We start from the raw sequence: 70,842 nt of genomic DNA on the forward strand, positions 1-70,842 counted from the left end.
TATATAGTCAGACATGTATTCAAGAAAGAAAAACATATTTATTTTGACACAGGGCAACCCTGACTTCTGTTGCTGAAGGTATAAGAGCTGGAGTTTTTCTCCATCTCTGAGCATGGACCCCAAGTGGTGTAACAACCACACATCCTGCACACCCTGGCCCAGGCCCCGGCCCTGGCCCTGACCCCGGCCCTGACCCTGACCCTGACTCTGTGGGACTGCTGCTCCAGGCAGGGCCAGCTCTTCCACCTCCCGTCCCTTGAGTCAGTGGAAAGGTAGGGGATGGAGACTGGGCAGCCACAGGACACTAAGGTGTTCACACAGACAATGTAGGGGAGACTGGGAGTAACTCCCGGGGAAGTTAAATTATCAGCTTAGAAGGGAAGTGGAGGAAGCACGACCCTCTGGTTTGATCTGCCAAGGATTGCCTATCGGAGGTGTTGCACAAATAGAGGTTGTCCTTGGTAAAACACCAAACAAGACAGATACGCACCCATTTCTAATGTGTTCTATGGATTTCAAATCTGCCAAAAAATATGAATAAAGATTTTCATAAATACTGCTGTCTCTCTTCCTCTTCCTCCCCCCTCCGCCTGCTTTTCAGTGTTTCTGGTGTGTTTCCTGCCTGTGCTCATGGAACAGAAGGGGACGTCCTGTACTCAGCTATGCAAAGGATGAGCCTTCTGGATCTCCCCGGTTTAACCGCCAACATTTCCCACAGCATTGCTCACAGGTGCTCTTTTCGTAGTCAGCGCTTCATTCCATCCCTAACAGCAGAGGCCTTTGTAGTAGTATTCAGTTTTGAAAATGGATTTATTTATATAAAAGGCCTGGTGATGAGATTTCTATCTGCTGGCTCACTCCCCAGCCAGCTGTCACGGGGGGTGGGGTTAGGCCAGGCCAAAGCCGGAAGCTTGGAACTCCATCCGGGTCTCCCACATAGGTGACAAGGACTGAAGTACGTGGCCAGCCTCCCTGCTTCCCAGGAGCATTGGCACGGAACTGCATTGGGAGCAGAGCAGCAGGGACTTGAACAAGCACTTGCACATGAGACACCTTTGTTGTAAGTGATAACCTGCAACACTTCAATGCTAGCCCCTTCTTGCAGCTTCTTAGGAGGGAAAAGTGAGTCCAGGCAAACTTGTCAGCATACTGCTGTTGAGGCAGAGAGAGAGCTGGTTACCCTGGCAACAGTTCTTCAAACACCCAGATGTTTAGGTTTTCTTGTAAGACTATTTCATAGAGCCGGAAGGAGTTGTCCCATCTGCTGCTTCATTCCCCAGATGGCCACAGTGACGAGGGCTGAGCCATGATCAAAACCAGGAGCCAGGTCCTCCACCTGGGTCTGCCCATGGGTTGCCAGAGCCCAAGCACGTGGGCCACCTTGCGCTACTTTCCCAGGCCAGGAGGGCGCTGGATCAGAAGTGGAGCGGCCAGCACCAGGTCCCAAATGGGTGCTGGCATTGCAGGGAGTAACTGCTGGGTAGATGAGCACGCTAGCTCCAGATGCCTTAGCTTTGGAACGGGAGCCTCAACTGGGAAACTGAGCAGAGTTCTTTAGATTTTTTTTTTTTACCTGATTGGCAGCATACCAGCTTTTGTCCTGTACTTGAATGCATATGTAAAGCTAAAGCCAGTCTACGTCACTGTTAGACTCACCATATGGAAATCTTTTCTAGGCTAAATGTCAGAATCACTTCCTTCTCGGGCATATTGGAGAGTTATATTGGGAAGGAAGCAGGGTCAGTAACAGCAGTATGTCAGGCTAACCCTCCATCCCATAGAGGGGCTGGTTTGTGTCCCAGCTGCTCCACTACCAATCCAGTTCCCTACTTATGGCCTGGGAAAACGATGGAGGATGGATCAAGTCCTTGGGCACCTGCACCCATGTGGGAAACCTGGAAAAAGCTCCTGGCTCCTGGCTTTGGATCGGCTCAGCTCTGGTTGTTGTGACCATTTGGGGAGTGAACCAGCGGGTGGAAGATCTCTGTCTCTCCTCTCTCTGTGAATCTGCCCTTCTTTCAGTTAAAAATCTTAAAAAGAAAGCAAGCAGCTGACAGTGGGGAGCTTGGCGTTCCTTCTCCGGCAGGTCCCCTGCTGGAGAGGCACCAGGTGTTGTGGGAACAGTGTAGCTGAGTTACAGTGGCACTGAGGAGCTGGAAAGAGCCAGCGGGGGTCGGGGGAGGGTGACCAGGCTGGGTTGCATGTAGAACCCCCACTTGCAGAGCTGCACAGCTCCGCTTTGTGCAAGGCCTGCTGCTCTGGGGGAGTTCACGTGAAAAACGAAGGCAACCTCAGTTCTTAGACAAAAGGATTTTCATGTGGACAATTAAATAAGCAAAGCAAGATTTATTAAAGATAGAAGGGCCCAGCGCAGTAGTGTAGCAGTTTAAGTCCTTGCCTTGAATGCACCGGGATCACATATGGGCGCCAGTTCTAATCCCAGAGGCCCCGCTTCCCATCCAGCTCCTTGTTTGTGGCCTGGGAAAGCAGTTGAGGACGGCCCAAAGCCTTGGGACCCTGCACCCGCGTGGGAGACCTGGAGGAAGCTCCTGGCTCCTGGCTCCTGGCTTCGGATTGGCTCAACTCCAGCCGTTGCAGCTGCTTGGGGAGTGAACCATCGGATGGAAGATTTTCCTGTCTCTCCTCTCTATCTGCCTTTCCTATAAAATGGGGTGCTAAGGGAACCTCTGATGTAGATAGGAACTGTGAAACATACGCTGCATTTTCAAAGCTTGTCTTTACAACCACGATTGGTTTGTTCATTTAATAATTAGGGGTTCTTCCTAATGATTGCTTCCATGATTCCCGGTTCTGACTGCCTTCAGTGGGGTTGGGAAGATGTGTTTGGCAAAGCTAGGTTCCCATCCTTTGCCTCAGTAAGGGTACCATGTGGCCAGCCTTATCATGTAGGTGTTCACTCAGTGTGACTCAGTAGACCCAGGATTTTGCATTTCTGGCACATTCTTGGGATATAGCAAACAGCTGATAGTTTGATGACGCTTGCTAAAGAATCTTAGCTGCCTGCAGTTTTCACATCTGCCTCTAGATGTCCCCACACACCAAGAGGCTCTTGCTCCTGGTGAACCCCAACAAGGCAGACAGGGTGTCTACAATTGACTGACAGAAGATGCCAGGAGCCAGTGTCCGGCTTTGTCATTTCTATAGGGGACTGACTCTTTGGTGGAAAAAGTATTTATTAGAAAAAAACTTTCAGGAGATCAGGTTGGTTATCCAGGGGCTTCCCAGATACCTGCTGCGATGAAGTGTGAAGTTCAGAATATGGTACAAAGCAGCAGTTAGTTCTACGTGAAGGTTCCAGATAGCAGGACTTCTTCCCACAAAGGCTTAGCAAGTGGCCGGTTTTAACAAGCTCTATTCACTATTAGTGTTATGGGGAATTTAACGCGGAACACAGCAGCAACCTTGTTTCTTGTCTCACACAAAAGATTTTTCATGGGGACAACTCCTGTTTGCAAAGCACAGTTTACTTAGGAAAGGGAAGAAGAGGCTCCTGCCGTAGTGTCAGGTGGCCCCAAGGGAGACAAGACCTGAGGAGATGGTGGCAATGGTGTCTTACGGACCATGTCAGGGACGGGGTTCACATGGGTCACCCCAAAGGCAGAAAGAGAGAAAAGCCTCATTGCTAATGGGCGTCTATCACCTCATCCAGAGGTAAAGCGTATCGGGAGGGGGGCCGGTGCTCCCTCCCCACACACTGATGGCCAAGCGCTGATGGCAACCCGGACACGGGGTTGGTGTGGGCCGTGTCTCTTTGCTTTGTCTGTTGATTCTGTCCCTTCGTTCTCCCTCAAGGAAGGAAATGTGCTCCTGCAACGGTAGGAAAAGGGGAGAAGCATGATTTTGCACTTTGTAAAAAAGATTTATTTATTTTTATTGCAAAATCATATATATATATACATATATATACATACATATATATATATACACACACACACACATACACACACAGGGAGAGAGAGAGAAGAGATGGAGAGGAAGATCTGTCCGATGGTTCACTCTCCAAGTAGCCGCAATGGCCAGAGCTGAGCTGATCCGAAGCCAGGAGCCTGGAGCTTCTTCTGACTCTCCCTTGTGGGTGCAGGGTTCCAGAGTTTTGGGTCATCCTGGGCTGCTTTCCCAGGCCACAGGCAGGGAGCTGGATGGGAAGGGCCTCTGGGGTTAGAACCTGCACCCATATGGGATCCTGGCACATTCAAGGTGAGGACTTAGGACTTTAGTGGCTAGGCTACCACAAAAGGTCCACGATTTTACATTTGAAAAGGACTTATCACATTAGTTCATTTGTTTCAAGCTCCAGAGTTGAATCATCATGGGTGCCTTCAGGCGCATGAACTTACTAGATGGACTATAGCCACGCTGGAGTCTACTACACACTCACAGACCTTAACCTGAGGTACTGGCCACCACGACAATGTCTCCACAGTGGCCCTGCGTGCAAGTTGCAGCGGCTCCTAGTCCAGGAACTGGAATGGTGTATCAGTTTCTTCTGGACCTTCGCTAATCTCAGTCTTGCCCAGGCTACAAATTCCACAGCTGACGTCCCTCAATGTCCACAGCTGACCCTTGGCCTGCTCACTGTTAGTCATTTTATTACCAGAATAGATAGGAGACATCCAAGCCTCCCCCAGAATACAAAACAAAATATCAAAACGTGTGTTTACAATGCACTCATTGAATCAGCTCATTTCATGTTAACAGAATCCGTATGAGAAGACTTTCCTTCCTGGGAAATAAATCCAGGTATTCCATTGTGGCACTTAAGCATCTTCAACTGCTAAGCAAACTCCCATTCCTGGGTTCAATGTTGACTTCACTGAGTAGCTGAGACTCTCAGTACACATAAGTAACATTCACCTCAACTCTCAGGCCGTCCTGCCAAAGGTGGTGGTGGTGCTTCTGTGTTTGAGTGAGCAACCATTGCGTATTTGGTGACCTACTGTTGAAGGGGTGGACATAGCACTGTACTCGAAAGTGCCACCTGGTCCTTGGCTTCCTGCACCTTGCAAGGTGCAAGGTGAGAGGACCTCATTAGCTCAGTGAAAGAACAAGCCAAGTGCAGAGGCCTCTCAGTCACTGGGCACCCCTGAGCTGGCTGTCCACTGTGGAAACCGCATCCTGGTCTTTAACCAGTAATCCAATTGCCTGCTATCTATGTCACATAGAATGACAGCCCAAACACGGCATGTGGGGCTGCTGCTGCTGACGAGCCTGGAAGAGTTGATGTTGAAAGGGGATGGCTAGCCCGAGTCTTGGTGGTCTCCTGGAATGAGGGAGAACGGGGGTCACCATCTCCTGGAGCATGCCTGTCCTGCCTTTGTGCTCCTACAGGAGACAGTGGTGAACAGGCCATGGAATCCCAAGGTGTGCTGGATCTCTGAGGTGTCAGGATTGGGAGCCCGGGTTCGGCTCGGGGAGATAGCTGGCTGGACTTAGTCCAAGTTCTTGCCTTCCTGTGTGTAGGAATACACTTGGAAACTTAGCTAAACGTGAGCAGAAAAGCAAGATTTACTAGAAGGCCGGGGCAGCATACACAGACTTGAATGCAAATGGTGTTATGCTGTGTAGCCAGTGATGGTAGAAGTCTCTGTGAAGTCTCGCTTTATTGCTCCTTCACTTCTCCTTGTATACTCCACCCCCATGTTCTAATTTAGCCAGGATATTGGATACTAATGTGTCCAATTAGTCTAGGTGTTTTTAGCTACAAGCCCAGTTCCTGTTCCTGCCCATCCCAAGGAGCATTAATCAACTCCTTAGCCCACAACACTTAGGTAGTCACTACTGCCCACCTGTGACTCACCTAGCAACTGAGAGATGAAGGTATTGCACTGTTGTGTAACCACTCCCCTCACAAGCCCCTTTAAAAGGCCCGTGAAGAGGGGTGGGGAGGCTCACTCTCTTTAGAATCAGGTGCTTCTGCTGCTCTGGCGCCCCACTCTTGGCTGACCCAGGACAGGTAATCCCCTGAGCATGGTCCCTGCGTACTGCTTAGATGGGACAATGGATATAATAATGTTGTTTCTGGTTTGTGTCCTATCAGGAGTTCCAGGAGAGGTGAGGCCTGGCAGTAGTGGAATGTGGGCAGAGAAGCCAGGGAAAGATGAGCGTCTGTAGCTCTGTAAGTGTGTCCAGGTCGCTGGTTGCATGTCTCTTACATATATTGTTGGGGAAGCTGGGACATAGGTCTTCAGCTTAAGGGATGGACTTAAGGGTAATGACCATTTGTTCCACTTGGGGTTATGTTTGGTTGGATTATGATTTGTTGCATTGCTGTATAGACTTGTGATTTGCTGTTTCTAGTGTGTTCTGTTATCACCAAGCTTGGTTAATGAAGACTCCTTAATGAACCTTAGACATGTCTGGTGTGATCTCGCTCGTACCCCGTAACAACAGCCTCATGAGAGGACACAGTCCCCACCCAAGCAGGGGTCTTCTGTGTGTGTTTAAATGCACTTGTTTTTATTTTAAAAGCAGTGTTACAGAACTAGGGGAGGCAGAGAGAGCCACCTGCTGGGTTATTCCGCAAATGGCCACAACAGCTGAAGCTGGCCTGCTCCAAAGGGCCAGGAGCCTTTTCTGGGTCTTCCACCTGAATGTGGGAGCCCAAATACTTGGCCCATCTTCTGCTGCTTTCCCAGGTGCAATAGCAGGGAGCTGCATCGGAAGCAGAGCAGCCAGGACTAAATCAGTGCCCATACAGGATGCTGCTGCTGCAGGCTGGCCCCATGGGGTCCTCCTTTTCACAGCATAAGGGGTGGTGCTTGCAGCAGGACCTGGCTGACCCTTAAAAGGAGGCAGGGTTTGGGGTGGCGGTCTCCGGGAGGGTGGTTGTAGAGTGGGGCTTAGCTGCATGGCGAGGAACAAGTTGTGCAGTGGCATATTCCACCAGCCTGGGCGCTAACAAGACTTGAGTTGGTGTGTGAGGCATGGGTGTTGGCAGTCCTCAGCTCCTGGCAGCTCATCAATTGCCCACCTACCCATAGCAGAGCCAGTTGTTGGCAGGGTTACTAGCTAAGCATGGGGCAGGCCCATCAATCACAGGCCGGTAGAGAACAGTTGGCATTGCAAATGCCAGAGCAAGGAGCTGGGCGGCTGTCCCTTAGTTCTCAGTCCAGGAGAGGAAAGGCAGTGAGTCCTGTTGGGGAGGGGGTGGAGGCAGCAGTGTGTGTGTGATCCCCTCCAGTGTGATCAACCCTGAAAGTTCTGGGAGGGAAAAAAAAAGCCCAGGATAATAGCCGGACCAGTGATGAATGGATTCATAGGACCGAGGTCAAGGGAGCTCTGCCTGCTGGTCCTTGCAGGAGCTGAGTCAGCAAGGAGGTGGTAGCTGTGTTAACAGTAGGAACAATTGCCAACTCTCTGGAATCACAAGCTAAGAGATGGGGCGGAGGGGCAGTGAATCCACATCAAAGGAGTAGGGCTGTTACCCACAGATGTGGCTCTCTGCCTGTGATCCTGGTTGAGGCCCAGCACTGCCTGGCATGCCCATCCTTAAAGCCGCTACTCAGGTGTCATTAGGCAGATGTCTTGATCTCTGCACCTGCTCTGTTTCCCATCCAGCTCCCTGCTAGCCTGGGAAAGCAGTGGAGGACGGCCCAGGTCTTTAGGTCCTGGGTGATGTTCTTGACTCCAATTTGTGCTGGCTCAGCCCTGGCCATTTCAGAAGTGAACCAGTGGATGGGCCACCTCCCTCTCCTGGTCACTCTGTCTTTCAATTTCTCTCTCTCTCTCTTTTAAAGTAATAAGGCCTGCAAGGGAAGAAGGCCCTCAAGTCCTTTGCCAATGGCTTCTGATGGGCTGCCCAGTTCCAAGCACGGGAGAACTGTAAACCCAGTTAAGAAAGTGCAGAGAGTGCAAACTTGTCTTTCACAAGATGCAGTGCCATTGGAAGGGAACCTTATGGTTTCCTCCGCGACGCTGGGGGTTTCCAGAGAGAACCGCTGGCCCGGAGCTCGGGAGCTTCCACTAGTTTTGGGGACCCATAGCTGTGTGCTGCTGTTTCGCTTCCCTCTGCCGGGGAAGCCCAGGCCAAGTCCAGGCAAGCTCCCAACAGCAGCCTCTTCTCCACCCCTCACCCCCCAACACCCCCTGGCCCAGTGGGAGGCCTTTCCCAGCTTCCTCCCAGGGGTGGGATGAATGCTGTCCATATTTGACATACTTCGGAGGGGGTGTCAGAGGGGACCCAGATGACAGCACGGTGATTGGCAGGGACAATTTCAAGGCCTGAGCTCATCTAGTCTGCGTCTGCAACCAGCATCACAGGCCAGGAATAGCCCACTTCCCGTAGGCTGGTCGGGGGCTGGCCCGAAAGCCAGCTGGTGCGCCGGCCGCCTAGAGCACGCCAATCCCCGCCCGCGCCTGGGAAGGGCCCGCCCCGCACGCCCGGCGCCCGCGCGGAGAGGGCTGGGCCTGGGAGGCCGGCGCTCCCCTCCTGGGCCCGGCCATGCCTCGCGGCCCGCGGCGCCCCCTCTGCCTTTGCTTTCTCCTCTTGCTGCTGCTGCACCCGGGCGCTCCGGACGGCCCCGGTGCCGCGAGGCCGGGTGAGGGCGCCGAGGAGCCGGGCTGGGCATCGCCGTGGCCAGGCTTACAGCACCTGCAGCAGCAGCTCAGGACGGCCGGGGCCCTCTCCAGGCGGTACTGGGCGCTGTTCAGCTGCCGGGTGTGGCCCGGAGAGTGCGAGGAGGATGAGGTTGCCGCGACACCCCTAGGTAAGATCCAGTCCCGCAGCTACCCGTCACCGGACATCCCCCCGTTCTCCGCCAGACGTGCGCGCTAGTCGGGAGGGCAAGCCCGTCGGAACGCCCCTGAACCCAGCATGGCACCCTCCGCAGCGCCTCCACTCGCGGCTCCTCCAGACACACTCCAGCCCCGCCACGGCGGCCAGAGGGTTGAGGTGCTGGCCTTTTTCCTCCTGGATGGCTCTGAGGCTGGGGGCTCTCCTGGCGCTCTCGCCCACCCGGCAGCTCCCTCCCGGAAGCCGCGTGTGAGCACCTGCCGAGCCTGGAAGCTGAACTCAGGATCCTCCCTGGCCGGGATAAATGGGAGTGGCAGGGCTGTCCTGGGTCGGATCTCCTCAGCCCTACTCCCTGCACCCTCCATTCCCTACCCCACCTGTCCAATGGCAACTCCTTTTCCAGGCTGGAGCCTGCCCGTGTTGGGCCAGCGGTATGTGGATATGCTAGCTGCCTGGTACTGCCGCTTCCGGGACTGCTGCGACTCTGACGACTGCAGAATCTCCAACAACATCACAGGTTGGGATCTCCTTCCCTATGGCCTTGAGGAGGAGCAGGGGAGATCGGGAAATGGAGGGTGCCCGGGCACCCCCACCCCTAGCAGCAGTCACCATCCGGAGACCCAGGTCAGCTGTAATCCCACTAGACACTCAATTATTGGGTTTCCTGGAAGTATCAGGCTCCCCCCAAGGCTACCACGTGACACCAGTCACAGGCCACTCCGTCCTGATTTAGGAAGATCTACAAAAACCTGTCCATCAGGGGCCAGGGTCGGGAAGCCCCCATGGTTGCCTTTCATTAAATGGCTCAGGCCAACTGAGAGCTTGGTCCCTGCATCTTGGCCTCCCATTCCCTGCCTGGACCCAGCCACCTCCCCTGCCTGTGGCCTCCTGCTGGGAGTCAGACACCTTTAGAGTCCAAGTCTCCCATCTAATCCTTAGGGATCCAACTTTTCCTCCCATCACGTGCTGTTTCCCAACCTGGGCATCAGCAGGAAGCTGAACCAGGATTCCCACCCAGGCCTCCCCAGTGGCAAGTGTAACCACAGCACAGCACCAAGTACCTGCCCCCTCCCCAGGTTTGGTTTTGATCTGTTTATTTGGATACAGATGGCTTGATTGGCACCGGGCAGTTTGCATTTTGACTTTCAGAGGGTTATGTTTAGCCCTAAGTACTGCACCTGATGAACAACCACTGGGTCAGTCTCCAGCAGAAAAAACACTTCCCCTTTTACAAGAAGCAGTCTCACCCCTAGAGTGTTTTTTTTTTTTCAGCTTTATTTATTTTCTACTGTAAAGTCAGGTACACAGAGAGGAGGAGAGACAGAGAAGATGATCCATCTGCTGATTTATTCCCCAAGTGGCCACAGTGGCCAGAGTTGAGCCGATTCAGTCAGGAGCCAGGGGCTTCTTCCAGGTCTCCCACATGGGTGCCAGGTGCTAAGGCTTTGGGCCGTCCTCTACTGCTTTCCCAGGCCACAAGCAGGGAGCTGGATGGGAAGTGGGTCAGCCGGGACATGAACCAGTACCCATACGGGATCCTGGCTTGTGCAAAGTTGAGGATCTAGCCACTAGACCTCGGAGCCAGGCCCTGGGGGAGAGAGAGAGAAAGACACGGCTGGTTCTTTCTCCAGATGCCCACAGTGGCCCCAGAGCCAGAAGCTGAGTTCTCAGCCCAGGTCTCCCATGTGTGTGGCAGCAACCTAGGAATTTAGCCGCTCTCCTCCATCTGCCTGGGGCTGCCTTGGCAAGGGAGCTGGAATCAGGAACCAGGGCAAGCACTACAGCAGGATAGTGTGCTGTGGGCTGCAGGAGTCTTAGCCACCAGACTCAGGGATGCCCTTAGCCCTGCCAGCTTTTTTTGGGGGGGAGCTTAGCCAAAGGAAGCCCACCTTAAGAACAGGTCACTTAGTGTCAATGACAAATGTGACAACAGAGTATTGAGGGCCACAGTGGGCTCAGTGTGTGAGGCCACAGGGCAGATCAGGTCTGGAGGCCTAAATTAGGATTTCTGCCAATTCAGAACAATGTGCGGGCAGTCAGTAGGTGGCCCCTGCCCTCCACATGCCCAGTGTTTCTCTAGTGCTTGGATGGGCAAGTTGTTGTACTACTGGGCTCCTCGTCTGGCCTTTGCCAGCTGCCAACCTCGGGGCAGTCCTCTGCATGGGCCGTTTACCTCAGTTTGCCCTGTGCAATGATTAAGACAGTCACATAGAAAAATCATTGCCATAGCTCAACAGGCTAGTCCTCTGCCTGCAAGCACCTGCAAGATCTGCAAGAAGCTCCTAACTCCTGGCTTTGGATCAGCTCGGCTTGGGCAGCCATTTAGGGAGTGAACCAGTGGATGGGAGATCTTTCTGTTTCTCCTTCCCTCTGCAAATCTGCTGTTGCAATAACAATACCTCTTAAAAGAAGAAGACACTCAGCATAGCTGTGAGAACACAGCACGAGCAGGGCCCTTTTGGAAGCTCTGTGCAGCACCTGGCGTGTTCGTAACACACTTTGACCTGTGAGGCCGCGGGTGCTCCTCCAGGCTGGCTCTGGGTGTTTGACCAGGGATCCTGGCTCTGGGTGTTTGACCAGGGACCCTGAGCTGGCCATGGTTCCTCACCCTCCCAGCAGGCAGCACAGCCTGGTCTCCAGGCTGGCTCCGGGTGTTTGACCAGGGATCCTGGCTCTGGGTGTTTGACCAGGGACCCTGAGCTGGCCATGGTTCCTCACCCTCCCAGCAGGCAGCACAGCCTGGTGTCCATATTCTTGCCTCGTGCTCAGGTTAAGCAAGGCCTGGCCGAAGGCCTGTGTGTGCACCCTGGCTGCCCTCAGCAGGTGTCTGCTAACCTGAATTAGAGCTCATACCATGGGGCTTCCCCATCAGAGTCACCTGGAGTCCTGAGCCAGGGGCGTGGGGCAGGCTCAGGTGTGGTTTCCATCCCAGAACAGCCCGGGCTACCCTACCTGGAGGACTTCCTATGGGCAGTTCTGTCAAGTCCCGCCCCCCTTTTTTTTCTTTCTCCTTCCTCCTCCCTCCTTTCCTTCCTTCCTCTTTTCTTCTACTCTCTTTTCTCAATTATTTCTCCTTATTTTTCTCTTTTTTCTGTTTGTTTCTTTTCTTCCTATCTTCCACTCTTTCCTTTCCTTTCCTTCCTTCCTTCTTACATCAAAGGCAGAGGGACAGGGAGAGCATCCATCTGTAAGCACCTGCAGTAGCCTGCCCTGGACCAGACCAAAACCAGGAACCCAGAACTCCATCCGGGTCTCCTCCGTGGTGGCAGCCCCTACGTCCTGGAGGTACCACTCACTGCTTCCCGGGATGCCCAGTAGCAGGAAGCAGAGCCAGGACTCAGAGCCAGCACTGTGCTGTGAGATAGGGGCATCGCAAGCAGTGACAGAACCACTCACCCCGCCTTGAGTTCCACGTTGGTCTCAGACTCTCCAGAAAATTGCCCCAAAGCCCTTCCTGCTGCCTCGCGTTCTGAGGCCGGCTGGAGTGAGCATCCCACTCTCTTCAAAGTGTCCAGACAGATGCTCAGCCGGCAGCCACAGAGCGGGAAGGGCCTTGTGGTGGCTGTGTCTCATGTGGCCTCCTCTTCCTCACTTCCTAGGCTTAGGTTCAGACCTGAGCCTGAGACTGCATGGCCAGCATCTGGCCCGGGCACTGGTCCTGCAAACGGTGCGAGGCTACTTGGAAACTCCACTGCCAGACAAGGCCCTGGCTCTGTCATTCCACGGCTGGTCGGGGACTGGCAAGAACTTTGTGGCCCGGATATTGGCAGAGAACCTATATCGGGATGGGCAGAAGAGCCCCTGTGTCAGGGTGTTCATTGCCACAATCCACTTCCCGCACTCCAAGTACGTGGATCTGTACCAGGTGAGGCCTGCAGTATGGGGCAGCCTGACGACGTGTGTCCAGGCTGGACCAGGACTCGGAGAACAGCCATTCTTTGCATGGTGGCGTGCTCTGGAGGGGTTTCGGGGAGGGTGTAGGTGCAGGAAGTGCACCTGTACAGAGCTGGTGCACCTGTTCCATTGACTCACGGGAGGCTCTGGGTGTCTCTAGGGGAAAGATGGAGGTGTCATGCTCCACTCCCAAGCTGTGTCCTCTTTTCAAAGTACTGATTAATTGATTGATTTGAAAGGCAGGCTGAGAGGAGGAGAACTTCTATGTTGGTTTACTACCCATTTGGAAACTAGGAGCCAAAATCTTCCAGGGCTCCCACATGGTGCAGGGGCCCAAAGCCTTGGGCCATCCTGTGCTGATTTCCCAGGCCATTAGCAGCGAGCTGGATGGGAAGTAGAACAACCAGGTCTCGAACTGCCACCCATATGGAATGCTGGTGCTACAGAGGAGGCATAACCTGCTGCACCGTAGTGCCAGCTCTATGGCCTGTAGGGCTAAAGCACAGTGAGCTGTCCTGAGTCCCAGCTGCCCTACCAGCAAGTGGGTGCCGCTCAGCTGGGCCTTCCCAGGAACAACCACGTGACTTCAACTGTGGCAGTGCTGCTGTGGATGCCAGCTTCCTGCTCTGAACATTGTTGTGTACACTCCCCTGCCCTGTGTGTGTGCAACCACACGCATACACACACACACACACATACACACACACACGCTCACCTGGGAGCTGAAGGCAATTCTGGGAGGCTGGAGATGGATCGGGTATGAAGCTCTGGGGTGGGAGCTGTCCTCAAGGTCCTTGCCCGGTTCTCATGAGTGCTGGCAGAGATGGGTTGTTTTTTAAATACATATTTCTTTGTATTGGAAAGGCAATTTTACAGAGGAGACAGAAAGACCTTGCATCCATTGTTTCATTCCCCAAATGCCTACAACAGGCAGAGCTGGGTCAGTCCGAAAACCAAGAGCCTGGAGCTTTCTCCAGGTCTCCCATGCAGGTACAGGGTCCCAAGGCACTGGGCCATCCTCTACTGCTTTCTCAGGCCATAAGCAGGGAGCTGATGGGAAGTGGAGCTGCCAGGACTATAACTGGTGTCCATATGGAATCTGGCGCAACAAGGTGGAGGTTTAGCCTATTGAGCTATTGCTCCAGGCCAGGCTGATGGGTCTTTTTGATTGAAGCTTGGCAGGCTTGCCTTGTAGGTGTGCTCAGCCCCACCCAGACAGGTCCTGGGGAGTGCAGGCCAGGAGACTCTGCTCCTTGAACCCCTCTCCTGCCTGGTACAACCTGACTGCTGCACCCAGAAGACAGGACCTGGTCAGGGAGAGAGAACTGGCCCATGCTGCCAGCTGGGCTGGGAATGACTGACAGGGCGGGAGAATCATCTGGGAACCTGGTTGGAGGCCCAGGTCCTTGCCCCGCCTCCACCGGCCTGGATTGGTGGGTCCTCAGTCCTGCGTGACCTCCTGAGCATTCCCCATGTCTGGGTGAGGCTGGAAGTGGGCAGGAGGTGCACCCAGGTCCCCACTAGGTGCCCTTGTCCCACGCAGGACTGGCTGCTGGGCCAGATGCAGGAGGCACAGCAGCGCTGCCGCCAGACCCTGTTCATCTTCGATGAAGCAGAGAAGCTGCACCCCGAGCTGCTGGAGCTCCTGGGGCTGCAGCTGGAGCACCGAGCCCCTGAGAAGCCGGGCGCCAGGCCTCAGAGAAGCATCTTTGTTTTTCTCAGGTGAGCTCTGAGGGGCAGCAGGCACGCAGGCCTGGGCAGAGTGTTGGCTGGCAGGGAGGGCCACCTTGTCTCCCCCTGCCTCTTTCTGCTCCTCCTTTTGCTGGTTTGGGGGATAGGCACTGCACTTGCGATTTGGCAATGGCTGCCCTGAGCAGTGAAGTTACAGGGAACTTGTCCCCTGATGGTGCTATGTCCAATAGATGCCCCAGGTGTGAGCGCCCTGCCCAGGGCTGGGGAAGGCAGGCGTGGTCTGAAACCAGTTCCTCCCCTATCCCACTCTACCTCGCCTTTGGCAGGCTAGCCCTTTGCCCCCTGGGCGGCTGTTCCTGTGGTCTAGGGGGCACCCTGTGTGGCTGGGGTAGGAGGCCACTGACTCTTTCAGGCATGGAGCAGGGGGAGGGGAGGGAAGGCTACATCTCGCTTCCCTGTGGACCCGGCACATGGGACAGAGCAGATGTGACCAGATCTTGGTCTTCTCATGGGATGATGGCAAGTGCTTCCTGGGGTGGGCACAGATGTGCAGAGCCCCCACAGGATGTGTATGAACCAGGTTGGGGGGATGTTGTATCCTGGAGCAGTGTGAAGAGATTGTCCTTCGGTTTTGTCCCTGGGCCATCATCAGAGGCAGAGCCCATTTGGAGGCTCTGTATGCATAGGTGGCAGCAGAAAGGTGGCCTGGGATGCGCCTTGGGGTCCCGGGTCTCCCATACCAACAGGCTTCCAGGCAGTGTTGGCAGGGAGCTGAGAATCCATCTGGATGCTCAGAAGGCGGCACACACAGCACACTGGCTGCGTCTTGGGGTTCCCTCATGGTCACAGGGATTCCTGCGCTTCTCCCTGAGCAACCTGTTCCTCTTGCCGTGCTCCCCCTGGCCCTGCACCCACTGGCCTCTCCCATCAACTGCTCCTTCACCTGGAAAAGTCATGCTTGTGTCTGCTGAGACCTGGTGATCCCGTCCCCGTATCCCCTCTGCCCTGCAGTCTGCAGGCACGTTTGTGTTTGTCATATTCTTTGACCCTGCCTGCCTGTCCTTTTCCCCAGTGACCCAGCAAGGGTGGTCACAGGCTGGAGTGGGCGTGGGGTCTGGGCAGAGCCACCTGCTGGATTAACCACCCCAGATGGAGTTTGGTGGACTCCCTGAGAGCCTTTGAGGTCACGAGCAGGATGTGGAACAGGGACAGGAACCTGAAGGACCACTTAGAAAGGGATGGCCTTGCAGGTGTGTGCCAGGCTGGGCTGCCACATTCCAGCAGTCCATACCAGGCCGTGCAGGTCATGCCTACCCGTGCTTCCACAGCTTCCTACCCTGGCTTAGAAGGCCTCATGAAGCCCCTTAGGTTTACAGTATTGCTAGGAATGGGTTGGGAAGACCATTTAAGTCTGAGTTGACTTCTATGTGGTCTTCAGTTCCTTTTCTCACTGTGGTGAGGAGCCCAGCCCAGCTGGACCAGGAGCACAGGGTGACGTCATCATTGGGCTGCACAGTGTCGCTATGCCATAGTCTGTTTAAATACCACAAGTGTTGCAATCAGTGAGTGTTCCTCCTCAGGAATCTGCTTGCCTCAGCCAGATGGCACAGCTCTGTTCATGCCCCACTCAGCAGCTTGCGGACCAGGGCTGGCTCGCCCTCCATCCAACCCCTGGTCCATTCATCCGTTCTGCTCTGCTGTTTTTTGTTTTGTTTGTTTTGCTTTTCTTTCCAAGGTTCCACTTTGGCTTTAGGCTCAGAAACGAAGGAGATGAACGAGCTACAGTAGCTTGCTGCCCAGGGCTGGGTGTGCTGCGGATCTCTGCCCAATGCCAGTCAGGGCTCAAGGCTCTGTCTGCTGCTGACTGGGGTGTCGGAGGCCCTGGCTGTACCAGGCCCTGGGTCTCACTGCAGAGGGGCTGGCCTGCCTGAGCTCACTGTCCCGTTCTTCACTTGGCAGCAGCTGTCCTCTTGCTGGCTGCAGGGTCAGGGGGAAGCATGGACGGGGCATTTTTTGAGTTCCCCCAACCCCAACTAAGGAGAGCCCAAAGACTCAGCCTGTGGATGCTGGTCTGGGGAGAGGGCCCTGCGGCATTGCCTGGCACTTTTTTTGGTCTTTTTGAACTTTAATTTTGATAGTGTTTACATAGTTAGTTGATCAGGGTGGGAAGGGTCAAAGATCAAGAGAAAGTTGGTGAGATCAATGTTTCCACATTTCCTTTTTCTTCTTGATGTATCTAGGGGAGTGGGGGATACAAAGGGAGAAGTGATGCCCAGCCTCCCAACTGCCTCAGAACCCAGGGATGGGGAACAGCCACCCGATGTCATCCTAGGGTTCTGGTCACATGGTCTTGGTAGTTCTGAGATGCTGCTGATATCACACTCCAAGGATGAGGAAATCCTTCGAAGGTCCATTGGCTGTTGTAGTCCACCTCCGAGCCTCCAATATCCCAGGAATTGGCTGTCCAGCTTTACTGGGGTAGTTGATTAATTTTTTCTGCCCTCCACCCTCAGCACATGCTGGTGGATACCAGGGTGAGGTGAGCATTTTTCAGTCTGGTGGTAGTGGGGCAGGGACAGTGAGCCCTTGGAGCAGCGGGGTCTGTCTGGGTCTAAGTCGCCCGGACCGGGTCCTTGGACCCACCTGCATGGTGGGCACTGGGTCTGTGAGCCCCAGGGGTGGGGTGTTCAGCATGGCCTGAGTCCTTGGACTTGCCCACTTGGTGGGTGCTAGGTTTTTGAGGCCCTTGGGGGGATGATCTTGCAGGCCTCTGCCTGGGTACTTGGTCTGCCTGCTCAGCAGGTGCCAGGTCTGTGAGTTTTGGGGGCAGGTATTCCAGGGAGCCCAGGTTGCATGGCACAAGTGCATAGGTCCACCTGCATGTTGGATGTCACATCTGTGAGCCCCCAGGAGTGCGGGGGTTCAGCGGGGTTCAGGTTTCCCACTCCAGGTCCTTGGACTGCTTACATAGTGGGTGCCAGGTCTTTGAGCCCCTGGGGTGATTGGTCCGGGGGGTCTAGGTCACATGGCCCATGTCCTTTGGCCTGCCTGCACGTTGGGTACTGGGTCCATGAGCCCTTGGGATGGGTGTTGGGTGGGGCCTGGGCCACCCGGCCCAGGGCCTTGAGCCTGCCTGTATGGTGGGTGCCAGGTCTGTGAGACCCTCAGCAGCATATCCTGTGGGTCCCATGTTGCCTGGCTCAGATCTTGGGCCCACCTGTGTGGTGGGTTCCGGGCACACGAGCCCTGGTGTGGGGTGTGGGGTATCTGGAGGGTTCCAAGTAGCCCTTCTTGGGCCTTTGATCCTGCCTGCAGTGTGTGTGCTGGGTGAGCCTCAGGGGTGGGGAGTCTGGTGGGGCCAGGGTCACCTGGCCCAAGTCCATGGATCCACCTGTGTGATGGAGCTGGGTATGTGAGCCCCTGGGGTGGGGAATCCAGTGGAGTCCAGGTCACCAGGCTTGGGTCTCGGGCTTGCCTGTGAGAACTGATCCTTCTCAGCGGAGAAGACGGAATAGTGGATTGCTGGCCCAGATCCACACAGAAGATATGGCAACCCATTGGGGCTTTAAGACATCTGTTACCATAGCAGAGCAGGAGAACAGAACAGATTGGACAACCACCCCAGCCCAACCAAGGCAGCAAATGTCTGGGTGAATGGAGACTCTAAGATGGACTGTGTCAGCCAATGGACAATGAAAGTGTTCCTTCATTTTTGGATCAGTGTGATTGACAAAATTTCAGAACTATCAAAACCACCTGCGCAGAACCCTCAGAGCATATGCCACATCAGGACCCTGGGTCAATATTGGGTGATCTTTCCCCATTCTGGGTGCTGGGGTGGTAGGGAGTCTGTGTATGGCTCCTCCCTGGTGTCCTCCCTCTCCCCATTATAGGAAAAAGAAATGATAAACTTGGAAACGATGATCCCTGACCTTCAATGAACCCACCCTTTCAGTTATGTAAGCATCATCTAAAATAAATTTTTTTTAAAAATCACACTGCCAGATTGCCTGAGGGCCCTAGGCCCAAGACCCCAGCCCTGAGAAAAGCTCTGAGCACTTGGCGTGCCCATGGACCTGAGCCTCAGGACCTGGGCACCCACTTCTGGGGCTAGCTGGCCCCTGTGGCTCCGAGCACCTGGCTGATCAATGGGCCTGAACCCAAGCCCTGCTGCCCAGGACCCCACCTTGAGACAAACCAACCCACCTAGCTCTGATTGCGTGGCAGGCTGTTGGTCCTGAACCTCCGGACCCGAGCACCTGCCCTGGTGCTTGCTCTTTTTTTTTTTTTTTTAAGATTTACTTATTTTTATTACAAAGTCAGATATACAGAGAGGAGAGACAGAGAGGAAGATCTTCCGTCCGATGATTCACTCCCCAAGTGGCTGCAATGGCTGGTGCTGCGCCGATCCGGAGCCGGGAACCTGGAACCTCCTCTGGGTCTCCCACACAGGTGCAGTGTCCCAAGGCTTTGGGCCGTCCTCCACTGCTTTCCCAGGCCACAAGCAGGGAGCTGGATGGGAAGTGGAGCAGCAGCCGGGATTAGAACCGGCCCCCATATGGGATCCCGGGGCTTTCAAGGTGAGGACTTTAGCTGCTAGGCCATGCTGCCAGGCCCCCCTGGTGCTTTCTTACCAGTCTGGTTCTGAGCCTCTCTCTGACACTTTCTTAAAATCATGTTTCCAGTCCAAGTTTGGTAATCGGCTGGTTCTCCACTCCGTCCTGTATCTCCAACGGGCAGGTGAGGCATCTCGGGGCTGTGGGAGGGCGTGACACCAGCAGCTCTTTCCTTCCTCCTTTGCTCAAGGTGTCTTGCATTTTACTGAACTGAGGCACTGTGGGCCACCTCCAGGCTTCCTTAGCCCTCGGAGAGGTGGCTTGTGCGAGCAGCCATTCGAGTACATCATGATCGGTCATCACCTTACACCTCCTGGCCTGATCAAGTCCTTCCCACCCTTGTCTTCCTCATCTCGTCACTGTGATGTGAACTGTGGGCTGAAACTCCAGCACTGGCTTCTTGCCACCTCTGTGGCTCTTCATCTTCTGCAGCCCCAGAATTTTTTTCCCCCGGAATGTTTTTTTGAGAAAGTAGAAAGGATGAGCTCTCCATTCTTACAAGCTAGATTCCATCAGTGGTTCTCCGTGGCACCCGTGTCTCCCAGGCTGAAGTCCACTTCCTGGGTAGACCAAGGCCTGGTGCCAGCCCCTACCACGCTTGTACAGTCTCCACCCTTCCCAGCAGCTCATGGCCCCCGAATCCCAGGGTGCCCTGATGCATCTGTATCAGCATGCATGCCCTTGCCTGCCTCATGATCACTCACTCATTTTGTACGTGTTCAGACATCTCCTTGTGAGGTTCTCTCTGCAACCTCAGCTACTCCTCCAGCAGCACCTGCTGCATCCTGGGAATCATGTAGATTCAGCCTGGCTTATTCCCTATGCTCCCCGAAGCTGGCAGCCTCAGCAGGTGTCAGGAGCGCATGAGCAAGGGCCACAGTGATGGTGACTGTACTGTGTGGCCTGTGGGTGTGGTGGGCGCTCCCATGAGGGAAGGGGGTGCCTCAGTGTGCACCCTTTCAGCAGTCCACTTGGAAGCCAAGTTCAAAACTCAAGTGTTAGCAAGGCTGTACTGGTCTCTTCCAGTAACCTCGGGGGCAGTGCCATCAACCAGGCGGTCCTGGATCTGCTGAAGGCGGGAAGGTCCCGGGAAGAAATCACCATGGATCACCTGGGACCCAAGCTTCAGGCTGAGATGGCGGCATCCCCAGGTAAGTGGCCAGGGAGAGGCTAGCTGCACACACATGGAGTAAGCCTCCATGGTGAGTCACAGCTGGAGGCATCAGGGTGTGTGCAGGGAAGGACAGGGACTTGGAACCACACAGGACATGGGTCCAGGGCTGCCTTCCTGATTGATCCCCCAGATCAGCCACCGTGCAGCTCTGACATTCTGCAGGGTTTGGTTTCAGGCAGCAGCTTTGGCCACAGCCATCTTGTGAAGGAAAACCTGATCGACACCTTCGTTCCCTTCCTGCCGCTGGAGTTCCGCCACGTGAGGCTGTGTGCACGCGATGCCTTCCTGAGCCAGGACCTGGCATACACAGAAGAGACCTTGGACAGAGTTGCCAGGACAATGACCTACATCCCCAAGGAGGAGCAGCGCTTCTCGTCCCAGGGATGCAAGTCCATCTCCCAGAGAATCCACTACTTTCAGCCCTGACGGGCTCACCCAGGCCACCCACAACCATGGGTGCCCCTCCAACAGAAGGACCCTGAGGCTGGCCTGATGACTGTCGGCCTCTAGAAGGTATTGCAGGGGTAGAGTGGCATCCAGCTGTTGCTGATGCAGAAACTGTGCCTTAAAGCGTTTTTTCATGTTGATGTAATTTGTTGTGGGTGTTGTTGTTGTGGCTGTTCTACTCATACCAGTTGTTGACCTGGTTTCATGACTTCTCAATTGTGGAAATGTGTAGTGACGGAGTACTGGGGTCTGTCAAATACAGATGTAGGGGAACATTGGAACGTGCATCCTGCATCCAGACGAAGGATGGATTCCCAGTGAAACTGCTGGACATGTGTGGACAATGGAATGCTTTACTGCCTTACATTGTCCATACCAACAATGTCAGGGGACACTGAAATAAGAGCCTAATGGAATTCTGATTCCTTAGAAGGACTACACTATTGTAGTAAACTGGGGAAAATCTGTCGGGGAGTGGGAGTTTGCAGGGGAATCCCAGCCAATGCGAAATTGTACCACATAATTCAGGATTCAAATTAAAAATATATTTTTTTAAAAAGCCCCCACACTCTGCTGCTTGGGCCCTGCTGAGGTCTCCTTGTCCCTGCAGCAATCTGCCAGGTGCCTGCACTTGGGTGTTGGGGCGCTGGGATGCTTCAGGGTTCCTGGGTGACCGAGCAGGGTGGCCTCTCCCGCCAGTATACTGGGTAGGCTACCTGTCCAGTCATATCCACTATGGCACGTGCTCGGCTTCTGTCCATGGGCAGGCCAATGTGGTGCCTGAGGCTGAAGGAAGTGGAGAAGCATGACTGTGACTCCTGCAGGTGTCAGCTGACGATTGGTCAGCAGGAGCCTGGCTATACCCCTGTCAGATGAAGAGACTAGAATGTTGTCATGGCCCTTTTTCCTGCCCAGGGGGGAAAATGCTGTCAGTTTTCTAATGCTGCTGGCTGTCTTCCATCTGAGAGGTGGGCATTGTGCCCACTGGCCATGACTCCAATGCCAAGCTGGGTGTCGGCACTCTTGGAGCCCATGGCTACTGATCTTCCTCACCTTGTCTCATGGCCTCAGTGGCATGGCTGCGTTGTGCCAATCCACCAGCCGTGATGGTGCCATCGCACAGTGCTCCTGGGTAGGAGAGCATTTGCTTATGCATACCACACACACAGTCACCAAGTACCACAGCCACCCAGATGGGGACATGGGATGCACATCTGTGGGGCCCATGTGCCTTTCTTCTACTGAGTCCCATAAGCGTCTTCTCTCTCCTCCCCCTCGACCTCAGGGTGATGCACATGGCTTTGCTCCCTGGCCCTCTCACAATGAAACACTTCTGTCACTCAGTTTCTCAATCCCCCTGTCTCGGGCTTAGGGAGCACCCCCTGAAGTCACCACAGACACACAACAAAACCCTCCAGTACATGAGCCACGGAGGAGCTGCTTCCCAGGACCTGGAGGAGGATGCGCATGAGCCACCCGATCCTATCACGCTCCTGGCTCAGACCCCGCAAGCACACACCCACCTGTGAGCCACAGAGACAAAGCCTGGGCTAGCCCAAATGGAGCCTAAAGAAGGATCAGAAGCTCCCTCAGGAAGCCTGTAGCACCTCCAGACCTGCTCCCTGGATCCAGCCTGCCAGGCTGGTCATGAGCTTCTGTAACTTCCTACTGGGCAAGCATGAGACAGCCTGGCCACATGGCTCTAACCCAGTTTCCAATGGGCATCGCTGCACCTCCCTGGATGGTGGCTGGGAGGAGTCAAGGAGTTCATCTTTAGGGGTTGCTCAGGATACAGCGCCTTAGATGTAAAATGAAAAACACTTCCTCTGCATCCTAAAGCCCCACGGAGGCATTCCCTTGTGAAGCAGTTCTCCATTGACACCAAGTGCAGGTCTGACTCACCACCTGGAGTTGGTACCCACCCCAGATGCCAACTGCCAGTTGGGTGATCCACTGTTCTGTCCAACTTGGCTACACATCAGGAGTTCCCTTCTCAGATTCAGTCATTTGCGCATCACTCTGGGAAACTCCATTACTGACCTACTTTCAAGGGAGCTGATCAAGGGTAGCGAGAGATGCGTAGGACCGCATAGCAGAGGGTGGTGTGCACAGGGCTGGGCTGCCCTTGAGGCACACATCCCTCACAGCATGACTGTCTACCTGTCCAGAAGGTCTCTAGACTCCGTTATCCTTGTATGGGTTCATGGAGATTTCACTATGTGGGCCCAGTTGGTGACATCTTTGGCTGCATGCTCATGAAGGCAATCTCCAACCAGCTCCCTGATGGGCTCAACGGGCGGGGCCTCAGGTACCAGATCTGATTGTGTGGTTGCTTCCATCCTCCCTTCTGCTCATGAGCATCAGTTTGGGGTGCTTGGAAAGCGATGCTGGACAGCCTAAAGGCTCTTCCAGTTGGACATTCGAAGGGATTGAAGGAGCTCTTTTGCCTGGAAATAAGAATGAAACCCAAATATATTTTTGTTATTCTATCCCAGTATCACAGGGTGTTTAGGAATTAGCAGAGAGTGGTGCAGCAGGGGCCTGAGCTGAGTCATAGCACGTAAAGCTACCACCTGTGAGGGTGGCTCCTTATGTGGGCAGTGGTTCAAGTTGCAGCTGCTCCACTTCTGACCAGCACTCTGCTAATGTCCTGGAAAAGCGCTGGAAGATAGGCCAAGTGCCTGGGCGCCTGTATTCACAGAGCAGACCTGGAGGAAGCTTGGCCCTGTCCTGGCTGGAGTTGCCATTTGGGGAGTGAACCAGTAGATGGGAAGATCTCTCTCTCTGCAACTCCGCCTTTCAGATAAAAATAAGCCTTTTAAAAAAATACAATAGAAACATCACACTTACTGTTGTGGAGATTCACGCTGAGTCACCCTTGGGCTCAGGCAGTTTGACCCCAGCCCCTGTGCAATAATAGCTTCCTGGTTCCTAAAACCAGTTTCCTCAGCAAATATCAGTGTTGGGTGTGGATAATGTTACAAAAACTAAGAGGGAGACGGTCACAATGGGAGAGTCTTCTTGGAAGGTTGCAAATCGAAGACTTCCCAAAGCAAAGCAAATAAAAAAAATGGGTGGGAGGGCAGGCCGGAGGATGGCGCATAGCGGAGCGCACCCAGCCGTCCCAGGCCGGGGCGGCGCACACCACTTGTGTGTAGTCTCCTCATACCCAACAAAGGTTATTTACAAAGCAGTAACAATTTGAAAGAAAATATTGAAGATCAAGTCAACAAAAATGGAATGTTCCCTTGCGAGGGTCTGCACCGACTCCATTAATGCTACTTTGAGTCAAGACGTCTTTAGAACCTGTGTGAACTTTCCACAGAAGGGGTTTGGAGAGGCTTACGTTTCCCTGCAGTCATCTCACATGCACACCCATTTCCCACCAAAGACACAGCAGCCAGGAGCAAGACAAAGAGTTTTGTACATCTTCAAATGTGAAGAAAGGATCTATAAAGTCAGAAAACATGTGCCAGTAGGATAGGTCAATTGGTGAATCTTCCATCTACAACTACTGGGAGTCCATGTTAGAGCCAGTTTGTGTCCCAGCTGCCCCACTTCCCAGCCAGCTCCCTGCTTGTGTCCTGGGAAAACGATGGAGAATGGCCCAAAGCCTTGGGATCCTGCACCCATGTTGGAGACCCAGAAGAAACTCCTGGCTCCTGGCTTTAGATCGCCTCACTTCTTGTTGCAGCCCTTGTGGAGTGGAGCAATGGGTGGGCGATTTTTTCCCGGGTGCCTCTCCTCTTTATAATTCTGCCTTTTTGATTAAGTTTTTTTTTCTAAAAAATGAAAGCAGTGAGAAAAGCAAAAGGCAAGAGTGTACTTAATCCTTACATATCAATAATCATCTTGATTGTAAATGGATTAAATTCTGCAGTTCAAAGACATAGAATGACTGAAGGGATTAAGGGAGACCTGGTGTGTATGTGCTGCCCCCTGGAGGCTCACTGTGCTTGCGACAGCACACACAGAGTGATAGCCCCATGCCAAAAGGAAGCCAGCACAGCAGACTTCATATTATAATCCATAAAGGGGTCAACCCAGCAAAAAGATGCAATAATGGCAAACTCTGGGTCCAGTGTTGCAGCACCTGAATATATAAAGTGAGCTTTAGCTCTCAATGGACAAACTGCCTGATAAGACTGAAAAGGGGCTTCAACTCATTTACATCAAGGAGCTGACCATGCAGACAGGAAATCAACAAATAACACTGCTTTGAACTGCATGAGAAACCAAAGGCACCCACCAGACCTTTCCTTTCCATGAATAAGTAAAGAAATAAGTTGACCTCTCGTTTGAAGTTTGTTCAATTTGTGCAGTTTGCTGTGTCAGATTTCTTACTGTCCTTGTAAATTTACTGAATGCAGCTGGCAGAGCAATCTACAGAGTCAGGTCCCTGGGGGCCACTCTAAGCCTGCAGCCTGTCACTGGATCTGGCCTGTCCTTCGGTGCTTCCTTGGCCCAGGAAGTGGAGTCAGCCAGTGGACTGAGTGTATGCAGTCAGTAACTGCATAGCCCTGGAGGGAAGGAATGTGCCAAATGCTGTCTGTGCCATCTGTCACTAGATCTATGTCCCTCAGAGAGAGGGTGCAGAATGCAGCCTGCCTGCAGCCCCTTTCGGCACTCAGAAGCTGCAGAGGCTGTGGCTGGAAGCCAAGATCCCAGACTCACTGAAACCACAATTGTTTTCCGAATACTTGTGCCTTTGGGCACATTCTGTGCTGAATGCCAGAGGCTTCCATCCCGGCAATAAAGGCCATCGCCATCTAAATAAAATTGTGCCTGTGATGGAGATGTTAGCTCTTCGATCTTCTTGACACCATTTTAATTGGCTATCCCTGTGAGCCACAAAGCAGCCTGATCACAGTGATGTCTCTATTTAACATGTGCTATTTTTTAACTCACATATTAGATGGTTTTGCCACACTTGGATAACAGGTCCATAGACATTTCAAGAAGTGTTTACTTTCTTTAATCGCAACTAATATAGGTTGTTGTCTTTGTAAAGACGAGCAGCCTACAGCTTAAAGACTATCCCCTGCAGATTACTTTGCAACTTGCACAATGCAAACCCCCTGGTGATGACCAGTGAGGACCTAGCACTTGCTGGGAACTGGCATCCCTCAGCCCTCATCAGCAACTACGTGAGCGCGCCTCAGTTGGAGGCCACACACCTTTCTCCATCCCCATCTCACCTCACTCGGAGGGCACAGGATCTTCCTGGATTCAAAATCAAGCTTCTCTTCATCTGTGTGGGTTTTCTTCTCTGCTCAGCCTAGGAAGGGCTTTGGGGTGGTGTGCTTTGGCTTGTGTGAGTAGAGATCATGCAAACAGGAAATACATTTGCTCAGAGTAACTGTCTGTTTCTATTTCCATGTGCTGAAGGCCCAGTGTTCTCCAGACACTCTGCCCTTCTCTATAGACCTCCCAGCACACTGAAGAGATTGCTTTGTGCAAGGAAGGAGAGGAGAGCTGGGGGGCTGAACGTGGGGCAAAGAGAAATAGAGCCACAAAAAGAAATTTATATTTGTTAATCTTGTTTCCCTTATTTAAAGAAAGATTTCAGCTTGAGGAAGCAAAAGCCTAATAATTCTCAAACTTACCACTTGGAATTCGCATCATGTGCATAGCCTGGGAATTATCTTTCTATTCTTAGGCATACATATATGCATACCTATGTAAATGTTTCTTCATAAAATTTGAATCATACTGTAATTGCTTTCATTAAAATGTTGGTTAATTTGTTACATTTGAACATTTTCATGACACTACGTGATATTTCTACAGTCTACAGCATATGTGTCTCCAATCTGGCAATTAGCATTTTAAGAGGATTTTGTGAGGCAAGTTGCTAATTCTGACTCTGGTTTGGTTCTCCCTGTGTGGATGTCTCTCCATTTCTTATAGGAGAAACTGGTGTAACCAGAGAGAACTCAAGAAGTGAACTACAGAGACTGGGAGTGGAGGGAGGAGTGGTCTCTCCGGAATTGACATTAGTGGTAGTATTTTATCTGTTACTTACACTATCAACACAGACAGAGGTCTTCCACCTTCTGGTTCACTCTCCAGATACCTGCTGACATCCAGGTCTGGGCCAGGCAGAGGCCAGGAGACAGGAACTCAGTCTGAATCTCCCCCATGGGTGGTAGGGACTCAACCACTCCAACCATCACCTGCTGCCTGCCAGAATGCATTTAGCAGGTAGCTGGGTTGAAAGACAGCAGGGACCTAAGATGACTTTAGTACATCTTAATCACTGCAACAAATGCCAACCAGCGTCTATTGGTACTTTAACATCCTTGTTATAATCCTGGGGGGAGGGGAAAAAGTCTGGCATTACTCTTGAAGCAAGGCTATAATCTCACCTAAATGTTTATTGCTCATCCTGCATTCAAGCAAAGGCTAAGTGAGAATCTGTACCTCTTAAGTCTGAAGGCAAAGACTCATTTGTCTGAGTATAACCAACAGACAAGAGGCATTGTAGATTGAATTTTGCTTTGATAAAGAAATACCAATTAGCCCAATATAAACTACTAAGATCGCTGTGGTGGTGTCTCATACAGAGAGCTTTTAATTTATGTGTTTATTTTTTAGATTTATTTTTATTTTTTTGAAAGTGAGTTGATGGAGTGGAGTGAAAATCTTCTATCTGTTGTTTCACTGCTTAAATGACTGTGAGAGAGGGGGTGGGGCTGGGGTGGGAGAATTTTCTATCTGCTGTTCCGCTGATCCACATGCTGCAAGAGCCGGGGCTAAGCCAGGCTGAAACTCGGAGCCTGGGTCTCCCAGGTGGGGACAGGAGCCCAAACCTTGGGTCACCTTCTGTTGGTTTCCCAATTACATTAACAGGGAGCTGGATCAAAACTGGAGTCACTGGGATTCAAAGCAGCCTCCAACATGGGATGCTGGCTTCCCATGTGGCAACTTAACCTGCCCCAGAAGAACCCTGCCCATCTCCAGTGTTTCTGACTCTTTCATCCTCCTCAAAACTGGTTCTACAAAAATGTAGGGTTTTGTTTTGTTTGGTTGTTTGGTTTTACTTCAAGCTAGATCTGAATATGCAGCACTAGTAGGGGCCATGAGAGACTTCTCACCTAAAAGCACAGAGAGTTCTGGAGACTCACTGGAATGCAGTCTCTGACTCCTGTGGGTAGGACTGTCCCTCGGAACTCTGGACATAACACTAGCCATCTTCTGGCCCCTCCCTCTAGGCCTTCTTGTCAGAACTCCTAAAGCACTGTCCTTTTAAAGGAAGAGGGTGGGATTGCTGGGGCAACTGGGACTCTTACCTAAGGTGCAGATGTACATACATACACCTATACCTGTGTGCATAGATGTATATAATATATATATATTTAAAAGATTTGAGGAGGGAACCACCAGGTAGAAGATGACTCTGTGTGTGTGTGACTCCACCTTCCAAAAAAATTGATAATCTGCTTCCCCTTTCCTACTAAAAAAAAAAAAAGGCTTCGGGTTCCCTTGGTCTGTACTGTAGAGTCCCATGACTTAGGCTTGACCAGGCTTCTCCTTTGCCCCAGCAACCTTGGATTCTGACCCCAGTTCGAATCCTGCCTTGGGTCCTCCCTCCCCAGATACTGAGCCCTTCCTGGGATTTGAAATAACTCCCTACCTTGGAAGCCCCGCGAGGAGGGGCCACTGGCGCCGGAGCGGGGCAGAACAGCGAGGAGGTGGCCAGGATCCAGGAGCAGAGCAGCAGAGCAGCAGAGCAGCAGAGCAGCAGAGCAGCAGAGCCCCTTCTGGACGGGGCGGCCCCGCAAGGAGGGGGCCGGGGTCCCAGGGCAGAGCAGCAGAGCTCTTTTTTTTTTTCCATGCTACATGCTTTTATTACAAGACTACTGAGCATAGAGTAAAATTCATCATCCAGTAACTACATCTACAGCACAAATATGTGAAAGAGGATACACAGATTCATTAAATTATGATTAAAGCGACGAACAAATAGTTATATAATAAAGGCAGAAACAAAAGTTGTAAAATACAGTTTACAATGATTATCCAAATTCTAGGCTGTACATCAATACATACAACAATGTGGCCCCGAACATGAATTCAATCCAAATAATTCATATATTAGAATTTAAAAAACAGGGTGAACTAGAGGCCAGGAGCCAGCAAATAACCTTATATAAGAATAAAAATACAAAAGTGTAAATCCTAATATCATTGCGCTATTTGTTTCCATACTTTTTAAAAACTTCTGCTTTGCCTGTACATCACAGTTACGGCTACAGATCGGGGAGTTAGGCGTCTGGCTGCCACTGGCCAGCCTGTGCCGAGGACTCACCCTGGCGGCTGCCAGTGGGGATCCAGTGCTTCCTCTCTGCTGGACTCCAGCAAAGAGGAGGGTCCTCTCCTGCTTGAACCCAGCAGAGGAGGGGCCTCTGCTGCTTCCTCTCTGCTGGGGTGCAGCAGCAGAGGGTGGACCTCTGGTGCCGGACCCCAGCAGCAGAGGATGGAACTCTGGTGCCGGATCCCAGCAGCAGAGGGGGGGTCTTCTGGTACCGGACCCCAGCAGCAGAGGGGGGGTCTTCTGGTACCGGACCCCAGTAGAAGAAGGGGGTCTTCTGCTGCCGGACCCCAGCAGAGTGGAACGTGCTCTGCTGCCGGACATCAGCAGAGAGGAGAGTCCTCTAGTGCTGGACCCCAGCAGAGAGGAGGGTCCTCTGCTGCTGGACGCCAGCAGGAGATGAGGGTCCTCTGGTGCCGGACGCCAGCAGGAGATGAGGGTCCTCTGGTGCCGGACCCCAGCAGAGAGGAGGGTCCTCTGGGCCGGACACCATCAGCAGAGGAGGAGGGTCCTCTGCTGCCGACACCAGCAGGGAGGACGGTTCTTTGCTGCCAGACTCCAGCAGGAAAGAGGGTCCTCTGCTGCCGGATCTGACCCGCAGAGGAGGGTCCTCTGTTGCCGGACCTGAGCACAGAGGGAGGTCCTCTCTTGCCGGACCCCAGCAGCAGAGAGGGGTCCTCTGTGCCAGACTCCGGCCGCAGAGGGGGGTCCTTTGCTGCCGGACCACAGCAACAGAGGGGCTTCTCTGATGCCGAAACCCAGCAGGGAGGAAGGTCCTCTGCTGCCGGAACCCCGCAGAGCGGAGGGTCCTCTGCTGCTTCCTCTCTGCTGGACAACAGAGAGGAGGGTCCTCTCGAGCTAGATCATGGCAGAGAGCAGAGTATTCTGCTGCTTCCTCTCTTGTGGGGTCCAGCAGCAGAGGAGGGTGCTCTGGTGCCAGACACCAACAGAGAAGAGGGTTCTCTTGTGCTGTACATGAGCAGAGAGGAGGGTCCTTTGCTGCCGGACTCCAGCAGGGAGGAGGGTTTTCTGCTGCAGGACCCCAGCAGGGAGGATGGTTTTCTGCTGCCGGACCCCAGCAGGGACGAGGGTCCTCTGCTGCCGGACCCTAGCACCGAGGAGGTTCCTCTGCTGCCGGATCTGAGCAGGAAGGAGAGTCTTCTACTGCCGGACCCGAGTACCAGAGGGGGGGTCCTCTGCTACGGTACCCAGGCAGCAGAGGGGGGGTCCTTTGGTGACTTACACCAGCAGCAGAGGGGGGTCCTCTGCTACCGGACCACAGCAGCAGAGGGTGGCCCTCTTGTACTGGAACCCAGCACAGAGGTGGGTCCTCTGCTGCCGGACCCCAGCCGCAGAGGGGAGTCCTGTTTTGCCTGACCCGAGCAGCAGAGGGGAGTCTTCTGCTGCCTGACCCCAGCAGCAGAGGGGAGTCCTGTTTTGCCTGACCCTAGCAGCAGAGGGGGGAACCTCAGCTTCCGAACTCCAGCAGGGAGAATTGGCCTCTGCTGCCGGAACCCAGCAGAGCAGATGGTCCTCAGCTGCTTCCTCTCTGATGGACCCCAGCAGAGAGGAGCGTCCTCTCCTGCTAGACCCCAGCAGAGAGGAGGGTCCTCTGCTGGGGTGCAGCAGCAGAGGAGAGTCCTCTGCTTCTTCCTCTCTGCTGTACCCAGACATAGAGGAGGTTCCTCTGCTGCCAGCACCCAGCAGGGAGGATGGTCCTTTGCTGCTTCCTCTCTTTTGAGGTCCAACTTAGAGGAGGGTCCTCTGCTGCCGGACCCCAGCGGTGAGGGAGGGTCGGGCTCTAGGGGTCCCTCTCGATGAGGCCTCCGCAGAGGGGCTCTGGAGGGGGACCCTCTCGCGGAGGCCCCAGCAGAGTTGGTACCGGGGGTCCCTCTCGCTGAGGCCCCAGCAGCGAGTGAGGGGTCCCCGGGAATCCTCCTTTCTGAGGCCCCAGCAGAGGGGGTCCCGAGGGGGAACCTCTCGCTGAGGCCCAGCACAGAGTGGGTCCCAGGGAAACCCTTTCGCTGAGGCCCCAGCAGAGAGGGAGGGGGCGCCCTGGGTTCCTCTCACTGAGGCCGTAGCAGAGGGGGTCCCGAGGGGTCCCTCTTGTTGAGGCCCCAGCAACGTGGTAGGGGGACGCCAGGGTCTTTCTCGCTGAGGCCCCAGCATGAGAGTGTGGATCCAAAGGGGACCCTCTCGCTGAGGCCCAGCAAGAAGGAGGGGGGCAGCGGGCGTCCCTCTTGCTGAGGCCCCCGCAAAGAGAAAAACAGAGAGAGTGGGAGGCCGAGGGTCCCTCTCGCTGAGGCCACAGCAGAGAGGGTCCCTCTCCCTGAGGGATCATCAGAGGGGGTCCCGATGAGGACCCTCTCGCTGAAGCCCCAGCAGAGACTGTGACTGTGGCGTAGCAAAGCAGTGGAGGACAGCCCAAAGCCTTGGACCCTGCACCTGTTTGGGAGACCTAGAAGAGGCTCCCGGCTCTTGGCTTCGGATCTGCTCAGTTCTGGCCGTTGCAGTCACTTGGGAAGTAAATCATCGGATGGAAGATTGTCCTATCTCTCCTCTCTGTGTCTGGCTTTCCAATAAAAATAAATAAATCTTAAAAAAAAGAAACAGAACATATGCAGAGAAAAAAAAGGAAAAGTAGAATTAGAAATACCTGCTCTCCTAGAGTGTTACCATTAATTAAAGCACAATTATGAGGAAATTTTTAAAGTGTTTTGTGTAAGCAGTTAACATGCTTAGATTAAATACTTTCTAGACTATTATTAGAAAACTTATGACCTGGAGAAGTAAATACGGCAGTATTCTGAGCAAACAAATATTGACACGAGGCTCAAAAGTATGGGTGCGTTTGACACTGTGAGCTCAGTTGGCTAGCACGATAGAGTTCACTATTTCGGTCACTTCCCACTCAAAGTTATGACAGTTTGTGTTAAAGTTGTTCATCAACATGCATGTAGGACTTCCTGGAATGAGATTCATAAAACGTGTATTAAACACTTGGAGAAAGTCAAAAGCATGATGAGTGTAGCAAAAATCAAGTTTACAAATTCTACCTGCTGTTCATCGTGTCACATGTAATGAATAAATTTCTGCTGTTTTGAGGGTTGTTTTACTGAGACAAACTGAATCATCAGTCCCATGTCCATTATAAAATCCCCAACATGATGTCTACTAAGGAATTGAAATCCATTTGCCGCCTCCACTCTGCTACAGTTGAAGGCTTTTCTTCTGTTAGTCAACAGTTAGAACACGCAGTCATTCGGTGTTCTAAAGGGAAGTGCTGAGAAGTTCCTAAGAAAGGACATTAATTAGGATCAACTTTCCCTGTGGTCCTGCTCAGAAGAGAATATACCACAAGAATTTAGTAATAATCTGTTTTCTGACCTGATATCAGTTATGCATATGTGATTTAAATTGTGAAATTTCATTAACTTTAAATTAAGATGTACATATGTGTATATTTTTAAAAGATTTTATTTTTATTGCAAAAGTAGATTTAAAGAGAGAAGAAGAGACAGAAAAAATCTCCCATCTGGTGGTTCACTCCCTAAGTAGCTGCCAGTGGAGCTGAGCTGATCCGAAGCCAGGAGCCAGGAGCCAGGAGCCTCCTCTGGGTCTCCCACGTGGGTGCAGGGTCCCAAGGCCTTTTTTCCCAAGGCCATCCAGACCACAAGTGAAGAGCACAGCAGGAAGTGAAGCAGCCAGGACATGAACCAGTGCCCACAGGAAAGCTTGCAACTTGAAGAGGGGGACTGCACCAACTGAGCCATTGTGCCAGGCTCTAAGATGTAAATAGATTTTTCTGTGTTTATGTTATACTTAGGTTTTCAAAATCAAATTATTCAATTTTATTTTCAGGTAGGATATTTTAATAAAAATCTGTTGAGGGCTAGTCTTATGATTTGTGCACATATTCTTAAAAATATTTATTCATCTTTACCCCGCAAAATTATTACCTAGGTCATTGGTGCCAGGGCCAAGGCCTGTTCTGCCAGAGCCTTCTAATTCCAAGTTCCTTTACTAGTGGCCTTCTTCCATGGATGAGTGGATGGATATAGAGATGAACAGACAACATTCATGGATTGATAGATGGATAGATAGTAGCTAGATAGAAGACAGATGTTGAAACAGTTTTGATTAAAAAGGGTTATTAAAAAGAGTTATCAAAGACTACACCTGATCATCGGGAAAATAATTGATTTGGTATTGGGAAAAGGCCAGATTGCACATTGGTTTTGACATAATTAAGTGTATGTGAGTATGAGCGTTACTGTTTCTTAATTTCTTATTTGTAAAAAAAGCAGGAACAAAATATTCCCTGCTCAGGCTACACCACCTGTTGGCCTCATGTGACCTGCATCAGGGGAAAACCAGGCTGGGTTGACTATTCCTTCTGGTGCCTGCATAAGCCAGAGAGGATGTGGTTGGGCTTTGCCACAGCATCAGCTGGCAGGCTGGCAGACGCTGGCACAAGGGACAAATTCTGTCAAGCCAAACTGCAGAACCACCTGCAGAGTGCAAGGTCTGGGAATGGGAGTGGGCCCAGACGGGAAACATTGGGCATCTCCTTCTTGGATTGATACTCCAAATGATGAGCATGAGAAGCAGAACTGGGACAGGCATGGCTAGAAAGAGTGTCACCAGCCAGCACATGTGTTGGCTGGATAGATGGGTTAGTTGGGTTGAACGAGGCTTCAATGCCCACTGACAGTACTTAATAGGATATGGGACAGGCTGGTCTAGTCCGCTGTACGTACTGGCAAGCTCAACAACCAGGGTAGGGGAATGGCCTGGTGGGGGTTATTGGGGGTCATTCAGACTAGGCTTCAGCTCCCACTGGTTTGTGTGAGGGTCAAATGTGTGGTGGGCAGGATTGGGCTGGGCTGCAACACCCATTGGTTTGTGTAGAAGACAAGACTGGAGACAGAACTGCCCCAACAGTTGCAACCACCAGCATGTGCATGAGCTGATCGAGGTGACAGATTGTGCTGGACCCTGTATTGGCAAGCACATTCAAAAATCAGGTCTGGGATCACCTCAGATGAAGTTTCTTTGGGGATCCTCTGAACTGAATTGCTGGATTTAGAACCCCAACCATGGAGAATTGAAGTTCCATTGTCTCACCGTGGAATGCATGTGTCAAAGTTGGGCCTCCTCAGTGGCCTAGATGGAGCAGTGGACAGCATATCCAGGTGCACATGGAGGATATGGCAGTCTATTGGAGTCTGCAGAGAACACCTGGTACCGTAACAGAGGACACAAGACAGAGGACAGAACAAATTGATCAACTACTCCAGCCAAGTGTTGGCAGTGAATATCTGGGTATATAGACTGTAATGTGAACTATGTGAACCAGTGGATTCTGGAGAGATTTCATCGTGTTTGGAGTGGTGAGATCAATATTTCAGAACTGTTTAACTCCTGAGACCTCTTGAGCAGTAGCCTCAGAGCATGTCCCACACCTGGGACCCTGGAGTGGTGTCAGGTGGCTGTTCTCCATCCCAGGGTGCACAGGTGTTTGGGAGGCTGGGTGTGGCTTCTCTCCTCACCTCTCCCCTTCCCCAGATAGGGAAGGAAAAAAAAGAGAATGAGAAAATCAGAGTCTCACCCACGTTCCCATAGCCCTTGACCCTTATCACCCTAATCAACTATGTACAAACCATCAAAAATAAAAATAATCAGAAAAAAAAATTTCCTGCTCACCACCTCAAACGTGGGTAGTAGGAGATATGAAAATGTTCTAAGCTAACGTGTGTTCAATGGACCTTAAGTAGCAGCAGCTCTCTGCTCTAATTCCTTTAAGATAGGAGGTACCTGACCACCAGCCTCTTGTTCGGCCCTCAACACACTCCAGGTGGAGTGAGTTACCTACTGTATGAATGTGAAATAAGGAACAGGCGGGCTTTATTAGCTTCTCCATTCCCTCCCTTTTAAAAGCGGTCACGCAGGAAAAGCGCAAAGAACACTTCCACTCCCAGTGTGGAGAGCATCCTCCGCGTGCAGAGGTCGGCTGAGCCTTTCTGCGACCGGCGATCCCTCCCGAGTCCCATGGAAATTCAACTGGAAAAAGGTAAGGAACAAGAAAGACCCTAATTCCTGTTGGTGTGTTTTATCCCCTTTCAACCGCAATGAAGTTGCCATCTTCCTAAAGGCTTTGTTTCTCAGTTTTTTAACATAGGCAAAAGTAAAGATGGCCCTTTATCCTTCTTTAACAAGAGCTAAGATTATTTTCTTACTGTTTTTCGCCTACTACAGTTATAGTACCCGTAGTAATGTTGAATTCTGTAAGTGTTTTCCCCTGGTTGCTTGAAGCCCATGATCCACTCTGATTTTTCAGATTCCAGGATTTCTTTGTATAGTATGTAAATTTGGTTTGACAAATACTTTCATGTGGTTTCTGTGTGCCAAATGCTGTGTTTGACTTGAGAGGTTAAGAGTAATGTCTTTAAAGTGCTGTTTCTATTCTGATGGGTTGTGCTTTATTTTAATTAAAACTCTTGTGGAACCTGATTTCAGGGTCTAACGTCAGCAATGTTTGTGGAAAAACAGTATCAGAAGCTTAGCCGTCAGGATTGTTGAAGTATTGGAACTAGACACAACTCTCTCACTTTCTATTCCAGTCTATACTCAAAGGTTGAGATTTCTTGTTTCAATTGGCCTGTAACCTTAGTTTCGCCTATGTTTTGGCTATGGATTGAGACGTGTTAAAGCCATCATAATGTTATTAGGCAAAGGGGAATTAAAAACAAAAGCAAACAAAAAGCAAACAAATAATACAGGGCACCAGCATTTTTATGCTTTTAATTAGTAAGTAAATGTGTCAAAGGCATGGTGAAGGCCTGCGTGAGCTCTGTGCTTTTGGTAATCCCAGAAGACAGCTGTCAGAAACAACAGCTCAGTGTATGTATGTACAACATGCGTTGTTCAGTGACGCTGTCCCAGGAATCTTGGATTAGGCAGGCGCTGCTGGAGACCTACCCTAGACGTGACCTTTGCCAACTGTGGTGGGTTCCATAGGCTTCTGTCTCTGCCAAGTTGTGGGCCTGGGAGTAATGAGGAGTCTCAGACCCAGAGAGCAGGGGAAGGCACCAGAAAGCTCTCAGCTGTGCTGATTTCAAATACCTTGGCCTGGTTAAACCGTATGACAGGGAATGGAGCTTGTGTGCCTGTAAATACTGAGCCACTGTGGGTAATCTTAGGGAAACCACGGAAAAACAGAAGCATTTCCAAGAGGTTGAAGAATGGAAAATGTTCCAATTCCCAGAAGGAGAAATGTTTTGAAAGCCTTTGCACACTTAGAAAAGGAAGCGGTAATGACCAGAATTAGAAGATAGATTCAATGCAGCATCTTTTTGTTGCTGTTTCTAAAGCAAAATATCTATACAGGAATGATATAAGCCATGTGTAGCAAATTGCAAGTATACTAAGCTCAAATGTTTGCATTAATCAGGTCCTTTAAGGAGAAGCAAACTGTAAAAAGGGGCAGGTGCGGTAGCCTAGCCAGCTGATCCTCAGTCTGCAGCACTGGCCGCCCCATGGGTGCTGCTGGTTCAAGGGGGTAACTGCTCCACTTTGGGTTCAACTTCCCACTGATAGCCAGAGAAAGCAGCACAAAAGTTAACCCCAGTCCCTGGGTCCCTGAGTTCAGATGGGCTCAACCCTGGCTCTCACAGCCATTTGGGGAATAAACCAGTTGATGGAAAATCTGTCTGTCCTTCTCTGTAAATCTGTCTTTCAAAGAAAGAATTTTTTTTAAAGGAAGGAAGTGGTGTGCTCCCATTAGGCACCGATTCTGCTTGTTTCGGAAACTCAACTGGTATATCCTCCAATAGTCTCATCTTACATCTTCTTAATAGAATACCTGTTTAATATCCAAACTTTGTAAAATCTCAGTACAAAAAACGGACTCATGCTTGTAAGAGAAAGTACTTAATGTTGATGCTGAAGCTCAGCACATCATTTGTAACAAGAAAATATGCAGGTAAAGCCCCCTTTGATTTGTAGGAAATGGATTCCTGTGTGTTTTGAAAAATACCTTCTATGTGCTCGAAACCATTATTTTAAAGCACCTTTTGGTGGCAACTGCGCTTCTCGCCTAGGGATGAGGAAGTAATGCTTTAAATATATTCCTAATCCAACAGTCATTACTTACAAATAAATGCTTTTATACGTTGCTTTGGCAACAGGAAGATTCAGGATTGACATTTTAAAATGCTGTCATTTTTATTTAAAGTAACAAAATAGTTTTCCAGTGATTGTTTTCATGAAAATCAGATGCTTTTGAAGAAATCGCTCTGCTGGCTCTGCCCTCAAACCTGAGAGGGCCTCCCTAAGAGGTCGTTGAACTTGACTGGACAAGTGGGATGCTAGACTCTGTATGGTGTGAGCTTTTAATTAGGGAGTCTCGGGGAACTTGGGCTGTAGTTATGCATCAAGGTGGGGGGACTCACCATGGGGGAGGGGTTTGGGGTGAAGGGGGGAGAATCCCAGTACCTATGAAATTGTGTCATGTAATGCACTGTAATTAATGAATAAATGAATAGGAAAAAACAACAACAAAAAAAAAGACAGTTACTCTGGAGAAGCCTCAGACTACCTCTGCTCATTGTCTTTCTGGAAATCCTAGACCTCGGATTAAACAGGTTGGGATTCATTTTTTTTTTTATTTTGTTTTAAATTCATTAATTACATTGCATTATGTGACACAGTTTCATAGATACTTGGATTCTCCCCACCCCTCCCCAAACCCTCCCACCATGGTGGATTCCTCCACCTTGTTGCATAACCACAGTTCAAGTTCAGTTGAGATTCCCCCATTGCAAGCATATACTAAACATAGAGTCCAGCATCTTATTGTCTAGTCAAGTTCAACGGCTTCTTAGGTATACCCTCTCTGGTCTGAAGACAGAGCCAGCAGAGTATCATCCCAGTCAATTGAAAGCTCCAACATACCATCAGCAAAAATTTACATCATTATGGAATTAATTGACATAGTAATGAGTAACCAATATGGTAAAAGTAAATGCGAGTTCTTAACCACCTTCTGTGACCACCACATTGACATTTCCATTTTAGTTTATACACAACATATAACATTCATAACATAACTTATTATACATAACGTCGTGTTATCTTAAATTAAGGCAAACATGTGGTATTTAACCTTTTGGGATTGGCTCATTTCCCTTAGCATTATGGTTTCCAGTTTGGCCCAATTGGCCACAAAGAACTGCATTTTGTTTTTTTTAATAGCTGAGTAGTATTCCATGGAGTAGATGAACCATAGCTTTCTTACCCAATCATCTGCTGATGGGCATTTTGGTTGCTTCCATGTTTTTGCAATTACTGATTGTGCTGCTATGAACATAGGAGTGCATGTTGGTTTCTCATAAAACAAGTGTTCTGGATATATTCCTAGGAGTGCTATTGCCGGATCATACGGTATGTTGAATTTGAGTTGTTTGAATGTTCTCCATACTGATTTCCATAGAGGCTGTACCAGCCTGCAGCCCCACCAGCAGTGGAGTAGGGTTCCCTTTTCCCTGTAACCTCGCCAACAAGTGTTGTTGGTGCTTTTACTCATGTTGGCCAGGGATTCATTTTTAACCTTCATGTCAGGAATTCTGTTTGTCTCTTGACATGTTTCGCACCTCCATGGTCTAGAATGTCTTTGATCTCAGTTGACTAATTGTGGGAAATGCAGCCTCCTGGTGGTGTTGTAGGGCTCAGGAGCCCTGGAGGTAGTTGGAGAGGCTCAGCTCCCCGCACCCCCCCCTGCCCCAGCTAGACTTAAACTCCAGGCTTTTGTCATTCTACAAGTAAGAACACAAAGGAGAGACAGATGAACAGTAGGACAAAAGGACAGTCCTCACTCAGATATGGGTGCAGGCAGTCTCAAAAGGGACAATTTCCCCACCTGGCTGGGGTTACATTTTCCTTCTAGCATAAGGAGTGTAGCTGCAGTATGTGTGGTGAGCTCCTTATGGAGGTTAATGACACCTGGTACCTGATGCAAAGTGAGGCTTAGCTGCAGGATGCAGAGCAGGTGTGCTGAGGCTTTGGCCATGTGGAAACTGTTAGTTATTTTAAAAGATTTGGAGAGTTCTAGTTCCCCAATATTACGACATTATTACGTGCAGGGAAGGATATTGGAATAACTCCTTACAGAAACAGCCTGGAGATGGCAGTGCGGATGGCTAGGGTGTTGGCAGTATTCGGCTTCCTGTCCCTCACTGCCTGCCTGCTTTGCCCATGTCAAGCATGTCTAATTGACTAAATCTATTGACTTGGGAATACTTTGTGTATAAAATTTCATTTCCAGAAGTTCTAGTAGATCATTTTCAAATCCATGTTTTTTGCTTCTGCTTCTAAATCTACTTGTATTTTATTGCTTAAAAGACAATGTTGATCACATTTCCCATGGTTACTGTTTTTCACTGTGCAGTTTGTGGATCTACTTCTGCTGATTCTGCTTTTTCTCACTCTGGTTATCCTATTTCCTGGTGTACCTAATCTTTCATACAGATTATTTTGCAAGTTTGTATATAGCAATAAATGTGGAGGTCTCAGAAAACTAACCTCTCTGGAGAGGATTTACCTCTTCCCTACCCACCTGCGACCCCCTCATTCATGCTCAGGACTTGAAATTAATTCCCTTAAACCATGATCCCAAGGACCCAGCACAGTGGCCTAGTAGCTAAATCCTTGCCTGGAAGTCACCAGGATCCCATACGGGTGCCACTGCGTGTCTGCTGCTCCACTGCCCATCCAGCTCCTGCTTGTGGCCTGGGAAAGCACTATAGGATGGCCCAGAGCCTGGGGACACAGAAAAAGCTAACTCCTGGCTTCGGCTCAACTCCGCTCGGGCCATTGTCACTTTATCAGCAGATGGAGGATCTTCCTATTTTTCCTTCCCTGTGTAGATCTGCCTTTACAAAGAAAAATCTTTAAAAATACATCTATATAATCTCGGGCTGGAAGGGTATATGAGGACTCTGTCTCATTTACTCTAACTGATGTCCAGTGGAAACTTTTTTGAGTGTGTCTGCTAGTAGCTTCTCAACTTGCAGCAGACGCAGGGCTCTGATGTCTGACCCTCTCCTAAACGTCACTTCCAAATGTGTTCAGGTCACAGAGCCCACAAAAGCAGCTCTCAGGTTTTATCGCATGAGGTTCTTTTTTGTCCTGTCAGTTTTTGCCAGATACTGTTTTGCCAGCTTTTCAGTGGCTAAGAAAGAAGCTTTAAATTTAGGTTTACTGCTTATCAGTGAGAGTGGATCCGAATAATTAAGCCTGACTTGACTAGAAATGAGATGTCACATCTCGGTATCTTAAAGCAATAGGAAAAGTAATGGTGATTTTTGAGTATCATACTAATGTTGCTATGAAGTTAGAAAATCAGGTGGAAGTAAGTACTGTGTACCCTTGAATTTTCTTCCACTGAAATTTTTGTTGAAGAAAAATCTATGGAGATGGCTTGCTTTGATAAGGCTTTTTAATAAAATGACGTACTCTGGCATTGGATATGTAATAATACCCAATCTGTCCTATCTTATTTTTGAGTTAATTCCTTGATCACTATCCAATGATCTTTATCTTTTTATAGCTTTTGGCTGACGTATATTTTGTCTAATACACTACTCCTGCTTGCTTTAGGTTTCCACTTAGGTAGAACATTTTTTTCCATCTTTTCACCAGTGTGTCTTTACTAATGAGTGTCTTAAGCTACATATCCTTGGTTATTTTTTAACTCATTTAGCCAGACTATATCTTAATTGGGAGTGTGGTCCATTTGCTTTTGTTCTTAATAATTTTTAAGATTTTTCTTTTATGATTTTGACAATCTTTACATAGTTAATTATGGTAAAAAGGTTCAAGGCCTATAGGGAAGTGAGTAAGACTATTATTTCCATATTGTTCCCTTCATGTATCTGAGGTAAAGGGGAATATTAATGGAGAAGCCCCACCCAGTTACCCACCCACCCCAAGTCCCAGATGTGGGGCATGCTCTGAGACACTTGCTCAAGTGGTTTTGATAGTTCATGAATCGCTGCCAGTCTCACCACTCCGAGCAGGATGAGGGCATTGAAGGATCCACTGATTGACATAGTCCATCATAGTCTCCATTTGCGCAGTATTTTGCTGTCAACAAATAGCTGAGGTTGTTGACTTGTTCTGTCTTCTGTCTTTTCTTGGTTAGAGTTCTGTGTCCACCATTTCGATTGGGGAGATCCCCAAAGAAACTTTGAGGTATTCCCAGACCAGATTCTTGTATGTTCTAGCAAGCACAGGGCCCGGCACAGTCCATCATCCCGATCAGCTGGTGATTGCGATTGCTGGGTTGGTTCTGTTTTCAGTCCCGAGTTGCACTGGAACCAAGAGGTGTTGCAGTCCAGCCTGGTTCTGCCCAGCACATACTCAGCCCTCACATAAACCAGTGGGAGCTGCAGCCTAGTCAGAGCGACCCACAATAACCCCCACCAGGCCCGCCCCCTACCCTGGTTTGCCAGTATGTGTAGCACACTAGTCCAGTCTGCCCCATATCCCATTTGGCTCTCGTACATGTCAATGGGTATTGAAGCTTAGTTCCATCTAACCAGCTCCACTATGCAGCCCTCATGGATGTTGTTGAGTGCCTCTCTGTCTAGCCACCCCAGCCCCCCGTTGTAGTTTTCGTGCCTTCCCGCAGGAGTAGTAACCCAAGAGGGAAGAGCCCACTATTTCCCTCCCAGGTCTCTCTCAATCCTGGTTTATGCACTCTTCGGGGCGGGGGGGTTCTGTGGTTTAACTTGACAGAAATGGGCCCCAGTGCCAGCTTCTACTAGCTGATGCTGTGGCTAAGCCCAAACAACCCTCACCCAATCTAATGTATGCTCACACCAGTAGGAATAATCAGCCCAGCCTGGCTTTTCCCTGATCTAGTCCACATGAGGTGCACAGGTATTGTAGCCCTACTAAGTCTGGTCTGCCCCCAGCCCAGCCCACGCTCTCCAATGGGAGTAGCTGTCCAGCGAGGGGACCAACCCCTTAATCCCCCTGCTAGCTCTGCCCCCTCCCTTCCTGGTTCTCTCGCGTGCTGATTGGTCGCTGTGGTCCCATCCAATACAGGCAACCTCACCTTGGCATTACACATTGTGCACTGGTTTTTATTGCGACCGAACCTGGACCGACCCACACTCTGTTCTGGTTCTGGTGTTAGGATTTGCCAGTGGATGACGTGGACTGATTCAGCCTGATCTGTGGTCCATTTACTTTCAAAGCTGTTACTAATAAATAGTATTAGTAAGTAGCTGTTATTAATAAGTAATCTATCCATTTAAAAATTGGTTGGTTTCTTCTGAGTATTCTTCATCCAGTTATTGGTGAGCTTCAAAGTTTTCCATTTTGGGCCCAGCACAATAGCGTAGTGGTTAAAGTCCTCGCCTTTCACATGCCAGGATCCCATATGGGCGCTGGTTCTAATCCCAGCAGCTCAGCTTCCCATCTAGCTCCCTGCTTGTGACCTGGGAAAGCAGTTAAGGATGACCCACAGCCTTGGGACCCTGCACCCACATGGGGGGTCTGCGCTCCTGGCTCCTGGCTTCGGACTGACTGAGCTCCAGCTGTTGCGGCCACTTGAAGTGAGCTATCGGACGGAAGATCTTCCTCTGTCTCTCCTCTCTGTATATCTGACTTTGTAATGAGAATAAATAGAAGTTTTGCATGTTCTCATGATGCTAGCCTGCTACCTTTTATTTGCTTGTCTGTCCATTTCCCTCAAACAAGTTTTAGGAAGCCAGTTGATTCTGATGACTTTCATGAGTTTCACTCATTTTGGAGAATATTTAAGTTATAAAGGATAGTTCTACTCAGCCAAGTATTTTTGGCTGATAGGCTTACTTTTTCTTCACAACTTGAGATAAACCATTCAATTCCCTCTTGGCCTATAAAATTTCTGTTTGACAATGTCGCTCGTTTAGTGGAGGTCCCCTTAAACAACAGTGCTTTCTTTCTGAGAAGTAGCGATTGTTTGTACTTACAAGAGCTGGACCACAATAGGTCAAGGGAACGTGGATCTTTTCTGATCCTGTCAGTTGACATCCTGTGGGCCTTCTGTACTTGGAGGTGTACTTAAGATCAGGGGAGTTAGGAGCTGTTTCATTGAATATGCTGCATACTCTTCCTCTCAGGAATTCCAAGAAAGTGTTCATTTCAGTAAGGTCTCAAAGCTCTCGGGCTGCGTTCATTCCCTTTCTCACATTTTTCTTAAAGCTTACTAGAAAAATACTGAACTTATCTTCAAGTTCAAATATTTTTAATTCTGTTTATCCTCATTTATCTTGACTTTCAACTATTTTCATTTTTAATTTTTCTTTAAGATACTTGATCTGCAAGGCAGGTAAAGAGGGGGAGACAGATCCTCCATCTCAACGGCTGACATCAAGGCCTGGGCCACTGGATAGCCAGGAACCTGGAGCTCTGTCCCTCTTGTAGATGACAGGGACCCAAGTACCTCAGCCCTCTTCTGCTGCCTCTGCAGACATATTAGCAGACACCTGGATCCAAGGCAGAATGGCCAAGACTTGAATCGGAGCTCATAGGAGATCAGTACACAGGCAGTAGCTCAGCCTGCTGCTCACAAGAGCCAGTCCACAGTTGATTTTGTAATATCTGTTCAATTCCTCAAGGTCAGTCCTTGCCAAATTTCTCATATCATGCATTGATTTTCTAATTTCACTTTCTGTTGGAGTGTCTTATGTCTTTTTGAGTGTTCCACATGCTTCTTTTTGGATTCTTTATTTTATTGGAAATGCAGGCTTACAGAGAATGGCAGAGACACAGAAATACTTTCCAACCACTGGTTTACTCACCCAGTAGCCAAAATGGCCAGAGCTGAGCCAATCCAAAGTCAGGAGCTTCTTCCAGATCTTACACATGGGTTCACAGTCCCAAGGCTTTAGGCTGTCCTCTACTGATTTCCCAGGCCACAAGCAGGGAGCTGGATGGGAAGCAAAGCGTATTAGAACCAGTGTCCAAATGGGATCCCGGCATGGTCGAAGTGAGGACTTCAGCTGCCAGGCTACTGAACCAGACCCCTTAACTGCCAAGCTATTGTGCCAGACCTCTCCCCTGTAAATTCTCAAATTTACTAGCATTCCTATGTATGCACACTGAAACCTAATATAGGCATACACTAGGTATTAATGTTAAACACTTAAACAATGTTGTAGTAGTATCTTACAGACAATTCTATATGTAAAACTTGCAAGGTTCATTTTTCAACATGCTTAAGCCTTTAGTATTTTGTCCCAGCTTTTCCATCCTACGATAGCCATACTTCTGTAGGACAAAATATTCTACAAGTAATTCTTTTCTTTAATTATCTGCTTATTTGCTCGAATTACATTTTGAAACAATCATGCAAGACTCCAAATTAAGACATTCTATAAATAAAAACATACGTTTTAAATACTATTGCTTTAAGCAATTCTTACCCATTCCTCCCAATTTGTAGAAACACGTTTTAGCACAAAGCTGCCTCAAAACCGGGAATGAGAAGTTTTTCAAATAACCTTCTAGCTGATTAGGGAATTTCCCCTTCTCAAAAGGCAGATGAGAATCACAATGAGGACCTAAAGGAGGCCAAGGTCCTAAATTCCTTCCAAAGGGCAGACTGCAAGCTTGCTCCTCCCTTTTCCATGGCTGGTAAGTCTGGAGCTTCTTCTTGGCTTCTGTTGTGTTGAATTCAAGAGAAGCAACAAATTTCAATTTGGCTGTTGTCTTCAGAGACTATCTAGGATTGTATTAGTTATCAGTAAGATGAAAATCACTTCAAAGTAGATGTTAAAACACTGTTGTTCTTCACAAGGAATCAGACTTCAATTCCATTGTCTTACAGGAAAATTCAGAAATTATACACATCATAACCAATTTCACTATCCAATTTAAAACACTTTGTTTGTGTAAGGCAAAACTTCACTTCTTTCTAAATAAGAACAAATAATACAAAATCTGGACCAATTTCATGATTAGGAAACATTTTGACCAATGGACAAATACTCATTTACTTCACGCTAAATTTTATGGCAGTCAATGGTGCTGAAGTAACCTTGAAGGGAGGCTGCCAGCCTGGCGCTGATTCTTCAAACCCATTCAAAATCACTCCTTCAAGAAGGGACAACAAGATTTGCTGGTTCAGTCTTAACACCTAAGGGCTAGCTCTCTGACCACGATCAACCGGCAGATCTAATTAAGAAGGTAAGTATAAACTCTGGGCGCCCCTCCAACGGACAAATGGACCCACTGGAGGGGACTGCCCTCCTGGACAAGGGCAGCCATAAGCATGAAATAATTTGAGAATGTTCACACTTGAAACAATTTCTTAGAGCAATAATGAGCAAGTAGCCTTGGCCCAGGGAGAGTTAGGCTCGCTCCTGGCATGGCTTTAAGTCTCCTGCATGGCAGGGATATCACTCCACTGGTGGTTCCCTTCAGGGTTCACATTAATGGGAAAGTGTGGGAGCAGCTCAAGGTGCCCCACCAGAAGGCTTAGAACTGGTGCTGTGCTCTTTACTCCCCTTGAACTGGGCATGGTTTCCTTCCCTCCGAGCATCCCAGAGGCTCTTGTCGGGGTGGTTGAGGTGGGTCAAGACCAATGTTCTGAGCATCAGTTTTGCTCTTCCTTTGGTTAAGTTATTTGTCCGCAATACTTAGCAATGTTACGCACGGTGCCAATCAGACCACGGTCTGTCCCGTCCCGCGGGACATCAGTGCACAAGGAAGACCCAGCAAGATGGAGAGATGGGAACAAGAGACGCGGAGAGAATGACCAAAGAGTGGGGGCCCCGAGAGTAGGGGTGGGGTGGAGAGTAGGGGTGGAGGTTGGGGGGTCGTCATCCAGGCAGTAAGGGTCCTCCTGGGGCAGTGGGGGAGGGTGAAAGTCTGGGAGGCCATCTTCAGGTGGGGGGACATCAGCCCGCCCATGGCCCAGGTACAGGACCGTGGTCCATGGGAAGCGATGGTAGGCCAGCCGTGCGTACTTCTCCCGGATCATCAGAGCCTTGGCCAGGCTCTTGGCAGCCTGATCATAGTCGTCCGGTGATCCCAGCACAGTAATCTCCGCTGATGGTGACCCGCTGGTACTCAGGCATTGCATAGGGCACCGGCGCAGGCTGGGAAACAGCTCCAGAGACCACAGGGGTTGCAGGAGACATGACCGGACTGGCTGTTGGTGGGGCCTTCCAATCTTGCTGGGTTGGCATTTGCAAGAGACAGGGACTGGGATCAACTCTTAACACTTTTCTTCCTTTTGGCCGTCTCCACAGACTTCTGCTCAGCCAGCACCTTCTGCAGCTCCCTCTCCTTGGCTTCCTTCTGCCCAATGGGGCAGTCCTCTGGGACGGTGAAAAGGGACAAGGCATCCTTGCTGTCCTCCTCTCGGAGTACTTTGGCAAACACCTTCTAAGCCAGGAGACGAACTGCTCATCCAGTTGAGAGAAAATCAACTTGGGGAATTGGCACGGCTGTCTCAGCTTTTCCTAGCAGAGACAGCCGACCACGCCTTGCGGGAAAGCGTGGCGTCCACCAACTCCTGTCCACTTGGCTTTCTGTTGCTAAGGTCCCCAAGCAGAGTCAACCATACCAGTTCTCTGACTAACCTGCCAGACAACGGCAGGGATCTCATCGTCTCCCATGGTTTTAAAAACTTTGTGTCTGTGTATCATTTGTATTCTTAGTTTTTAGCTAATTTCTCCTCAAGGAGGGGTGGGGATCTCCCATGTTTTTAAAAACATTGTGTCTGAATGTCATTTGCATTCTTAGTTTTTACCTTATTTCTACTCGAGGAGGGGTGGGGATTTCCCATGGTTTTAAAAACTTTGTGTCTGCGTGTTATTTTCTTTCATTTTACCTAGGAGTGTGGGGGGCCCAGGCGAGGGGGCCCGGCGGGGGTGGCGGAGTGTGGGGGGCCCAGGCGGGGGGGCCCGGCGGGGGTGGCGGAGTGTGGGGGGCCCAGGCGGGGGTGGCAGAGTGTGGGGGGCCCAGGCGAGGGGGCCCGGCGGGGGGTGGCAGAGTGTGGGGGGCCCAGGCGAGGGGGCCCGGCGGGGGTGGCAGAGTGTGGGGGGCCCAGGCGAGGGGGCCCGGCGGGGGTGGCAGAGTGTGGGGGGCCCAGGCGAGGGGGCCCGGCGGGGGTGGCAGAGTGTGGGGGGCCCAGGCGAGGGGGCCCGGCGGGGGTGGCAGAGTGTGGGGGGCCCAGGCGAGGGGGCCCGGCGGGGGTGGCAGAGTGTGGGGGGCCCAGGCGAGGGGGCCCGGCGGGGGTGGCAGAGTGTGGGGGGCCCAGGCGAGGGGGCCCGGCGGGGGTGGCAGAGTGTGGGGGGCCCAGGCGAGGGGGCCCGGCGGGGGTGGCAGAGTGTGGGGGGCCCAGGCGAGGGGGCCCGGCGGGGGTGGCAGAGTGTGGGGGGCCCAGGCGAGGGGGCCCGGCGGGGGTGGCAGAGTGTGGGGGGCCCAGGCGAGGGGGCCCGGCGGGGGTGGCAGAGTGTGGGGGGCCCAGGCGAGGGGGCCCGGCGGGGGTGGCAGAGTGTGGGGGGCCCAGGCGAGGGGGCCCGGCGGGGGTGGCAGAGTGTGGGGGGCCCAGGCGAGGGGGCCCGGCGGGGGTGGCAGAGTGTGGGGGGCCCAGGCGAGGGGGCCCGGCGGGGGTGGCAGAGTGTGGGGGGCCCAGGCGAGGGGGCCCGGCGGGGGTGGCAGAGTGTGGGGGGCCCAGGCGAGGGGGCCCGGCGGGGGTGGCAGAGTGTGGGGGGCCCAGGCGAGGGGGCCCGGCGGGGGTGGCAGAGTGTGGGGGGCCCAGGCGAGGGGGCCCGGCGGGGGTGGCAGAGTGTGGGGGGCCCAGGCGAGGGGGCCCGGCGGGGGTGGCAGAGTGTGGGGGGCCCAGGCGAGGGGGCCCGGCGGGGGTGGCAGAGTGTGGGGGGCCCAGGCGAGGGGGCCCGGCGGGGGTGGCAGAGTGTGGGGGGCCCAGGCGAGGGGGCCCGGCGGGGGTGGCAGAGTGTGGGGGGCCCAGGCGAGGGGGCCCGGCGGGGGTGGCAGAGTGTGGGGGGCCCAGGCGAGGGGGCCCGGCGGGGGTGGCAGAGTGTGGGGGGCCCAGGCGAGGGGGCCCGGCGGGGGTGGCAGAGTGTGGGGGGCCCAGGCGAGGGGGCCCGGCGGGGGTGGCAGAGTGTGGGGGGCCCAGGCGAGGGGGCCCGGCGGGGGTGGCAGAGTGTGGGGGGCCCAGGCGAGGGGGCCCGGCGGGGGTGGCAGAGTGTGGGGGGCCCAGGCGAGGGGGCCCGGCGGGGGTGGCAGAGTGTGGGGGGCCCAGGCGAGGGGGCCCGGCGGGGGTGGCAGAGTGTGGGGGGCCCAGGCGAGGGGGCCCGGCGGGGGTGGCAGAGTGTGGGGGGCCCAGGCGAGGGGGCCCGGCGGGGGTGGCAGAGTGTGGGGGGCCCAGGCGAGGGGGCCCGGCGGGGGTGGCAGAGTGTGGGGGGCCCAGGCGAGGGGGCCCGGCGGGGGTGGCAGAGTGTGGGGGGCCCAGGCGAGGGGGCCCGGCGGGGGTGGCAGAGTGTGGGGGGCCCAGGCGAGGGGGCCCGGCGGGGGTGGCAGAGTGTGGGGGGCCCAGGCGAGGGGGCCCGGCGGGGGTGGCAGAGTGTGGGGGGCCCAGGCGAGGGGGCCCGGCGGGGGTGGCAGAGTGTGGGGGGCCCAGGCGAGGGGGCCCGGCGGGGGTGGCAGAGTGTGGGGGGCCCAGGCGAGGGGGCCCGGCGGGGGTGGCAGAGTGTGGGGGGCCCAGGCGAGGGGGCCCGGCGGGGGTGGCAGAGTGTGGGGGGCCCAGGCGAGGGGGCCCGGCGGGGGTGGCAGAGTGTGGGGGGCCCAGGCGAGGGGGCCCGGCGGGGGTGGCAGAGTGTGGGGGGCCCAGGCGAGGGGGCCCGGCGGGGGTGGCAGAGTGTGGGGGGCCCAGGCGAGGGGGCCCGGCGGGGGTGGCAGAGTGTGGGGGGCCCAGGCGAGGGGGCCCGGCGGGGGTGGCAGAGTGTGGGGGGCCCAGGCGAGGGGGCCCGGCGGGGGTGGCAGAGTGTGGGGGGCCCAGGCGAGGGGGCCCGGCGGGGGTGGCAGAGTGTGGGGGGCCCAGGCGAGGGGGCCCGGCGGGGGTGGCAGAGTGTGGGGGGCCCAGGCGAGGGGGCCCGGCGGGGGTGGCAGAGTGTGGGGGGCCCAGGCGAGGGGGCCCGGCGGGGGTGGCAGAGTGTGGGGGGCCCAGGCGAGGGGGCCCGGCGGGGGTGGCAGAGTGTGGGGGGCCCAGGCGAGGGGGCCCGGCGGGGGTGGCAGAGTGTGGGGGGCCCAGGCGAGGGGGCCCGGCGGGGGTGGCAGAGTGTGGGGGGCCCAGGCGAGGGGGCCCGGCGGGGGTGGCAGAGTGTGGGGGGCCCAGGCGAGGGGGCCCGGCGGGGGTGGCAGAGTGTGGGGGGCCCAGGCGAGGGGGCCCGGCGGGGGTGGCAGAGTGTGGGGGGCCCAGGCGAGGGGGCCCGGCGGGGGTGGCAGAGTGTGGGGGGCCCAGGCGAGGGGGCCCGGCGGGGGTGGCAGAGTGTGGGGGGCCCAGGCGAGGGGGCCCGGCGGGGGTGGCAGAGTGTGGGGGGCCCAGGCGAGGGGGCCCGGCGGGGGTGGCAGAGTGTGGGGGGCCCAGGCGAGGGGGCCCGGCGGGGGTGGCAGAGTGTGGGGGGCCCAGGCGAGGGGGCCCGGCGGGGGTGGCAGAGTGTGGGGGGCCCAGGCGAGGGGGCCCGGCGGGGGTGGCAGAGTGTGGGGGGCCCAGGCGAGGGGGCCCGGCGGGGGTGGCAGAGTGTGGGGGGCCCAGGCGAGGGGGCCCGGCGGGGGTGGCAGAGTGTGGGGGGCCCAGGCGAGGGGGCCCGGCGGGGGTGGCAGAGTGTGGGGGGCCCAGGCGAGGGGGCCCGGCGGGGGTGGCAGAGTGTGGGGGGCCCAGGCGAGGGGGCCCGGCGGGGGTGGCAGAGTGTGGGGGGCCCAGGCGAGGGGGCCCGGCGGGGGTGGCAGAGTGTGGGGGGCCCAGGCGAGGGGGCCCGGCGGGGGTGGCAGAGTGTGGGGGGCCCAGGCGAGGGGGCCCGGCGGGGGTGGCAGAGTGTGGGGGGCCCAGGCGAGGGGGCCCGGCGGGGGTGGCAGAGTGTGGGGGGCCCAGGCGAGGGGGCCCGGCGGGGGTGGCAGAGTGTGGGGGGCCCAGGCGAGGGGGCCCGGCGGGGGTGGCAGAGTGTGGGGGGCCCAGGCGAGGGGGCCCGGCGGGGGTGGCAGAGTGTGGGGGGCCCAGGCGAGGGGGCCCGGCGGGGGTGGCAGAGTGTGGGGGGCCCAGGCGAGGGGGCCCGGCGGGGGTGGCAGAGTGTGGGGGGCCCAGGCGAGGGGGCCCGGCGGGGGTGGCAGAGTGTGGGGGGCCCAGGCGAGGGGGCCCGGCGGGGGTGGCAGAGTGTGGGGGGCCCAGGCGAGGGGGCCCGGCGGGGGTGGCAGAGTGTGGGGGGCCCAGGCGAGGGGGCCCGGCGGGGGTGGCAGAGTGTGGGGGGCCCAGGCGAGGGGGCCCGGCGGGGGTGGCAGAGTGTGGGGGGCCCAGGCGAGGGGGCCCGGCGGGGGTGGCAGAGTGTGGGGGGCCCAGGCGAGGGGGCCCGGCGGGGGTGGCAGAGTGTGGGGGGCCCAGGCGAGGGGGCCCGGCGGGGGTGGCAGAGTGTGGGGGGCCCAGGCGAGGGGGCCCGGCGGGGGTGGCAGAGTGTGGGGGGCCCAGGCGAGGGGGCCCGGCGGGGGTGGCGCACTCCAGGTGTAGTGAGTTACCTACTGTATTAATGTGAAATAAGAAACAGGCTGGGTTCTTTAGCTTCTCCATTCCCTCCTTTTACAACTAGTCACGCAAGAAAAGCGCTAAGAATACTTCTGCTCATTGGAAGCACTTATGGAAACTGATTTCAGGGTCTAACATCAGCAATGTTTGTGGAAAAACAGTATCAGAAGCTTAGCCGTCAGGATTGTTGAAGTATTGGAACCTGACACAACTCTCTCACTTTCTATTCCAATCTATACTCAAAGGTTGAGATTTCTTGTTTCAATTGGCCTGTAACCTTAGTTTCGCCTATGTCTTGGCTATGGATTGAGACGTGTTAAAGCCATCATAATGTTATTAGGCAAAGGGGAATTAAAAACAAAAGCAAACAAAAAGCAAACAAATAATACAGGGCACCAGCATTTTTATGCTTTTAATTAGTAAGTAAATGTGTCAAAGGCATGGTGTAGGCCTGCGTGAGCTCTGTGCTTTTGGTGATCCCAGAAGACAGCTGTCAGAAACAACAGCTCAGCGTATGTATGTACAACATGCGTTGTTCAGTGACGCTGTCCCAGGAATCTTGGATTAGGCAGCTGCTGCTGGAGACCTACCCTGGACGTGACCTTTGACGATTGTGGTGGGTTCCATAGGCTTCTGTCTCTGCCAAGTTGTGGGCCTGGGAGTAATGAGGAGTCTCAGACCCAGAGAGCAGGGGAAGGCACCAGAAAGCTCTCAGCTGTGCTGATTTCAAATACCTTGGCCTGGTTAAACCATATGACAGGGAATGGAGCTTGTGTGCCTGTAAATACTGAGCCCCTGTGGGTAATCTTAGGGAAACCACGGAAAAACAGGAGCATTTCCAAGAGGTTGAAGAATGGAAAATGTTCCAATTTCCAGAAGGAGAAATGTTTTGAAAGCCTTTGCACACTTAGAAAAGGAAGTGGTAATGACCAGAATTAGAAGATAGATTCAATGCAGCATCTTTTTTGTTGTTGTTTCTAAAGCAAAATGTCTATACAGGAATGATATAAGCCATGTGTAGCAAATTGCAAGTATACTAAGCTCAAATGTTTGCATTAATCAGGTCCTTTAAGGAGAAGCAAACTGTAAAAAGGGGCAGGTGCGGTAGCGTGGCCAGCTGATCCTCAGTCTGCAGCACTGGCCGCCCCTATGGGTGCTGCTGGTTCAAGGGGGTAACCGCTCCACTTTGGGTTCAACTTCCCACTGATAGCCAGAGAAAGCAGCACAAAAGTTAACCCCAGTCCCTGGGTCCCTGAGTTCAGATGGGCTCAACCCTGGCTCTCACAGCCATTTGGGGAATAAACCAGTTGATGGAAAATCTGTCTGTCCTTCTCTGTAAATCTGTCTTTCAAAGAAAGAATTTTTTTTAAAGGAAGGAAGTGGTGTGCTTCCATTAGGCACCTATTCTGCTGGTTTCGGAAACTCAACTGGTATATCCTCCAATAGTCTGATCTTATATCTTCCTAATAGAATACCTGTTTAATATCCAAACTTTGTAAAATCTCAATACAAAAAACGGACTCATGCTTGTAAGAGAAAGTACTTAATGTTGAAGCTCAGCACATCATTTGTAACAAGAAAACATGCAGGTAAAGCCCCCTTTGTGATTTGTAGGAAATGGATTCCTGTGTGCAGAGGCCTTATGGGCAGGGAAGCCGCTTGAGGAGGGGCCGCGAGGCGGTGGCCAGGGTCCAGGAGCAGAGCAGCAGAGGCCCTTCTGAGCGGTTCCGCCCAGCTCCGGCACCAGCGGCCCCTCTTTGCCTGGCTTCCCTGCTCAGAAGGGCCTTTGCTGCTCTGATGCTCTGCTCCTGGACCATGGCCACCTCCGCGCGGTTCCGCCCTGCTCCAGAACCAGTGGCCCCTCCTCGCGGGGCTTCCCTGTTCAGAAGGGCCTCTGCTGCTCTGCTCCTGGACCCTGGCCACCTCGCGGTTCCGCCCAGCTCCGGCACCAAGGGTCCTTCCCCACACGGCTTCCCTACTCAGAAGGGCCTCTGCTGCTCTGCTCCTGCACCCTGGCCACCACCTCTGGGGGCTGCTCTGCTCTGAAGGGGCTCTGCTGCTCTGCTGCTCTGCGACCCCACCTGCTCCTGGTGGGGCCGCCCGGCTCAGAAGTGGCTCTGTTGTTGGACCCCTGCCCCCTCTTCGTGGTGCCCTCCCGCTCTGCGACCCCAGCCCACTCCTCGCGGGGCTTCCCTGCTCCGAAGGGGCTCTGCTGCTCTTCTGCCCCGCTCCACTGGGCTTTGCAACCCTGGCTGCCTCCTCCCCAGGCCGCCCTGCTCCGATGTGGCTCTGCTGCTCTGCTGCTCTGCTGCTCCGCTGCACCTCCGGCCCCCTCCTTGCGGGATCCCCCCACTCTGCTCCGCTCCGCTCCCCTCCACCCGCGAGACCCCCACTCCGCCTCATTTCGGGGCTCCGCTCCCCTCCACCTGCGGGACCTCCCCACTTCGCTCTGCTCCTGGGCTCCCCTCCGGGGCTCCTCTCCCGTGCAGGCCCCCCCAGTCTGCTCAGATCCGCTCCTAGGCTCCCCTCCCCTCCAGCCACGGGGTCCCACTCTGCTCCGCTCCCCGGCTCCCATCCCCTCCCCTGCAGTTGCTCTGCTCCTGGACCCCGGCCCACTCCTCGCGGTTCCGCCCTGCTTCGAAGGGGCTCTGCTGTTCTTCTGTTCTTCTGCTCTGCTGCTCTGCTCCAGTGTGCTCACCGACCCTGGCCGCCTCCTCGCCAGGCCACGGGGGGCCCCACTCTGCTCTGCTCCCAGGCTCCCCTCCCCTCCCCTTCAGCCACAGGGCCCCACTCCGCTCCGCTCCCTGGCTCCCCTCCCCTCCAGCCGCGGACCCCCCCCACTCTGCTCCCTTGCCCTCCACCCACGGCAGCCCCCCACTCTGATTCTCCCCTCCAGCCGCAGGGGCCCCCACTCTGCTCCTCCCCTCCGCCCCTGCCCCCTCCTCGCTCCTCCTGAGTGAAGCACATCCTCACATAAGTTGTGGTTCTTCAGGTCGCCTTCTCTTGGGACTCACCTTTAGTGCTGTAATCCTCCTGTCGAGCTGTAGTGTACTCTGCGTAAGTGACCCTTGGCACCCCACAGCTCTGCACGAAGGTGGTCACCCCCCGCCCCCATTCCCAGCTTATCTCCAGTCGAATCCCCTGACAGCTTGGAGTTAAGGTAGGTGATAGGGAAAAAGGCAATGCTGCGCCTAACCTCTCATCTCCTGCTTTGAGAGATGGCCTTGGATGCATGGCTTTGGGGTGAACTTGTGTGAGGACTGGCGGTTTCTGTCCAATGTGACACTTGGGCGTTACCCAAAACTTTGCACAGGATCTCCTTGGCCCGACAACCCGACCGGGTATTCGAGGGCCACTCTCCTCTACTGTCCTTGAACATGGGCAATAATGGTGAGGAACCTGATCATCCCGCGCTTAAGGCGCTAAATTACATGCTGAAGTTTCGAGGGTTAGAAATCCTAGGTGCTCAGGCAGTCAAGGTCTGAGGGACCCTGGTCAGATTGGCACCTGTCGGTAACATTGGTTAATTTATTTTGCCACAATGCTTGGCAAGGGAAGAGCAAAACTGATGCTCAGGACATTGGCCCTGGCCCACCTCAGCCGCCCCAACCGGAGCTTCTGAGAAGCTCAGAGGGCAGGAAACCACCCCCAGTTCAAGGGGAGTCAGAGCACAGCGCCAGTTGCAAGCATTCTGTTCGGGCACTGTGAGCTGCTCCCACCCTTTCCCATTAGTGTTATCCCTGAAGGGAACTGCCCAGCGGAGTGTGATTCCTGGAATGCAGGACTTAAAGCCATGCCAGGAGCGAGCCTAACTCTCCCTGGGCCAAGGCTACTTGCTCATTATTGCTCTAAGAAATTGTTTCAAGTGTGAACATTCTCAAATTATTTCATGCTTATGGCTGCCCTTGTCCAGGAGGGCAGTCCCCTCCAGTGGGTCCATTTATCCGTTGGAGGGGCGCCCAGAGCTTATACTTACCTTCTGAATTAGATCTGCCAGTTGATCGTGGTCAGAGAGCTAGCCTTTAGGTGTGAAGACTGAACCAGCAAAGCTTGTTGTCCCTTCTTGAAGGAGTGATTTTGAATGGGTTCAAAGAAACAGCAACAGGTTGGCAGCCTCCCTTCAAGGTTACCTCAGCACCATTGACTGCCATTATGGGCCATAGAAGTGGGTTACCTCAGGCTCGGCAGTGTGACCAGTGGCTAAGGTCCTCGCCTTGATCCCATATGGCCGCTGGTTCTAATCCCGGCAGCTCCACTTCTTCTCTGTCTCTCCTCCTCTCAGTATATCTGACTTTGTAATAAAATAAATCTTTTTTTAAAAAAAAGTGAGTCACCTCTTTCAATCACTTGGATTGGGAAAATCCTGCCCTTTTACCAACAAACCATGAGGAAGAGGGGCTGCAGCAGACGTTTTTCTGTCCAATCTTGTCTGTGTAACCTATTTTGAGCCATGTCAACGATCAGCACAGTAGAAGGAACTATTTGCTGTAGTTTTAGCGAAACTTTAGATGAAAGGATTCTTTTGCGAGATCTCCGACAGCCTTTATGGTGTACATTTGCTCCTAGAACTGGCTCAGGCATATGTAAGGCTGGATGATAACCCCATCACCCCATGATCCTGGTCTTGCTGCGAGGGCGGGCCCATCCCCCTGTCTGAAGGTCTCCATTTGCTCTCCTCACTGGGTAGCACACAGATTTCCTCTCCGTTGTAGCCACTTTCACCTTTGCCCTTATCTGCTTTTCCACTTTCTCTTGACTTGACCTCGCCCAGGCCACCCTTAGGGCCTGAATTTCTCTAGCTCTACCTCATAGCCCTAACCCCTAGCTGGGAGGGACAGGGTAAGACATAAGCGATGTAACATTCATAAGAAAAAAATGGAAACTTGTTCTGTAACTTCATCTAGCAGTTATACATAAAAGTAACCAGTGGACCAAATCCACTGTTAAATTAACGCTAAGCACGAGATGAACCTATGTGCTTGCTTTACGAAACATTTCCAGGTTGAAGTATTTCAAAGAAGAGGTTGGAAGTCACAAAAGGTTGAATTTCATGTCTGTGCTGATGTGTGTAGTGATTGTGCATGTTTGTTTAGTCAGTTAGAGTCCTATTACTTCTGTCCAGACAAGACTTCTGTCTGTATCGTGAATTTAGTTGTTCTTGTTCAGAACTGGGTCTGTGTATGACTGACAGACAAGATGGGACGGACCATGACTGGCCCCCTTTCTCGCTCCTGGTACGGAATTTGAGAGAGGTCTAACTCATCTAACAGGACTTGGTCAGACCCGACTCCCCACCTCTGCTGGGCTAAGGCTCCTATACCATTTTCGTGCTGCTCAGTCTTCAGCCTACAGTGTTGTCCTGGCACTGATCAGGTCTAAAACTCAGTATCCATTCACATATTCAGTTACATGTTAAGTGTACTTTAATTTACACTTCAATTCTTCAGTTTGAAACCAAGTCTCCTGACTTTGAAAGTTCTAGTAGGATCCCTAGAACCTTCAAAGATTGAGACAGAACTTGGATAATATAATTGTCATTTAAAATAATTTGATTGTAACCTCACAATATTATAAAATAGCATATGAGGCGTCAAATTTAGCATAAAGTAAATGAGTATTTATGTCCATTGGTCAAAATGTTTCCTAATCATGAAATTGGTCCAGATTTTAAATTATTTGTTCTTATTTAGAAAGAAGTGAGATTTTGCCTTACAGGAAAAACAGTTTGAAATTGGATAGTGAAATTGGTTATGATGTGTATAATTTCTGAATTTTCCTGTAAGACAATGGAATTGAAGTCTGATTTCTTGTGAAGAACAACAGTGTTTTAACATCTCCTTTTAAGTGATTTTCATCTTATAAGAGACTATCTAGGAATGTATTAGTTAAGACAACAGCCAAATTCAAATTTTTTGGCTCTCTTGAATTTAATAAAACAGAAGTGGGCCCGGCGGCGTGGCCTAGCAGCTAAAGTCCTCGCCTTGAACGCCCCGGGATCCCATATGGGCACCGGTTCTAATCCCGGCAGCTCCACTTCCCATCCAGCTCCCTGCTTGTGGCCTGGGAAAGCAGTCGAGGATGGCCCAATGCTTTGGGACCCTGCACCCACGTGGGAGACCCGGAGGAGGTTCCTGGTTCCCAGCTTCGGATCGGCGTGCACTGGCCGTTGCGGCACAGTTGGGGAGTGAATCATTAGAAGGAAGATTTTCCTCTCTGTCTCTCCTCCTCTCTGTATATCTGACTTTGCAATAAAAATAAATAAATCTTTAAAAAAGTAATAAAATAAAACAGAAGCCAAGAAGAAGCTCCAGACTTACCAGCCATGGAAAAGGGAGGAGCAAGCTTGCAGTCTGCCCTTTGGAAGGAATTCAGGACCTTGGGCTCCTTCAGGTCCTCATTGTGATCCTCACCTGCCATTTGAGAAGGGGAAATTCCCTCATCAGCAAGAAGGTTATTGGAAAAACTTCTCATTCCTGGTTTTGAGGCAGGTTTGTGTTAAAATGTGTTTCTACAAATTGGGAGAAATGGGTAAGACTTGCTTAAAGCAATAGTATTTAAAATGTGGTATGTTTTTATTTATAGAATGTCTTAATTTGGAGTCTTACATGATTGTTTCAAAATGGAAATCGAGCAAATAAGCAGATTATTAAGGAAGAGAATTGCTTGTAGAATATTGTCCTACAGAAGTATGGCTATCGTAGGATGGAAAAGCTGGGACAAAATACTAAAGGCTTAAGCATGTTGAGAAATGAACCTTGCAAGTTTTACATATAGAATTGTCTATAATATAAGATACTACTACAACATTGTTTAAGTGTTTAACATTAATACCTAGTGTACGCCGACATTAGAATTAAGTGTGCATACATAGGAATGCTAGTAAATCAGAATTTACAGGGGAGAGGTCTGGCACAATAGCTTGGCAGTTAAGGGGTTTGGTGCAGTAGCCTGGTAGCTAAAGTCCTCACTTCGACCATGCCGGGATCCCATTTGGACACTGGTTCTAATACCGGACGCTTTGCTTCCCGTCCAGCTCCCTGCTTGTGGCCTGGGAAATCAGTAGAGGACAGCCTAAAGCCTTGGGACTGTGCACCCATGAGGGAAATCTGGAAGAAGCCCCTGCCTTTGGATCGGCTCAGCTCTGGCCATTCTGGCCAGTGGGTGAGTAAGCCAGTGGATGGAAGGTATTTCTGTGTCTCTGCTTCTCTCTGCAAACCTGCATTTCCAATAAAATAAAGAATCCAAAAAGAATGATGTGGAACACTCAAAAAGACATAAGACACTCCAACAGAAAGTGAAATTAGAAAATCAATGCATGATATGAGAAATTTGGCAAGGACTGACCTTGAGGAATTGAACAGATATTACAAAATCAACTGTGGACTGGCTCTTGTGAGCAGCAGGCTGAGCTACTGCCTGTGTACTGATCTCCTATGAGCTCCGATTCAAGTCTTGGCCATTCTGCCTTGGATCCAGGTGTCTGCTAATATGTCTGCAGAGGCAGCAGAAGAGGGCTGAGGTACTTGGGTCCCTGTCATCTACAAGAGGGACAGAGCTCCAGGTTCCTGGCTATCCAGTGGCCCAGGCCTTGATGTCAGCCATTGAGATGGAGGATCTGTCTCCCCCTCTTTACCTACCTTGCAAATCAAGTATTTTTTTATAGAAAAAATTAAAAATGAAAATAGTTGAATGTCAAGATAAATGAGGACAAACAGAATTAAAAGTATTTGAACTTGAAGATAGGTTCAATATTTTCTAGCCAGCTTTTAAAAAAATGTGAGAAAGGGAATGAACGCAGCCCGAGAGCTTTGAGACCTTACTGAAATGAACACTTTCTTGGAATTCCTGAGAGGAAGAGAGTATGCCGCATATTCAATGAAACAGCTCCTAACTCCCCTGATCTTAAGTACACCTCCAAGTACAGAAGGCCCACAGGATGTCAACTGACAGGATCAGAAAAGATCCACGTTCCCTTGACCTATTGTGGTCCAGCTCTTTTAAGTACAAACAATCGCTACTTCTCAGAAAGAAAGCACTGTCATTTTCAAGGGGACCTCCACTAAACGAGCGACATTGTCAAACAGAAATTTTATAGGCCAAGAGGGAATTGAATGGTTTATCTCAACTTGTGAAGAAAAAGTAAGCCTATCAGCCAAAAATACTTGGCTGAGTAGAACTATCCTTTATAACTTAAATATTCTCCAAAATGAGTGAAACTCATGAAAGTCATCAGAATCAACTGGCCTCCTAAAACTTATTTGAGGGAAATGTACAGACAGAAGCAAATAAAAAGTAGCAGGCTAGCATCATGAGAACATGCAAAACTTCTATTTATTCTCATTACAAAGTCAGATATACAGAGAGGAGAGAGAGAGGAAGATCTTCCGTCCTATAGCTCACTCCAAGTGGCCGCAACGGCTGGAGCTCAGTCAGTCCGAAGCCAGGAGCCAGGAGCGCAGACCCCCCATGTGGGTGCAGGGTCCCAAGGCTGTGGGTCATCCTTAACTGTTTTCCCAGGCCACAAGCAGGGAGCTGGATGGGAAGCAGAGCCGTCGGGATTAGAACCAGCGCCCATATGGGATCCTGGCATGTGAAAGGCTAGGACTTTAACCACTATGCTATTGTGCTGGGCCCAAAATGGAAAACTTTAAAGCTCACCCATAACTGGATGAAGAATACTCAGAAGAAACCAACTATTTTTTTATTAATTATTTTGCATTATGTGACAGTTTCATAGGCTCTGGGAATCCCCCCATCCCTCCCCTCCCCTCCCCCCTGGTGGATTCCTCCACCTTGGTGCAGTATTACAGTTCAAATTCAATCAAGATTCTTTCCTTGCAAACATATACCAAGCATAGAGTCCAGCTACTTATTGTTCAGATGGGTTGAACAGTTTCTTGGGGGGAGACCTTTTCTGGTCTGAGGTTAGAGCTGGTAGAATATCATCCAGTCAATTAAGAGTCCCAATATAACATCAACAGCAATTTGCAATGTTATGGAATTGACATGGTTTTGAGTAACCAGTACATTAAAAAAAAAAAAAAAAAAAAAAAGCAAGTCCTAACCACAACCTATGATTAGTTCATTGACATTTCAATTTTAGTTCATATACAGGACCAGCTGCTATATACCTTAAAATGGCTATAAGGTACCATTCAGCTGTCTCGTGTCTATTTCATTTTAGTATTTAGCCATTTGTTGTGTTGAAGTACAATTTTGCTGATCTTGGCAGATTTTAGGATAATCTAGACTGGCTTGTAACTCTAACAAGATATTTGTCGACATTTAAGGTGCAGAACATTTTTTTTTTGGGGGGGGGTGTGTGCAGGAAAATCCTCAACACCATGGTGAGGAGTAACTAATCTTTGTGTCCCACTCAGCGAGGCATGAGCCAATCCACGCCAGCTCTTTCCTGTCAGATTTCAAGTTCTACTTTCTGTTGTTTGTCTATTTATTTTAGGTTTTTTATTAGTTTGTATGATTGTTTGTTTGCTGTGAGGGGTTTTCAAAGCGATCCCGATGGTCATTGCGAGGGAGGGGGGGTCCAGAGTTGGAGCCAGGCTCGGACCAGAGAAAGCTCTCCTCCCTGGTCCCGAAGGACATTTATTGTTCTTCTGTTTCTGCGGACCGCTCAGGCTTCTGGTTGTCTTTCCGATGATGTTGGTTTCTGCATGGTAGTGTTTGGAGTTCTTCCATCCCCTGTGGAAGCTCCGGTTGGGGGTGGGTGACCTCAGAGTACTCGGCCTCTGAGGGCATCCAATTCCCTGTGGCCTCCTTGGCAGTTGGGATATAGTCCTTGTGGCTCGTATTAATAGCTTGTGGTGAAGGTCTGGGAGTCTTCGTGGTTGGGATCCAAGCTTCCTCCTTACCACCTGCTCCACTCTGGAGTGCCCCCCTGCTCCACGCATATGACCTCCTGTTAAGAGGTTGTCAGGATCGCACCCGATTCGCCCCTCATGCATTGGTATGGTAGTTTTATTGTTGTTTAGTGCCGCTTTGAGTCTATTGTCTATGAATTACCAGATTTGACCTTGATAAGCTATATTGTACTTTTTTCTCACTCTTTTTATGGTCCTGAAAGATTTCCCTGCACTCCCCCCCCATTACCGGTTAACATAGCGTATTGAGGGTATAGTAGGTTTTACAGTTTTTCAATGTAGATCTTAAGTATTCTGACATTAATTGTTGGTTTATAGATTATATCGCGTTATCTTATTGCATTGGATACAGGTTGTTAGAGATTGCACTAATATTACAATATACAGGTACTATCTTCCAAGTTGTCATCTTTTCATCTCAGATTAAGGCGAACATGTGGTATTTAACCTTTCGGGATTGGTTCATTTCTCTTAGCATGATGGATTCCAGTCGGGCCCATTTGTCCACAAAGAACTGCATTTCATTTTTTTTTAATAGCTGAGTAGTATTCCATGGAGTAGATGAACCATAGCTTTCTTATCCAGTCTTCCGCTGATGGGCATTTTGGCTGCTTCCAGGTTTTTGCGATCGTAGATTGTGCTGCTATGAACATAGGCGTGCATGTTGGTTTCTTTTGTAGGAGATGTTTTGGATATATTCCTAGGAGTGCTATTGCTGGGTCATATGGTATGTTGATTTTGAGTTGTTTGAGTATTCACCAAACTGATTCCCATAGAGGCTGTACAAGTCTGCAGTCCCACCAGCAGTGGAGAAGGGTTCCCTTTTCCCCACATCCTCGCCAGCAAGTGTTGGTGGTATTATGTATGTGAGCCATCCTTACTGGAGTTAGGTGGTACCTCATTGTTGTCTTCATTTGGATTTCCCTTATTGCCAGGGAACTTGAGCATTTTTTCGAAACCAACTGATTTCTAAGTGGATAGATTACTTATTAATACCAGCTACTTACTGTTACTACTTATTAATAACAGCTTTGAAAGTCATTGGACCACACTCCCAGTTAAGATATAGTTTGGCTAAATGGATTAAAAAATAACCAAGGATATGTACCTTAAGAAACTCATTAGTAAAGACACACACTGGTGCAAAGATGGAAAAAAATGTTCTACCTAAGTGGAAACCTAAAGCAAGCAGGAGTAGTGCATTAGACAAAATACACTTCAGCCAAAAGCTATAAAAAGATACAAAGATCATCAGCTAGTGATCAAGGAATTAATTCAACAATAAGATAGGACAGATTGGGTACTATATATCCAATGCCATAGCATGTCATTTTCTTCAAAAACCTTATTGTATCTAAAGGGAGGGCCCGGCAGTGTGGCCTAGTGGCTAAAGTCCTCGTCTTGAATGCCCCGGGATCCCATATAGATGCCAGCTTTAACCCCAGCAGCTCCACTTTCCATCCAGCTCCCTGCTTATGGCCCGGGAAAACAGTCGAGGACAGCCCAATGCCTTGGGACCCTGCACCTGTGTGGGGGACCTGGAGGAGGTTCCTGGTCGGATCGGCGCAGCACCGGCCGTTGTGCTCACTTGGGGAGTAAACATCGGATGGAAGATCTTCCTCCGTCTCTCCTCCTCTCTGTATATCTGACTTTGTAACAAAATAAATCTTTAAAAAATATACATATATATCTAAAGGGAGAGTCAAGCTCCAGATCAAGAAAAGTGGAGTTAAGGAATCAACTAACATGTCAGTCAAGCAAAAAAAAAAAACACAAAAAAATAAAAAAACAAAAAAAGAAACCACAGTTCTAGGGTATACAGACACTGACACAGCATTCATTGCAATAGCTTTAGAATATGTACTTGAATACACTCAACTTCCTCTAAGACCACATATTAAACCACAACAAAAAGTACATTGTTGGGAGCACTGCACGAGTGCCCTGCTCTAAAATAATGACTGGTTCAAGGCCAGGAGGCAGCAGGAAGACAGGAGGTCACAGGTGAGGCGGATCTGCCTCCTTTCCAGGGCCTGGCCAGTCAGGTAGCACCCAGGGGACCCACGGGAATGCAAGTGATGGGAGTGAGAGCTGAAATTGCTATGGCAATAAGTATAGTTACTGTTATTTTATAGGCTAGCCTGTTTTTGCAATTTTTTGGAGCACAGAAAATGTAGCTGTTTTAGCCGCTTTTATAATTTTTAGCTAGAGGAATTAAGGATGTTTTTATTAAAGAAAAGGGCTTTTGATTATTGTTTTATTGTTAATGGGGTTACAGGGTTTATAGTTGTAGAGGGATTTAATATTGGTAATTTTTGTTTTTAGAATTATATTTTTTCTCTTGTAAACTATCTTCCCATCGAATAATGGGCAAGATGTAGAAATAGAAATGTGGTAGGAATGTACTACTGATTAGCAGGTAATCGCATGTGCCTTGGCCTTGGAGTCCTGGCTGCTGCTCCATGGCTACTGTTAAAGAATGAATAATGGCTTGCTTTAAAGAATATGAATGTAGTGTTTTAAAGAATTATCTCTGGGGACACCTGTTTAGCCTTGAAGTGCAGACGGAATGACCGAATGTCTGTACATGCCCCCTTAGTCTTGAAGTAAAAAAACAGAACAATTAGTTGCTTGTGCAGAAGCTTGTGAGGTTTTGAGTAAATAAAAAGGACAGCTTTTTCTTGGGTTGTGTGAGAACGCATCAAGTGTCAGTGTCTGTATCTTTTTTTATCGCCGACTCCACGCACCCTTCCCGAGCTCCGAACTCTCGGCTGGAGCTGGACTCCGGCAGTACATATCTTTTCTAATCACAAAAATATAAATCCAGACAAATTTGGTAATATAAAGCCATAGATTGAGGGGCCGGCCCTGTGGCTCAAGAGGCTAATCTTCCACCTTGCACACCGGCATCCATGTGGGCACTGGTTCATGTTCCGGGGGCCTCACTTCCCATCTAGCCCTCGGCTTATGGCCTGCAAAAGCAGTGGAGGATAGTTCTCGTGCTTGGACCCTGCACCTGTGTGGAAGACCTCAAAGAAGCTCCTGGCTCTTGGCTTGGGATTGGTTCAGCTCCGGCCATTGCAGCCATTTGGAGAGTGAACCAGTGGACAGAAAATCTTCTCTTTGTAACATCTGCCTTTCAAATAAATCTTGAAAACAAAACCATCTGCAAATTAAATATTATGATCCTGAAATCCAAAGAAGAAATGTGGAAGAAATCCAAAAGAAAACTTAAAAATTGAATGAAATGAAAATACAGCATTTCAAAACTTACATAAGACATCTAAAGAAATACTAAGTAAAGGTTGAAGCATTAAATGCCTACATAAAAAAATGGAAAGGTTTCAAACAGGTCAGGTGCATTTTGGGTATCTAGAGAAGGCAGAATAAACTAAATCTCAAAGTTAGTAAAGAAATAAAGATTAAACCAGTAAATGAAGAGAAAAATATGAAAAATCAGTGAAAAAAAGGTTATTTCAAAAAGAAATAAAACCAGCAAACTTATAGACTAACCCAGAAACAAAACATTGAAATGAAATTAGAGAGCTGGGCCCGGTGGCGTGGCCTAGCTGCTAAGGTCTTTGCCTTGAACGCTCCAGGATCCTATATGGGTGCTGGTTCTAATCCCAGCAGCTCCACTTTCCATCCAGCTCCCCGCTTGTGGCTTGGGAAAGCAGTCAAAGACAGCCCAAAGCCTTGGGACCCTGCGCCCGCATGGGAGACCTGGAAGCAGCTCCAGGCTCCTGGCTTCGGATCGGTGCAGCACCGGCCATTGCACTCACTTGGGCAATGAATCATCGGATGGAACATCTTCCTCTGTCTCTCCTCCTCTCTGTATATCTGTCTTTGTAATGAAAATAAAATAAATGTTAAAAACAGTGAAAAGAAATTAGAGGAGAGCTGAGAAAGGAAATCTAACCAACTCTAGAGAAAGGTGAAAGGTCACTAGGGACTATTGTGAAGAACTGTACATGCATTCATGGTGTTCATTTTACGAAAAACGCAAATTTTAAGACCTTTTTCATCAAAACAAACAGATCTTTAATTCTGTCTTCTACAAACGCTTTGAAACATTGTTTGGAATTTAAAGTTGATCTCATGTGAATTTAGAATAATATCACAGATTGGGGGGAAGAAGGGAGAGGGAGAGAAACATGGGAGAAGTCTGACGGACAAGTTGAAAGTGATGGCTGGATAGAAGAACTAAGTTCTGGTGTTCTATAGTATGACAAGGTGATGACCGTTACCAATAACATGCTGTGTGTACATACATATGTGGATGCATCTACACATTATATAGAACATACAGTTAATACGCTATGTTAACCTGTAATGGGGGGGGGAGTGCAGGGAAATCTTTCAGGACCATAAAAAGAGTGAGAAAAAAGTACAATATAGCCTATCAAGATCAAATCTGGTAATTCATAGACAACAGACTCAAAGCGGCACTAAACAACAATAAAACTACCATACCAATGCATGAGGGGCGAATCGGGTGCGATCCTGACAACCTCTTAACAGGAGGTCATATGCGTGGAGCAGGGGGGGCACTCCAGAGTGGAGCAGGTGGTAAGGAGGAAGCTTGGATCCCAACCACGAAGACTCCCAGACCTTCACCACAAGCTATTAATACGAGCCACAAGGACTATATCCCAACTGCCAAGGAGGCCACAGGGAATTGGATGCCCTCAGAGGCCGAGTACTCTGAGGTCACCCACCCCCAACCGGAGCTTCCACAGGGGATGGAAGAACTCCAAACACTACCGTGCAGAAACCAACATCATCGGAAAGACAACCAGAAGCCTGAGCGGTCCGCAGAAACAGAAGAACAATAAATGTCCTTCGGGACCAGGGAGGAGAGCTTTCTCTGGTCCGAGCCTGGCTCCAACTCTGGACCCCCCCTCCCTCGCAATGACCATCGGGATCGCTTTGAAAACCCCTCACAGCAAACAAACAATCATACAAACTAATAAAAAACCTAAAATAAATAGACAAACAACAGAAAGTAGAACTTGAAATCTGACAGGAAAGAGCTGGCGTGGATTGGCTCATGCCTCGCTGGGTGGGACACAAAGATTAGTTACTCCTCACCATGGTGTTGAGGATTTTCCTGCACACACCCCCCCCCAAAAAAAAAATGTTCTGCACCTTAAATGTCGACAAATATCTTGTTAGAGTTACAAGCCAGTCTAGATTATCCTAAAATCTGCCAAGATCAGCAAAATTGTACTTCAACACAACAAATGGCTAAATACTAAAATGAAATAGACACGAGACAGCTGAATGGTACCTTATAGCCATTTTAAGGTATATAGCAGCTGGTCCTGTATATGAACTAAAATTGAAATGTCAATGAGCTAATCATAGGTTGTGGTTAGGACTTGCTTTTTTTTTTTTTTTTTAATGTACTGGTTACTCAAAACCATGTCAATTCCATAACATTGCAAATTGCTGTTGATGTTATATTGGGACTCTTAATTGACTGGGATGATATTCTACCAGCTCTAACTTTGGACCAGAAATGGTCTCCCCAAGAAACTGTTCAACCCATCTGGACAATAAGTAGCTGGACTCTATGCTTGGTATATGTTTGCAAGGAAAGAATCTTGATTGAATTTGAACTGTAATACTACATCAAGGTGGAGGAATCCACCAGGGGGGAGGGGAGGGGAGGGATGGGGGGATTCCCAGAGCCTATGAAACTGTCACATAATGCAAAATAATTAATATAAATAAATAAATAAATAATACATATAAAGCTAGATGGAAGGAATTTGAGTGTTTCACCACATAGAAATTATCCAAAGAACTACATAACTAGATCTATTCACCCCCATTTCATCAGTACCCAATGTTTGCTTTACATGCAGCAAAACTTTACAGAGTCCCCGTGGATGCATATTTGTGTCAATTGATCTTAAAAATGTAAAAAGTTGCACTTAAAATTATGACCACCTTATATATTCAAGTAACCAGAAACTTAAAACATGAGAATTTTAATTGTTGTGGAACAATCAGACTGATTTAATGAGAAAATTATGGAGACATGCGTCTGCTAACTATTACATGCAAACAATTGGAACTATCAGGTGTTGACTGGTGCCTTATTTTACCAGCAACATTTTTTGCAATGGTGAAAAATATTCAACAATTCACCTTTTGTTCTTACAGTCTGCCACAAAGAACAAACCCTCACTTTCACTCCTCGCTTAAGTACACCTCGTGTCTTTTTCCTCCATGGCGATGTGTTATGTTTCTTTAGAAGAGCCAAGAGACTCAATACAGAGACAGTTAGAACTTATACGAGAGTTTGGTAGAGTGGCAGGGTACAAAATGACGCAACAAAAAACAGCTATAGTGTACGCAAACAGCCCCAAGATGGAAAGGGATCTAACCAGCAAAATACCATTCAAAATAACAGAAAAGTATGAAATATCTGGGAATAAATCTAACCAAAAATATAGGAGACCCTTTTGAAGAAAACTACAAACTACTTAAGAAATTGAGCAAGACCTCAGAAGATGGAGTAACATCCCATGCTCCTGGATAGGTAAAATCAGTATCATTAAAATGTCTATACTACCAAAAGCAATATATACATTCAATGCAATTCCAATCACATTACCCAAAACATTCTTCATGGAACTGGAAACAATGATTCAAAGGTTCAATTGGAAACAAAAAAACCAAGAATAGCTAGAACCATCCTGAAGCACAGGAAGTTAGCAGGGCGAATTACAGTTCCGGACCCCTGGACAGACTATAGGGCAGTGGTTATCAGAACAGCCTGGTACTGGCACAAAGATAGAGAGGAAGATCAATGGAGCAGAATAGAAACACCAGAAGGGAACCCACACAGATACAGCCAAATAATCTTTGACAAAAGGCAAACAACAATCCAGGCAAATGGAAAGGTCTGTTCAACAAATGCTGTTGGGACAACTGGTTCATAGCCTGCAGAAACCAAACATCTCTCACCATACACTAACATCAAATCTACATGGATAAAAGACCTAAACCTACATCCAGAAACCTTCAAACTTTTGGAAGAAAATGTTGGAAATACCCTGCAAGATCTAGGGATAGGTCCCGACTTCCTGAAAAGGACACCCAAAACAGCAATCAAGACCAGAACAAATGAATGTATCTACATCAAACTAAGAAGCTTCTGCACAGTAAGGGAAACAATCAACAAAGTAAAAAAGCAGCCCACAGAATGGGAGATCTTTGCACACTACATAGGTGATATGGGGCTAATCTCCAGAATATACAAAGATCTCCAGAACAACCAAAACAAACCACTCAAGAAATGGGCACGAGAAATGGGCAGACATTTCACAAAGGAACAAACCCAAATGGCAAACAAACATGAAAAAATGCTCAACTTTCCCTGGCAATAAGGGAAGTACAAATTAAGACAACAATGAGATACCACCTAACGCCAGTGAGGATGGCTCACATACCAAAAAACCACCAACAACACTTGCTGGTGAGGATGTGGGGAAAAGGGAACCCTACTCCACTGCTGGTGGGACTGCAGACTTGTACAGCCTCTATGGGAATCAGTATGGAGAACACTCGAACAACGGAAAGTCTGCATACCATATGATCCAGCAGTAGCACTCCTAGGAATATATCCAAAACAGCTGTTACATGAGAAACCAACATGCACTCCTATGTTCATAGCAGCACAATCAGTTGTACAACCATGGAAGTAACCGAAATGCTTATCAGCAGAAGACTGCATAAGAAAGCTATGGTTCATTTACTCCATGGAATACTACTCAGCTATTAAACAAAATGAAAGGCAGTTTGGTGGCCAAATGGGCCCAACTGGAAACCATAATGCTAAGGGAAATGAGCCAATCCCAGAAGGTTAGATACCACATATTTGCCTTAATTTAAGATGAAATGATGCCAGTTTGAAAAACAGTACCTGTAAATTGTAGTATTATTTCAAGCCCAAACAGTCTGTAGCTCATGCAATAAGATATTGTGATGTAACCAATGAATCAACAATCAATGTGAGTCAAACTGCTTATGATCTACATCAAAGAATTGTAAAACATGATATACTTTTAAGACCCTATGCTACTTGGAAATGGGGTGCGAGAGCAGAGAAATCTTCCATCTGCTTAGAATGTGAGGAAGACGTGAAGTATAACCTATCGGGAATGGAACAGGGAACTCATAAACTACAAAGACATATAGGGGGAATTAAGAGTGATCCTGACAATCTCTTAACAGGTCATACACACAGAGGAGGGGGGCACCCCAGAGTGGAGCAGGTGGACAGGAAGAGGCTTGTATCCCAACCCTGTAGACTCCCGGATCCTCACCAAGGACTATCACTACAGGCACCAAGGACTACATCCCAACCACCAAGAAGAACACAGCGAATTGGAGTGCCTTCGGAACCTGAGAATTCTGAGGTCATCCACCCGCGTCTGGATCTCCCACATGGGATGGAAGAAGCCCAAATCCTTCCTGGCAGGATCCAAGGTCATCGGAACAACAGCCAGGAGCCCTGAGCGGTCTGCAGAAACAGAAGAACAGTAAACTTCCTTTGGGACTAGGGAGAGGAGCTTTCTCTGGTCCTTACTTAGTTCCAACTTTGGACCCCCACCCTCTCCTGCAAGGACCATCAGGGTTGCTCCAGAGACCCCCCCCAAAAAAAAAATTAGGATAGAGAACAACAAGGAAAGCTTAGAACCAGGAGGAAATGGTCAGCGTGGCTCACATATACCTTACTAGGGAGGACACAAAGATTGGTTACTCCTCACTAAGGCATTGAGGATTTCTCTGCACACCCCTCCTAAAACTGGTCTGCACCTCAACTGTTGACAAATGCCTTGTCAGAGTTATAAGCCAGTTTAGACTATCCTAAAATCTACCACGTTCAGCAAAATTATGTTTTAACACTATAAACTGCTAAATACTCCAATGAAAATAGACACGAGACCGCTGAATAGTACCCTATAGCCATTTTAAGGTTTATAGAAGCCGGTTCCGTGTATAAACTAAAATTGAAATGCCAATGAAGTACTCACAGGATGTGGTTAAGAACTTGCATTTTAACATACTGATTACTCAATACCATGTCAATTAACTCCATAATGTTGTAAATTGTTGCTGATGTTTTGTTGTGGCTTTTAATTGATTGGGATGATATTCTGCCAGCTCTATTTTCAGACCAGAGATGGTCTCCAAGAAACATGGAGTTTATCTGGACAATAAGATGCTGGACACTATGCAAACTACATGGTTGCCATGAAAGAATCTTGACTTAATTTGAACTGTAATACTGCAACAAGGTGGAACAATCCACCATGGGGGGATGGCATGGGGAGGGGTTGGGGGAATCCCAGAGCCTATGAAACTGTCACGTAATGCAACGTACTTCATAAAAAAAAGTGAGGGAATTGTAACTCAAATAATCCACAAGTCTAATTTTCATTGTAGTTAGACTACCTCTAGAGCTAGCAAGTAGGTCCATTGTCTAATTTGATCATCATTAATTTCCCACTTTTTACCCACAGCTGCCCAAAGAATAAAAATCCAAAACACATCTAGCCAGAAGGCAGAAAATACAAGCTAAAAATGATGGAATTCTCACAAGTTAGGTACTTCACCAGTAACAGGTGTACTTTTCCTAACATTGGTGAGCTATAGAACTCACATACACTGTCTCTCTCAACCAGTCTTTAAAATGTTTGTGGAGAATGATCATGAAAGCCAACATATGGATTTCAAGTCTGCATGGAAACTTCTCTTTTGATTCCATTTTTACAGACTTTGTGAAGCATCCCACTTCCTACTTCCTCAAACACCTCCACTAGGCAGAGAAGCGCCAGACTTTCATCCTTGTCTGATCTTCTCCTATCTCGGCATTGAGCGTTTGAGCATTACTCCCACGTTTGTCCACACGAGGAATGTTGCTGGCCAATGCTGACAAATTAACGTCTAGTCTAACGCACGTGTCAGTTTCTCTACCATGCCGTAACAGTAAATATCTTCAGAAGTACTCTGAACATTATGGCTTTTCTAGAAATCACTTGGTCCCTAAATGATGGAAATCATTCCTTACTGACATGTATGCATAATTCCGGTAAGGCAAGTCTCACTTGGAATCCACACAGCTCGTCAGAAGCTCCGAGATCAAGAATGATCTACTAGGTGATGCTAGGGAACGCGGGGCTATGCTTAACAGACGAAGCTGCAACAGCTTAATGGAAAATTCAGACATTTGAATTTTTAG

General features: G+C 50.5%; 1 protein-coding gene across 1 annotated transcript; it reads left to right on the plus strand.

The window, feature by feature from the left end:
* Positions 1-8,429: 8,429 nt before the first annotated feature.
* Positions 8,430-20,709, plus strand: TOR3A (torsin family 3 member A). Its single transcript, XM_058660725.1, has 6 exons — positions 8,430-8,726; positions 9,156-9,269; positions 12,352-12,617; positions 14,190-14,368; positions 19,981-20,105; positions 20,304-20,709. Exons 1-6 carry the CDS (start codon positions 8,462-8,464, stop codon positions 20,552-20,554), a joined length of 1,200 nt encoding a protein of 399 aa, XP_058516708.1. The 5' UTR covers positions 8,430-8,461; the 3' UTR covers positions 20,555-20,709.
* Positions 20,710-70,842: the final 50,133 nt, after the last annotated feature.

The sequence above is a fragment of the Ochotona princeps genome, chromosome 2, assembly GCF_030435755.1.
Source record: "Ochotona princeps isolate mOchPri1 chromosome 2, mOchPri1.hap1, whole genome shotgun sequence".
Lineage (NCBI taxonomy): Eukaryota > Metazoa > Chordata > Mammalia > Lagomorpha > Ochotonidae > Ochotona > Ochotona princeps.

Excerpts from the sequence above, each read along its gene's own strand:
- TOR3A (XM_058660725.1), top strand. The coding sequence starts at position 8,462 with ATGCCTCGCGGCCCGCGGCGCCCCCTCTGCCTTTGCTTTCTCCTCTTG. Across the intron at positions 12,618-14,189 it reads AGTACGTGGATCTGTACCAG|GACTGGCTGCTGGGCCAGAT; the intron begins GTGAGGCCTGCA and ends TGTCCCACGCAG. Across the intron at positions 20,106-20,303 it reads TGAGATGGCGGCATCCCCAG|GCAGCAGCTTTGGCCACAGC; the intron begins GTAAGTGGCCAG and ends GTTTGGTTTCAG.